This window comes from Lactuca sativa, chromosome 4 (assembly GCF_002870075.4).
Source record: "Lactuca sativa cultivar Salinas chromosome 4, Lsat_Salinas_v11, whole genome shotgun sequence".
Lineage (NCBI taxonomy): Eukaryota > Viridiplantae > Streptophyta > Magnoliopsida > Asterales > Asteraceae > Lactuca > Lactuca sativa.
The window spans coordinates 389,655,746-389,727,834 of record NC_056626.2 but is presented as its reverse complement, the minus strand read 5'-3'; the positions used below and the strand labels follow the sequence as shown (position 1 = coordinate 389,727,834).

The following is a 72,089-nucleotide window of genomic DNA, read 5'->3' as shown; positions in this document are numbered from 1 at the left end:
AGGCGCTAACTCCATAGTCGCCAAGGTTCACTTAACAAGCGCTAACTCCATAGTCACCAAGGTTCATCAAATAGGCACGAAGTCACATCATCGCCAAGGTTTGTACAATAGGCGCTAACTCCATAGTCACCAACTATCCCATCTACCGAAGTTCTACCCAACATTTTCGTAGATATAAATACTTACACAGTTTAAATCATTTAACACTTGTATAAAACATCAATTCCACGCCCATCTCAAATTGACAAATAATATATATAAACACATAGCACGTATTTCATAGCAAATACTTCATATTTATGTGTTAGAAGAAATTAACTACACACTCACTTGATCAGAAGATGATCGGACAGCACTATGGCTTATAGTAGTAGTATTCTTCGGTAGATCTGGAAGATCTCCACAAAAATCGAACTTCTCGCGGGCAGAGCTTCGGCTCGGGAATCTTACTTCTTGGGATCTTTAGGACCTCGGGACTAGCTTCGGGACTCGGGAATGATACCGGGGCTTCGGGGTACTTCTGGCACGCAAAACGAAGCAAAACGGGAGAGAGAAGAGAGAAAAAGAGCAAATGAGTCGGCTGCCCTTGCATCCTATTTATAGGAGGCTGGCGCCTCTGAGTACGCTGGGCGTACAGCAGTACGCGGGGCGTACGCGTCCGAATCGACATGGCATGCGTCATTCGAAGAACTCGAGTGCGTGGGACGTCACGCTTCGCTGTACGCTGGGCGTACAGCAATACGCTGGGCGTACTTCGGATGAGTCCGATGACTCCCCTTCGGATAATACCGGATTTTATAATTAATTTTAAATATTAATTATTTAATAAACTTCGGAAATACATATCTTCTTCATACGAACTCCGTTTTCGACATTCTTTATATCCACGCATAGGTGAGACTACGCTCTACAACTTTCGTTTAGACTCCGTCGGCTAATTTTTACTTTATTTTTATTAATTATTTTTAGTAGGCCAGGACAGAAAAACTTCGTTATAAATTCATAACTTCTTCGTTTGACGTCCGTTCTCGCCTAACTTTTCATCGTTTTACTACAATTAATGAGATCTTCGATTCTCATTTATATTGTTTCGGCTAAAAACCGCTCAGTCTCAAATCGAGTATTCGGGTTGCATACCGCTAAGTCGAAACTTCGAAAAATCATAACTTCTTTGTTATAACTTGGATTTCGGCGTTCTTTATATGTACGGAATCCTTTTAACATATACTACAACTTAGTTAAGATTATTCATCCTAAATAATCTTTTATTGAAAAGTCATTTTTGACGCTTATCGTCTCTAAATTGACTAGCCTTGATCTACGGGCGTTACAATGTTTGTCTGGGCTATGGACTCGCCGAGTCCATGAAGAAATTCATCCTACTCGTCGATTAGGTTCATAGACTCGACGAGTAGGAGCCCCTGTCAGCATATTTTCGACTTTTAAGGCTGGAATTGGACTAGAATCATTACCCTAAGCTATTTTTGAACTTATAAACCTGTTTTTGATGTGGTAATGATCATTCTAATCAAATTCAAAAGATAATTGTAAATAGATTCATGTTTTTGTATTAATTTAATTGTTTGCCTAATTACATGAAAATTGTTTGATTTGAATTGTCTTGTTCATATGAGTTTAATCTAGATCATAGTTTTCTTTGACATGTTTGTTTGTTTATTAGATGATCTAAATGGCCTTCAATGGATTCCATAACTTGTCCTCAAGTTATGGAAAACCAAAAGTTTTTATTTAAAAGAATTATTAAAGAGTCTTAGGTTATGAACTTGAAGAGTCTTTTCCCATAAATTGTTTTATGACATCCATAACTTGTCCTCAAGTTATGCATTTCCAAGAGTCTTGCCATTAAAAGCCATATTAAACTCATATGTTATGAAAATCCAAAAGTTTTTTGAATTGTTCAATACTTGCCCTCAAGTTTTGGAATTTGTAAAGTCTTATTCACACTTTAATTCCAAACCCTAGAGTTTTAAAAGTTAAAACTCAACCCTTATACTTTATAGTATTATAAGCTAATAATATATATATATATATATATATATATATATATATATATATATATATATATGTATATATGTGTGTGTGTATAAGAGCAAGTCAGTTTTACCGTTAGTAGGCCTCATTCACGAAGCCGTTCTATAAGGGGGTATAAGGTTGTTGCCTATAAAATGGCAACTTAATGGGTGTCCACTCTCACCCACCGTTTCCTTGACTGGTGGAGGGTTGTTAGCTGAACGGGTAAGACAAGGAATATAATTCTCCCTTCATTAAAAGTATATTGATAAATACTAAGTAACTAAACATAAACTAGTAAGAGTAGCAAATGGTGACTTAATGTTTATCATAGATCGGTGGAGCACGTGTGGGTAACCGGCACATTGATTAGATGATAAACATTAAGGGTACCAAATAAATTTGCATGGTTATTCACACTTTGTTTGTGATCCTCGGCATCTTAGTCACAAACTTGAGAGGGCACAATCGAGATTTAAACATGTCATTGAAAATTTTAATGAATATCAAAAGAATCTAGGAATTTCAATCAAATTAAAACCTAATTCCTATTTCTTTTTTCATGGTGGAAACTGGTGAATCGTCATTCGTCTACCTTCAAATATTTTATAGCTTGGATTACAACATCCCTCTTCCAAGTTATAAAATATTGTGTTGAGTCCTAGCCTTAATATTTCATATTGGGTGTTATATTAAGGACTTAAATCAACTAAGTTGAATTTATCCCATTGTAGATGTCTATATCAGACAACTATGATCTTCCCAAATCTCTTGGAACAAGCTTTCCTAATGAAGATGATGTCCCGTGGTTGGATCATGGAAATCATACTTCAATTCCTCCACCTCCTCCAATTATTCCCCCTAACCCACTAGTGCTTGAATAGTTCAAGGTCACTCAAACCCTATTGGCAAGCATAGTCTATGTGTGCTCACATCTTAGAGATGAATTCGCATATTGACAAGCCGAGAGAGTTGGGTGTCAAAGTATTGAGGAAGTTGGTTGTTGACTAGGTTCTTCAATCACCTTCCAAGTCACATAGCGTGTTCCTTTAGGACTACTATATGACAGACCATGACATGACCCTTAATGATCTTACCTATTTTCTTACTGTTGCTGAATAAGCAATGATTTGGAACATTGGTAAAGCAATTTTGATTGGAAGATCGACTTCCCAAACTTCCATGGACATTGACAATGGTAACATTGAAAATCCATAAAAGCTTTCTCTTCCCAATGGAAAGGGATCAACCATAGTCAACTCGGTTAACCAAATGGTAAAGAGAAAGACTAAGTCTGAGATAGTCCTGTGTACCATTCCCAAAGATTCCATATGTTAATATTGCCGAAGGAAGGGGCATTAGTTGTGAAGCTGCCATATTTGCCTGAAATATCATGAAGACGATAAAATCAAAAAGTTTGAATCTACTTCGGGTAAAGTCCACTGGAGATGTTGAGGAGATGAAGAAGGCGGGATACCATGAGATGTTGAGGAGTAATATTCAGTAGTTTGTGAGTGATCCAGTTGCAAGACATGGGAGGATATGATTGTGAGAGCTATATATATATATATATATATATATATATATATATATATAGAGAGAGAGAGAGAGAGATTTGGAGATGGAAAGGAAGAGGAAGTTGGATATGGCTTAAGGTTCAGGGAGTGTGGGTAAAAGGACCAAGGTATTTGACTCGAGGTCGAAGGGCCATCCGAGCTGGAGCCTTTGTGGCAAATAAAGCAAGATACACGATGGGGCGTGCAGGGTGTGTGGTTCTGGCTACTTCAAGTGCGCCAAGACGGGTCATATTAGTAGGGATTGTACTACTACTATTACCACCACCACCCTAATATCTGACCTGATTTGCTTCCATTGCAATCATAGGGGAAATAAGAAGGTTAATTGCCCGAGTCTGGCAGCAGCAAGATCAATGGTAGCACTCGCTCCAGCGACTCTACATATTACTGATGGCCGTTTGGGCAAAGAGGATGCGCCTATGGTGTGGAGTAGGGATTTTCTGCTGACAGTCGAGGAGGCTCGTGTTGCACCTAATGTGGTGACAAATATGTATATTTTCTCCTTATCTCTTTACTTATATTGAATTGTTTGCTTATATTTATGTGTTTTATTTTTGGATCACTTGTGCTTAACAAAAGGTTTGTTGGAGCTCTAGGGGAGCTAGATTGCCCCTTAGATGTTGAGATTTCATATGATCAGTCAGTTCGGGCATCAATGGTTCATCAAGGTTGCATTCTTGAGATGTTCAACGAGCATTATCCGATTGATTTGGTTCCTTTTCCTTTTTGCGGGAATAAGGTTATCGTGGGGATAGACTGGTTGAGCCCTAACGGGGTGATGATTGATTGTGAGCATCAGTTAGTACATATTCTGACCATGAGTGGGAGACAGTTAGTGGTTCAGGGAGAGAGAGAGAGAGAGAGAGAGAGAGAGAGAGAGAGAGAGCTCAGCGTGGGCTGATTCTATGTTCAACAGCTAAGGCCAGATGCTCTCTTCATCAGGGTTGTTCTAGTTATGTCGCCTATGTTATGGATACCCAGTATAAGGGTAAGGTGACTGTGGATGATGTGTTGATTGTACTGGAGTATCCGTATGTGTTTTTGGAGGATTTTCATGCAGTGCCTCCAAAGAGGGAGGTGGAGTTTAGGATTGACCTGGTTCTTGGTGCGGTTCCAATAGCCAAAGCACTGTATCGGTTAGCTCCTCTAGAGATGTAGGAGTTGTTACACAGCTGCAAGAGTTGGTAGACAAGGGGTTCATTCAACCGAGCAATTCACCATGGGGAGCACCGATCCTGTTTGTGAAGAGGAATGATGGGTCTCATTGGATGTGTATTGATTATTAAGAATTGAATAAGCTAACAGTGAAGAACCATTAACCACTCCCGAGGATTGACGATTTTTTTAATCAACCTTGGGTTGCATCTTGGTTTTCCAAGATTGATTTGCGTTCGGATTATCATCAGATGAGGTTCAGAGAGGAGGATGTATAGAAGATGGCCTTCCGGACTCATTATGGCCATTACGAGTTCGTGGTGATTCCCTTCGGGCTCACCAATTCTCTAGCCGCATTGATGGACCTCAAGAATCGCGTATGCAGGCCGATGCTCGATCGGTATATAATTGTATTCATTAATGATATCCCGATCTATTCCAAGATCCATGAGCTGCATGAGGATAACATGAGGGAGGTTTTAAAGACTCTGAGGATGGAGATACTTTATGGAAAGTTCTCCAAGTGTGAGTTTTGGTTGCATGAGGTGTAGTTTCTAGGTCACCTCTTCAACCAGAACGATATTCTAGTCTATCCGACCAAGGTCGAGGCCATAATGAGGTGGGAGGTTCCGAGGTCTCCATATGAGATTCGAATTTTCCTTGGGTTGGCAGGATACTATTGGAGGTTCATTTAATATTTCTCCAAGATAGCAGTTTCTTTGACTCGGTTGACGAAGAAGACAATCACTTTTCATTGGGGGCCTGAGCAGCAAGCAACTTTTGAGACTTTGAGACAGAGATTATGTGAGGCGCAGATTCTAACCCTATCTGAGGGTGTTAAGGATTTTTTGGTTTATTGTGATGCTTTAATCTCGGGTCTGGGTGCAGTTCTGATGCATCGGGGTCATGTTATTACATACTCTTCGAGGCAGCTGATGCCTCATGAGGTGAATTACCTGACACATGATTTGGAGATGGGATCTATGGTTTTCGCCCTCAAGATTAGGTGAAATTACCTCAATTGGGCACAATGTATTATTTACTCGGATCACAAGAGCTTAAGGTATTTTTATGGATCATCCGAATCTGAACATGAGGCAGTGTCGATGGTTGGATGTGGTGAATGATTATGATTGTGAGATCCTTTATTACCCGAGAAAGACCAATTTGGTGGCCGATGCTCTTAGCTACAAGATAGTCTCAGCTCCGGTCAGGGATATTTATATGAGGATGACCGTGATTACTCCACTTTTGGAGCGGATTCGAGAGGCTCAAGTTGAAGCTATGAAGGAAGAGCACCGGAAGAGTGAACACATATTTGTTCAGGTGACTTCCAATGATTATGACAATTGAGGGTTATTGAATCTCCATCAAAGAGTGTGGGTTCCGTATTGGGTGGTGCGTGTCTTGTTCTGATGGAGGAGGCACACAAATCAAGGTTCTATGTTCTTCTTGGGGCGATGAATATGTATAGAGATATTCATCCTGATTATTGGTGGCCCTGTATGAAGAGGGATGTAATGTGGTATGTGGAGAGGTGCTTGAATTGCAGGAAAGTGAAGGCCGAAAATCAGTGGCCTCACGATAAGATGCAACCGTTAGAAATTCATGTTTACAAATGGGAAGAGATTACCATGGATTTCATTACAAAGTTTCCTCGGACTGCACACAGAGTGAATTCTATATGGTTCATCGTGGATCAATTGACCAAGTGTGCACATTTTATTCTGATTCAGGAGAGTATTTCAACAAAGAAGGTGGACGACATATATATCAGGGAGGTTGTGGAACGGCTTGGGGTGCCAGTTTTAGTGGTTTCAGACAGGGATGTCCGATTTACTTCCAGGTTTTGGGAGAGGTTCTATGAGGAGTTGGGTACTCATCTGCATTTTAGCACGACTTTCCCACAGACTGAAGGACAGAGTGAGCGGACTATCCAGACCTTGTAGGATATGCTTCGGGAGTGTGTTTTAGATTTCGATGGGAGTTGAGATATGTATCTTCTGTTGGTGGAGTTTTCGTATAACAACACATATCATTCTAGCATTGATCGACCTCCTTTTAAGATGCTCTATGGGAGGAAATACAAGACCCCGATTTTCTAGGGCGAGTTCAGTCGGCGAGTTATGGGAATACCGAAGTGGTACCCAGGACTATCGAGTTGATTCAGCAGGTTTAGAGTAGACTTCAAACATCACAGAGTTGGAAGAAGAGCTATGTCGATCAATACATGTCAGATCTAGAATTCCAGGTTGGGGATATGGGTCTCCTGAAGGAGTTGCCTTGGAAAGGTGGCATCTGATTCAAGAAGAGGGGCAAGTTGGACCCTAGGTACATCGGTCGTTTAAGGGTTTTATCCCAGGTGGTCCAGGTTGCTTATCGATTAGATCTTCATCAGGAGCTTAGTCAGATCCATAGCACGTTCCACGTCTGTCAGTTATGGAAATGTTTACTGGATGATTCCATGGTGGTTCCATTGGAGGATATTCAGGTGGATGATCGCCTAAATTATATCGAAAGACCGGTGACGATTCTTGACAAGAAGACAAAAACCTTGAGGAACAAGGTTTTTGAGTTAGTGAAAGTTTAATCGCAACATCGCAAGGGTTTAGAATAGACGTGGGATTCGGAGGACGAGATGAGGGAGCACTACACAGAGTTGTTTGGTGCAGCAGACTTCGAGGACGAAGTCAGATTCAAGTGGGGGAGAATTGTAAAACTCTAGAATTTGGTATGTTTCCTTTAGCCCCTTAATGTGAAAATAATCTCATTTTATTCCATAGCTTTTACGCGGGGCGTACTCTGAGTACGCTTAGCGTACTAGCTCATTTGTTGATCGTGGGTTCACCTACGTACGTGGGGCGTACGTAGGAGTGTGTATGGAGTACGTGGTGATGGGGCAAACCCTAACTTTTAGGGTTTGCGCCTTATTTAAAAAACTTATAACACCTTTGGACATTTTATTGATCAGCCTCCATCACCCTATACCTTAATATTGAAACCCTAAGTGTGTTTGGTGAGATTTAAGCTTGAAAGTAAGTTTGTTGGTGTTTTGTGGTGAAGAAGAAGAAGAGGAACACTTCTAGGGTTCTTGGGAGTAGCATGAGCTTGTAGTCCAGATTTATCTTCACCTTAGAAACCCTTTAAGGTAAAAAGCTCTCATCTTGATGGTCCTTTATACTAGATCCAGTTTATGGTGTTATTTATGCATTTTTGGGACTTTTTAATCATATATGAAGTTATGGTCTACTCCAGAAACTTTGTATGTTAGATCGTTTCTCATTTGAGGTCCCTTATTCATAAAAATGCAAACTTTATGTAAGATATTGGCCAATGCAAGTGTTAAGAGTTTTATTAAGCCTCTTATTGAGTATTCAGACCCATTAAGTCATGCATGGGAGTAAAGTTATCAACTTAACTTATTAAGTCGCCATTTAAAATCAGATCTGAGAGTTGAGCATGTTGGCTTAACCAATTAAGTCCTTAATGGGTTGGGTTAGTAATCTTGGGAGTACGTTGGGTGTACTGGCCCCTGAAGGAGTACGCTAAGCGTACAAGCTGAGTAGGTGTGACAACCGTATATTTCCGGTCAAGTCAAAGTCAACTGAAGTCAACAAGTCAAACCGTTCGACTCAATTTGCCCGTGGGTACTAGAGTTTACGTTATGTAATTTCTAAACAACTCGCTATTCTAATGAGAGATCATAAATCGAAAAGTGCGTACATCTAGATCTCTTTAACCTAAAACTGTGGTACGTGGCGAGCCAAACCGATAAAACAATGTTGCATACTCATCGGGAGTGTGTAAGATCCTTAAACAAAGGCTTAACAGGGTTTACGAACCTTGCATTGCGAAGCCGGACACTCAAAAAGGTCACAAATGAAACCTCTCTCAATCGTTTCACTCTATCTCTCTCTATTTTGAAATCTCTCCCAAATCTCCCTAAGTATGTGAAATCTCTCCCAAATCTCTCTTTGTATGAGAAATCTCTCCAAGAATGTGAAATCTCTCCCAAATCTCTCTTTGTATGAGAAATCTCTCCAAGTATGTGAAATCTCTCCTAAATCTCTCTTTGTATGAGAAATCTCTCCAAGAATGTGAAATCTCTCCCAAATCTCTCTTTGTATGAGAAATCTCTCCAAGAATGAGAAATCTCTCCCAAATCTCTCTTTGTATGAGAAATCTCTCCAAGAATGTGAAATCTCTCCCAAATCTCTCTCAAAAGTTCCCGTAACTTTTTGAAGTCATTCGGGTCATTCCGACCCTTAACCGGGTTGAAAACCGCTTAAAACGGGGCAAAAACGGACAAAAAGGGTTTAAGGACCCGAAACCCTCTTAAAGACCTGAAACCCCTCTTAGGGACCGAACCCTCCTGAACCGAACCCGAAGGCTGCTGAACCGAACCCAAAGGGTCCTCTCGGGACCGAACCTCGCACATGCCCGAGCCCGAAGTCACTGTTCACTTCGGTCTATTTCGCTTCTGACACTTTCGGACCGAACTTGACCCTCGCTTCTTGCTGTTCCGCTTCGCTTCGCTTCTCGCCCAGCCTCAGGAGGACCGAACCTCCGGTCAGGACCGAGAGGCCTCGCTGGAAGATCAATTATTTCCGGTTTTCGACTACGACTTCATTTTAGCTTCGTTTTTCATCATTTTAACGCGGGATTTTCACCCAAAACTTTATTTTAACATATAAGACCCTTTAATTAATGATTAATCACGTTTTTAAGGATAAAACCTTATCCAAGAAGAGTGGATGAAACAAAGGTTGAGTGTTGACTTATCCTTGTATTATGACACAAGCAACCCCCATACCCACTCCATGCCTAACCCACACTCCTCCCCACCATACCTTGTCACTTCCTTGTACTTTTTACCTCTCTCACAAGCCATCCCCACGTTTTTAGAGTAGGCCACTCAACCTCTCTCCTTATTTCTTTCACTTGCTCTCATTTCACCAAAAATCAAACACAACTTTTCTCTCAAACTTTTTCTCTCTATTTCAAGACTCCAAGGATGATCTTCAAGCTTTAATCTTCTCTTGGTAAGTATAATTCATCCTCCTTGTGATTATTGCACTTCATTCTACTCAAATCATTGATTGCTTACACAAATATCGTCATATTTGTTATTAGCTCCTCAAATCTTCAAGCATCTCGCAAGTGTTCTTGAGTTGAACAATTCTTTTCTCCATCATCCATCTACTTAAATCACGCAAGGTGAGTTCATAACCCTACATTTTCATGTTTTCTCAAGTTTTTAGGGGGGGAATACAAGTTAAAACACCAAGAACATAACTAAACTTTTCTAACAGCCTTCATCAGAAACGTTCAACTCCATTCATGGACTGTTTTGGGAAACTTAAACATTTTTGTTTTCAAAACTGTTTTAGGTGTAAGTAGTTCCAGTTCTTAGCTTTAAAATGACTACTTGTACATCTCCATATGATGTTTCTACAATTTATGGCGATTTTTACAAAACTGCCTATCATTTCAAACACCAATCCGGACCAGTCTGTGATTATGGACTTTTTCACCCAAGTTGGAGGTTAGTAAAAATCATGATAAAAATTATGAGTAAACTAGACACATTTTGGGAACTCTCAGAATTTACGGATTTAGTTTTCGACTTCGTATGATTTTTCTATGACTTTTCTAAAACAGCGCAGAAAGGCTAAATTTAGTTAACAACATATAAATTTCATAACACTTTGTATTATGTTGAGCAAAGTGTATAACAATAAGTTCTAAATATTGAATGTGTTTCCTTGTTAGTTTATCATCATAAACTGAAACTTAGTCATTCATGATAACATTACTCATTCATTTAGAACACGTATATTAAGCTATAATAAGCATAGTTTATGGATTCATAACACTAATGCATTTTTATAAAAGAGTTCTTATACATTACAAACGTTTTGGATAAACTATAATAGGTATAGTTTATGATTCTTCACATAACACACTCATACAAAAGGGCACATTCATACAAAAAGGTTCTACACTCACGCACACTACACGTAAACTTGTTAACTCAGATTGTGAGACTTTCTCTCCCCGTACGTCCGAGTACGGGATCCAAATTCCTGTAAGTTATAACCAAAATCTCTTGTAGGGAGAGCGTGATAATTGTGTATAGATCTATATTGGGGTTGACATCCCACACCTCACTGCTAGCTACACCCGGACCAGCAGGTCTGCGGGTGACAAGAGTCATAGGATCAGGGCGTCTAAAAGACGTTGTGCAGGTTACCTCTAGTCATAGTATGGTTATAGCGACTCACATAGGGAGCTAACAATACATAAAGTTTACAGGATTTTTATAAAACAAAAGGGGTTTTATGTCGATTTAAAATCACTTTTTATACCAATAAGTACAGATATTACTGTACACTTTCGGTTTTTGGTATTTATGATTACACATAGTTTGAAACCACTTTTATATCTTTAAGTATGACAAATACTTGTTCATTTTCGGTCCTGGTATTTAGGACCACATAACTTTTGTAAGGAAAATATTGGATTTTTCTTGGTAACATACATCTCTTTACAAAGATCGATTTTCAAACTCTTACTGTCAAAAGCTTATGAACTCACCATCCTTTGTGTTGACACTTTTTCAAAACTATTTGTATTCTTAGGAATTCAGTGAAACAGGAAATCAACCACGTTTTGAGGATGGGACGATAAATCGTCAAACAGTTGATTTTGTATCATAATGTAATTGATTCGAATCATGTAAACATATATAATTTGGTGTAACTTTTTCAATTATATTTATGATGGTTGTATTTACTTTGAGCACTATTATACTCGTTGTTGTGATACTCTACATGAAGTCCTCCACCCCCGGACGTTTCCGCCATCCTTGGTTTGGGGGTGTGACAGATGGCCCTGCGTACTCAGTAGATTGACCTTTGGTTTGACTTCATCCGTTTGGATCATATTTTGGGCTTTTAGGATTTGGGACTTTTTGGACTTCTGACTTTGGGCTATGGATAGACTATGGAATTTCTTAGGATTAGGTCCATGATTATTTTGGGCTAAATTTGGATGTTAGGTCTTATTGGTCCTTGGGATGCCATTTAGGAATTTGGGTTTTTTGAGTAATGAGTTAGGCCTTGGTTATGGGACAAGTATGAAAAAGGGTAAAATGGTTTTTACCCTAGATAATGGAAAAGAAACTTAGATTCTCAGTTATGGGTCAAGATCCAATTGTTAATTGGATATTTATTTGATGATGTTAGCACGTGGATCTTCCGAACCAACAGAATGAGATTTTATCTGAGCGATTATGTAGCTTGAGGTGAGTTTCCTTGCCATGTTTAGCGGCTCGAAGTGTGACAACCCAAAATTTTCATTCGGACAAACTCTAAAGTCAATCACTTCAATTAAAAGTCAATTACATTTCTAAAAAATGTTAGCCAATTTAAAAGTCCGTTTGAGCATTTTTTAGTGTTTATTCTTTAAACGAACGAAGGAAAGGAAGTACCGTCTCGGGTCGCAAAGTAGCAAACCCACCCATTGCACCCTAACCAAGAGTTCACGGCCAAACTATTGGAGTTTGGGCCGTAAACTCTCCCTAGGCCGTGAACTCATGCCTTAAGCATGAGTTTACTCCCCAAACTCTTCATTTCCAAGTTCCATTCTCAAGAACACCCTCCATTCTCTCTCAACTATCATCCCGTTCTTCACCCGATCTTCCGAAAACGTAGGTGTTTCTCGACTTGATTTGTTGTTATAACCTAACATCTAGTAGTTATACATCATTTCATCCATTCATTATTGATTTATAGCTAGATCTTCAAGTGTTCTTCAAAACACCAAGAACACACACTAGTGTTCTTGGACCTTAAACACCAAATCAAGCTTCTATCTTGTAGGTATACTTGCCCTAGCTTCTTGTGTGCTTAATATGAACTTGATAACACTTGAAAATCATCAAATAATACAAGAACAAAGGAGTTTACGGCCAAGGATGTTCTTGGGCCGTAAACCCCTTTTAAAGTGGTAAAATGGACATTAGTCCCTTCCTAAGGCTTGGATTTGATCATCAGATGCTCAATCATGACTTATAAGACCTCAAAACACCAAATGGAACTTAGTACCATGAGTTTACGGCCATAAACTCATGGGGAAATGGTCATGGGCCGTAAACTCCATAAAGAGTGGTTCATGGGCCATAAACTCCAATGTTATGCCATACAACCCTAAGATGCAACCCGATGGTACCTATAGCATTTGAATCAAAGTGTTTCCATATCCTAGGGTGTCTTAACTTGATTAATTAGTTATTAAATCACTAATTAGATACATATATGTTTATTATATGTTAATTAGGATCATTGTGTGTGTACAAGTCTTCACTTGTCACCTAGCACCTTGTCCAACACTTCCGAACAAACCACTCACTACAGGTGAGTTCATACCCCTTAATTAACCTTTTAAATGTTTATAAATGCTTTACGAGGGGGGGGGGGGGGAAAGGGGAATACAAGTTGAATCATGCTAGTGATGGGTTTTAGCCATATGAACATTCCTATGTGCACATACAAACCCTAATACTTGGATCTAGGTTTCTCTAATTGAACATACATTGAATCCAAGACTTCTAATAACTATTAGAGTATAATAACATAAGAAATCAGATTTAGATGATTACCTTGAATCACTTGCTTGAATCTTCTTGTCCTTGGAGCTTTAGAGTCACAATTGTCACTCCTCTAATGGCTTACAAACACCAACTAGCAAGAGGATGATTATAGAGAGAGGAGAGAGGAGGAAGAAATCGGCCAGGGTTTCTTTAGAGACAAGAGTGCCGATTTCCCTTAACCCTTAGGGTCTATTTATACTAATAAGGCTCCTAGGGTTTCACCCTTAAACCCTAATTGGATAACTTAGGCCCTAAGCAATCCAATACCCTAATGATAAGCCTTGGACGATTTTAAGGTCTATCCAAAGCCTCAAAATCGCCCCCCTTTATCCATAAGGGATTATAGCCCAAAGTACAACTATCATACAATTGACAGTTTAAGCCCCTTTATTCAATTAATCTCTTTAAGTCACCAAATTAATTCCTAATTAATTTATGACTTATATTAATCAAATAATAATATTATTATTCCTTGTATTATTCTCATAATATATCAATAATATTTCTTCTCTCATTATAAATCATCCTGTCAAGTTGCTATGGTGAAGGCAACCCAAAAGGACCATGCACAACCGAGTCAAGTATTTGCCTAATATAGTTACAGCCTTAGACACTATTCCAATAGTCTCCCACTTGGATAAGTCTAGTAACTATATATACAAGTATAATCTGATTAGCAATCGTAGCTCTCAAAGACGCTGTCAAACTCTGATCTTATTAATCTTGTCCTTTAGATAAGGGATCGTATAGTCCTCTGTTTAGATATCATGCAGACATTTACATGGAACCAATTGTCTAGCATTTGGTTTCTCGATCTCAGATTTATTCGACATAGAACTTAATCGAACACATCAATTCAGTTCTGACCGGGCCCGGCACATAAATCAAATCAAATCATCGAGCGGCCGAGATATCGCTTTTACCCTCTTAGGATAAAAGTAACAGATAAACTTCGACTTATATGCATTTACTTATTCATTAATCAACTATACACAACAATGCGTTTTATAACATCAAGTTACTAATGCGGTTTCGCATTATCAATGTACAACCAATTAACAAATAACAAACAATATATCTAGGTTTTAAGACCATATGATATTATCGTCTTGCGATCACCCTTTTTATCACATTCCATAAGGTGATTCCAGCAAGCGCGGGTTTGTTCCAATGCTCAAAACTAGTTCATAAGCACTCATGAACGTTGCAGCAAACTTTTGCTATGTCTAATACCATAGAAAATCTACACACCAATTCATGACAATCTTCATTCATACCTACTTCCAACATATGAACGATTGTGGACAATTTGAATAATTCGATTATTCTTAATAAACTCAATTATTCTGGAAGTCAAAACATGCAAAGTGAAACAATAGTTAAACAATTAACATAAGACAGTAACATTACTCATAAATAATACTCTTTTATTTAATCATCAAATGTTAATTACATTTATCTATTACACGTTTCCAATACTATCTAATCTATACTAATATCATCCTTCAGCCCAATACTCCTAGCATGCTGCAAGTGCTTAACCCTGCTCACTCCCTTCGTAAGCGGATCTGCTGGGTTATCTTCTGATGATATCTTCTTCACTATGAGTTGTCCTTCTTCTACTCGATGTCTAATAAAGTGATATTTTCTGTCGATATGTCTAGATCTACCATGATCCCTCGGTTCCTTTGTCAAGGCAACCGCTCCTTCATTATCACAGAAAATCTCCATGGGCTCCTTTATGGCAGGTACAACTCCAAGATCACCGATGAAGTTCTTCAACCATATTGCCTCTTTCGACGCTTCACTCGCCGCAATGTACTCTGATTCGCACGTTGAATCAACTACGGTTTCCTGCTTGGAACTTTTCCAAGTTACTGCTCCTCCATTCAGGGTAAAGACCCAACCCGACTGCGAACGGTAATTGACCCTGTCGGTCTGAAAACTGGCGTCACTATACCCTCGCACCTTCAAGTCATCACTCCCTCCGAGGACTAAAAACCATTCCTTCTTCCTCCGAAGGTACTTAAGGATATTCTTGACCGCAATCCAATGAGCTCTTCCAGGGTTCCCTTGATATCTACTAACCATGCTCAAAGCAAAGGCTACATCAGGGCGAGTATAAGTCATAGCATACATGATTGAGCCAACTGCGGAAGCGTATGGAACTCGGCTCATTTCTGCTATCTCAACTTCGGTACTCGGACTTTGAGTCTTACTCAACTTGGCATTACTTTGTATCGGTAATCCTCCCTTCTTTGAGTTTTCCATACTAAAACGTTTCAGTACTTTATCTAAGTAAGTGTTCTGACTAAGTCCTATTAGTCTCTTACTTCGTTCTCTCACTATCCTTATTCCCAGAATATAGGAAGCCTCTCCGAGGTCCTCCATAGCGAAGCAATTCCCAAGCCAGGACTTAACCTCCTGCAGAGTCGGGACGTCGTTTCCTATGAGTAGTATGTCGTCGACATACAAAACGAGAAAGCTTACTATACTCCCACTGGCTTTGACATATACACATGATTCATCTTCGCTTCGTACAAATCCAAACTCTTTGACTTTCTCATCGAAGCAAAGATTCCATCTGCGAGACGCTTGCATAAGTCCATAAATGGACTTCTGAAGCTTACACACTCTATTCGGATGCTTCGGATGCACAAAACCCTCTAGCTGAGCCATGTAAACATCCTCAGCCAACTTCCCATTAAGGAAAGCGGTCTTGACATCCATTTGCCAAATCTCATAATCATGAAATGCGGCAATTGCTAGCATCACCCTAATAGATTTTATCTTTGCAACTGGTGAGAAGGTCTCATCATAGTCAACTTTGGGAGTTTGAGTAAAGCCCTTCGCAACCAATCGCGCCTTATATGTGTGTATGTTTCCATCCACGTCGGTCTTCTTCTTGAAGATCCACTTGCACCAAACGGTCTTACGTCCGGGCACATTATCAACCAAATTCCAAACTTGGTTGTCATACATGGACTGGATCTCGCTGTCCATTGCCTCTTTCCATTTCGCAGACTTCGGGCTTGCCATGGCTTCCTTATAGCTATTAGGTTCATCTAGATTTTTTAGTGTACCATCACTAATCTACGTGTCCCCTTCGGTAGTAATATAAAAACCATAAAACTGGGGTTGAAGTCTAACTCTTTCGGAACGTCTAAGAGGTAATGATTCGTCAATCTGTTCAACCGGAGTTTCCTCCTCGGGTTGAGCGCCAGCAGTAGAGGTTCCTTTATCAATCGACTCTTGAATCTCTTCAAGCTCGATTTGCCTACCACTGTCTCCTTGGCTTATGAGTTCTCGCTCTCGGAAAACTCCTCTCCTTGCAACAAAGACAACATTGTCCTTCGGTCTATAGAAGAGATGTCCAAAGGATTTCTGCGGGTAGCCAATGAAAATACATCGCTCACTACGAGGTTCGAGCTTGTCATGAGTATCTCGTCTTACCAAAGCCTCACAACCCCAAACCTTGATATGTGCTAACGAGGGAGCTTTCCCTGTCCATATCTCGTGAGGTGTTCTGGCAACTTTCTTAGTAGGGACTCGGTTAAGGATATGGGCGGCGGTCTCTAAGGCATACCCCCAGAACGAGATAGGTAGTGAAGCACGACTCATCATAGAGCGGACCATGTCTAACAAGGTTCGATTACGCCTTTCTGCCACACCATTCAACTGCGGTGTCCTAGGTGGCGTCAATTGTGAAACTATTCCACACTCCTTGAGATAGTCGTGGAATTCAAGACTTAGGTACTCTCCTCCTCGATCGGATCGAAGCACCTTGATTTTCCTACCCAATTGATTCTCCACTTCATTCTTGAACTCTTTGAACTTTTCAAGCGTTTCTGACTTTTGCTTTATTAAGTAGATATACCCATATCTACTATAGTCATCGGTAAAAGTCACATAGAAGGGGTTCCCATCCTTTGTGGTTGATCTAAACGGTACACATACATCGATATGTATGAGGTCCAATAGATCCTCACCCCTTTCACATGTACTAGTGAAGGGTGACTTGGTCATCTTTCCAAGTAAACAAGACTCGCATGTGTCATCTTCCCTAAGGTCGAATGACTCCAACACTCCATCCTTTTGGAGTTGGGCTATGCGCTTCTTGTTGACATGTCGAAGACGACAATGCCACAAGGAAGCTCTATCCATACTATTGGAAGAATCCATGCATAAAACATCATTTCCTAGGTTATTTATAATCATAACAGTTTCATAAATTCCATTACATGGTATTGCTTCAAAATATAAGACACCATTTAGATAAGCATAAATAGAACCATTCTCATTATTAAAAGAAAATCTAAATCCTTGTCTAAACAAACCATGAAATGAAATGATGTTTCTTGCCATTTCTGGCGAATAGCAACAATTGTTCAAATCTAAACATAAACCATTCCTAAGCACCAGAGAATACACTCCAATCTTGGTCACAGGCGACGATCTTCTGTTCCCCATGATTAGATTTATTCTTCCATGCTCCACATCCCTATTTCTTTTTAGTCCCTGCAATTCAGAACAAATGTGGTAACCACACTCGGTATCTAGTACCCAAGAAATAGCATGAGATGAATCATTAGATTTAATTGTGTATATACCTACGAAAGACGACTTGATCTTTCCTTCCCTGATGGCTTGCAGGTAGTCTGGGCAGCTTCTCTTCCAATGCCCTATTTTATGGCAGTGGTGGCACTCTGCCTCCTTTGGGTTAGGATTAGGCTTAGGGGGATCAACTTTGGTCCCACTAGAAGAGGAACCATCTCGGGACTTTCCCTTGCGGTGGCTCTTAGACGGAGCCTTCCTCTTCTTGCCTCTTCCTTGCCCAATGGCCAAAACAGGAGCAGCGGGTGGATTGGGAGTGGGTGCAACAGACTTATCCTTGAGGTTGATCTCAGCAACCCTAAGGAGACCTTGGAGCTTACTTAGGGTGACCTCTTCCTTGTTCATGTGGTAGGTCATCCTAAATTGATTGTAACACGGAGGCAATGAGTGAAGCACCATTTCGATTGCCAAGTCTTCCCCAAAGTCAACATTCAACTTGCGAAGACGATCGACATACCTTTGCATCTTTTGCAGGTGCACGGTTAGAGATTCTCCATGACCCATTTTAGCGGAGATCATGTTAGTGAAGATCTCATAACGTTCCTGCCTCGCGTTTTGGTGGTATCTCTCCAACAAGTCTTGGTGCATCTCGTACGGATACATGTCCTCATAGAACTTTTGGAATTCAGCGTTCATTGTGGCTATCATGATGCAATGAAATTTCGTCGCATCACGTTCATGAGTCTCGAAAGCAGTCATTTCAGCCAGAGTAGCGATTTCTGGGTTGATCTTCTCGAGCTTCTCATCGAGGACATATTCCTTGTCCTCGTAGCGAGCAATCGTGCGAATGTATCTTATCCATTCGCTAAAGTTCGTCCCATCGAAAGTCACCTTTTGGCAAAGGCTCATCAATGTGAACGAGCTAGCAGCAGCGTTGTTCGCGTTCGACATCTACAAATAGAAAGGACAAAGATAGATTAGAATTTGAATCCCTAATTATCACCCAATAAGAAAAATTAGGGCTAGGATCCAACAACAATATTTACATATTAGAAAAGGGATGCCGTAATCTAACATGCAAACAATTTGAAGGTAAGTGAATGACGATTCACTGATTCTCCACCAAGAAAACCTAACTTTAAGTTCTAAATGTATTGAGAATTCCTAGGTTTTGATGAGATTCATTAAAACCTTTCAATGGCATGTTTAAATCTCGATATGCCCCTCTCGTTTGTGAGTGGGATACCGAGGATCACAAAGTGGGTGTGAATTACCATGCAAATTCACACGGTGCCTTCATTGTAACAATCACCTATTCGATGTGCCGGTAAACCACACACACTCCATCGAACTATGATAAACAATGAATCACCCTTTGCCACCTGTGCTTAGAACCAATTAGTGTGCCGGTAAACCACACACGCTCCACTAACTTCTTAGCAAGGGTGCAAAGTGTAATTTCATGGGATTGCATCAATTCACTTTTCCTAAAGTAACTAGGATTGGGAACTTTTGAAAAACATGTAGTTACTTTGTATTTCATATTATACTTTTAATGAGGGGATGAGGTTGCCCTATCCTACCCGTTCGGCTAACGACCCTCCACCAATCAAGCAAGTGGTGGGTGTGAGTGTACACCCATTGAGTGCCATTTTATAGGCAGCAACCTGATACCCACCTTATAGACCGGCTTCGTGAATGAGGCCTACTATCGGTAAGACTAGCATTTTTAATTATATATATATATATATATATATATATATATATATATATATATATATATTAATCTTGTAATATTATATTAGTATAGGGTTGAATTTTAAACTTGTAAAATTCTAGGGTTTGAAATTTAAATTGTCTAAATTAAACTTTTAATCATAAAACATAAATTTCAAAACTTGAGGGCAAGTTTTAAACTTTTCAAAACATAGGGGATCAAATAACAAATAATCTAAATTAACATTTAATCACATAATTATCCATATTTGATTTATTTAATTATTTCTTGCAAAACAATTTACCAATTTAATTAAAATAATTAATCAATTATCATATAAGGAAATTAATATTTAATTAATTGATAAATATCTTCAATTAGGTCAAGAATATACTCAAATATATCATAAAATCGGATTTATATTGACCTATTAAGATTATGGTAAGTATCCAAAAGATAAACAGCAAGAAATCCCGAAATTAACACTTTCTGACGCTCGAACTCGCCGAGTACCACAATGGACTCGCCGAGTTGAGCCTACTCGCCGAGTCCACTATGGGACTCGCCGAGTTCAACAGGTAGAAACACAAAATTCAAATTTTGCAAGCAACAAACAAGCAACCAATGCATCAATTCAATAGAAACCAATCTAGGCTCTGATACCACTGATGGGTTTTAGCCATATGAACATTCCTATGTGCACATACAAACCCTAATGCTTGGATCTAGGTTTCTCTAATTGAACATGCATTGAATCCAAGACTTCTAATAACTATTAGAGGATAATAACATAAGAAATCAGATTTAGATGATTACCTTGAATCACTTGCTTGAATCTTCTTGTCCTTGGAGCTTTAGAGTCACAATTGTCACTCCTCTAATGGCTTACAAACACCAACTAGCAAGAGGATGATTATAGAGAGAGGAGAGAGGAGGAAGAAATCGGCCAGGGTTTCTTTAGAGACAAGAGTGCCGATTTCCCTTAACCCCTAGGGTCTATTTATACTAATAAGGCTCCTAGGGTTTCACCCTTAAACCCTAATTGGATAAATTAGGCCCTAAGCAATCCAATACCTTAATGATAAGCCTTGGACGATTTTAAGGTCTATCCAAAGCCTCAAAATCGTCCCCCTTTATCCATAAGGGATTATAGCCCAAAGTACAACTATCATACAATTGACAGTTTATGCCCCTTTATTCAATTAATCTCTTTAAGTCACCAAATTAATTCCTAATTAATTTATGACTTATATTAATCAAATAATAATATTATTATTCCTTATATTATTCTCATAATATATCAATAATATTTCTTCTCTCATTATAAATCTTCCTGTCAAGTTGCTATGGTGAAGGCAACCCAAAAGGACCATGCACAATCGGGTCAAGTAGTTGCCTAATATAGTTACAGCCTTAGACACTATTCCAACAGCTAGTTATTATGTCAATCACATGTGATTAACAACTAGCATACAAATGGATTTACTATACTTTTAGCTGTTTTACTAAATATGTTACTTCAAATGACTTTCTCAAACGTTTTTACATGTTAAAACTCTTTATCAAACTGTCTTACATACTGTATGTTTCCTTTCAAACTTTGTTACAATTGTGTTTCAAACAAAGGTTTTTCTTATACTTAAAACTGTCTTATCAAACCAACTACTTTCAAATCGTTTTATAAACTGACATCAAGTCATGAACTCTTATTTATTAAACTTTTCAAAGGTTTTACCAAAACTTCTTTTATACTTTTATATTGCCAAATACATGCCCATATATGTATAGTTATATAAGTAATGTTTAAAGGACTTAGGACGGCTAGCTCGTCTTGTTTCCTTTTCCTCGTTGGGATGTGGTCTTAGGGCATCGCTTATTCGTCCGAATGTCGTCTAAATATTAATTATATATCATGTATACATATATAGACTTAAAAGTTCTATCAGTCAATTTAGTACCTTTGGGTAGGAAAGGCATACTTGCGGTTATTCGCATACATTACTAGTAACTATAATAGGTATAGTTAGGAGATACTATTTACTGTTCCTAGTACAATTGTTAAAAGCATGTCTATATATGTATAGTTATATAAATAATGTTTGAAGGACTTAGAACTGCTAACTCGCCTTGTTTCCTTTTCCTCGTTGGGATGTGGACTTAGGGCATCGGTTAGTTGTCCGAATGTCCTTTAAATATTAGTTATATATTATGTATACATATAAAGATATAAAGGTTCTAATCAGTCGGTTTAGTACCTTTGTGTAGCAAAGGTATTCGTTCATATATTTCTAGTAAACTATTATAGGTATAGTTTTGGGTGTATATATATATATATATATATATATATATATATATATATATATATATATATATATATATATATGATTACGTAACATAAATGTGGATTTCGACCTAGCAATTCGTTGCGGAAGTCACCTTTAGTCCCCTGAATCTCTTCTAAGGAGAACTTTTAGTATGGGGACTACCAATCACATTATTACTTACTTTTAGAGGGTCTCGTGAGAAGAATACTTACTTACTTACATCGGGTCTCGTGAGAAGACTACTTACTTAAAGCGGGTCTCATGAGAAGACTACTTACTTACTTACTTACTTACTTACTATCAACAATTCCCATTAGAAGACTATTTACTTACTTTCATTTGGGTCTTGGTAGAAGACTACTTTTTATACTAGTAGGAAATATGGGATTTTCTAGGGTTTTCATACATATACACACTTTTCCTCAAAACAATTACAAGTCTTTTATTACAAGTTTTATTTACAAATAATGACATTAAATACTTATGAATTCACCAGCTTTATGCTGATACTCGCTTTCAAAATAACTTGTATTCTCAGGTCACCAATAGACAGGTACGATGACCAGGTTTTTGTGAAGACGGAGCAGTCAAGATTCGTCTTTTATTTTAAATATTCATTATATTGTTATTCTATGAAAGAACACACTTGTATTTAAAATTATACTATTAATGCAATGGATGATGTTGTTCCTTTTCTACTACTTTGCATTGTTGTGATACTTTACATGACGTCCTCCGCCCCAGAACGTTTCCGCCGTTCTTGGTTTTGCGGTGTGACAGATTCGTATCAGAGCATTGTTTATAGTGAATTGAGTATATCAACCCATAAAAGATATACTAACTACAAATACAATGGGATTAAAATACTCTGACCAAGAGTTTATACATTTAAGTAATAAAATACTTAACTAAAAGTATACATATCTACGTACCTACATACTTACTATAGAACAATATCATACTAGAACATGACAAAAGTATTTAATTGTTGGGCACAACAGTTAAAACTGGGCAGTTATGTAATCATATCTGGAATTAATATAGCCTAATCAACTATATTTATTTGAGATATGGTGAACGTGTGTTCGGGGATGATAGTGGTGTTGCGACAAACCTAAAACTTACCAAATAATAGGTCCAAAGGAGTCTTTAGAACAGAACATAAAGTAAAATAATATCGGAGTATTTTGAGATACTATCCAATAACAATACTAAAAGTATACAGTAACAAGAAATCTAAGAACCAAACCCAAAACAGAGATACTATAGGAGTATCTTCAATAACTGTAAATAATTATATGAGAATTAAAAGACCCTTACTGATCGATCTATAATGGCAAAGTATATACAACCTAGAGTTATATATAATAAAGATCTCATAGACTTAGAATGTGTGGTTTCGCTTCACTTCCTTTTCCTCGTTGGGATTTGGATTTCGAGTAGTATCACATATTCAAATGACTATTAGATCCAAGATGTATATAATTTGTATACCCTATGTGATTATAGAAAGATTCAATAAGGATCTCATGTTAAAAATTAGTACTAGAAATAGATTGAGTATTCTCATAGATTCTCTAGACATTTCCATTCTCGCACCGATAACTTGACTAGAGACGCCACCTCACTAAAATAGCCAACAGAGAGAACTTCGAGAAGGGATCAGACAAAGAGTACAAAGCTAGTGGGATGCCAGAGGAAACCCAAGAGACACAAGTGGACAACAGATTTCTTTCGTCAGGAGTAGGACAGAGAACAAATGATACCACTCGCGAAGCATGCAAGATGGCAGAAAACCATACGCGTCACATTAATAACTAAGAGCCCAATACGACCTAGTGAGTTAGTGATTACACTACTCACCTTCTGTGATAGGCTTAAAGTCTATATAACTACATCTTGAATATCAATGATTTTGACAGTTGGATGAGTTCCCGACAATCCTTGCCCAAATACTTTCATTCTTCTATCATTAGAACCCTATACCATTCATACTATCTCTTGTTGTTGAACTATGGTGACTTAGTTCATAGGACATTTTCATTTTCTGTTTTATTGAATTCTTATCATTTTCTGATTTTTTTCAACTTATAGTTGAAAGATGCCTCCTAGAAGAAATCTAATACGTAACAATGGTACTGAAGCACCGATACCACCCCCACCACTACCACCTCCTCAGTTCGATGCTGCTATGTTCCAAGCAGCAGTCACAACGGCTGTAGCGGCTGCCATGACACATATCAACACTTCCGGCGCTACTGGTTCGGGAATTGGGGCATTTCCTTCGAACCATGGCGAAATTCATGGGCACTCACGAGAGTGCACCTATAAATATTTTACGAACGCCAAACCCCTGAATTTTAATGGAACTGGAGGGGTTATGATATTAAGACAATGGATAGAAAAGACAGAAGTAGTCTTTGAGATATGCGCCTGCCTAGAGAACAACAAGGTCAAGTTTGCTACTTGTACCTTTTTAGAAAGAGCTTTAACATGGTGGAATGGGCACGTTAAGGCACTGACTCTAATAGTAGCAAATTCAATAAGCTGGGAGAGCTTAAAAATAATGCTGATGAGAGAGTATTGTCCACGAGGGGAAATTCAAAAACTCGAGCAGGAACTCTGGAATCTTGAAATGGTTGGTTCTAATATATCAACCTATACCAACAGATTTTGCGACCTGGCAATTCTTTGCCCAGATATGGTTGCTCTAGAGAGCAAGAAAATAGAAAGATATATTTGGGGACTGTCATCCCAAATTCAGTCAAGCGTGTTAGCATCAAGGCCCGATAGTTTTGATAGGGCCAAAGAACTAGCACAATCTATTATTGACCATGGAAACTATTAGAACTCAATGATTGTTGTACAAGATCAACAAAAAGGAAACAACACCAACAACAAGAACAATGTTGGAACAAGAGGAAAGACGAGTCCTCATAGGAATACTCAAGGAAACAACAGCTACTTACTATCACTGCTGCTACCGTACCTACAATAGTCTCTGCTAACCCACTACCAGCAAAGCCTTATGCTGGTAATCTCCCGAGGTGCAACAAATGCAACTATCACCATCATGGACCTTGTCGGGAAATGCAGTGCTTAAACTACAACAAAAAGGGACACACCATCCGTTACTGCAAGACTCCAGCAAGGCCGATCAACCAAGTACCCAACGCTGGTGTGAGCCAGGCTTGCTACAATTGTGGCGAGGTGGGCCACTACAAAAGAAACTGCCCGGGAACAGCGAATGCTGGCACAGACGGAAGGATGCTAACGATCATCGTCGTAGGAGAGACTACTACGGGCCCACGTTAAAAATCTATTACGTTCAGTAGCGTTTATGTTAGACTTCTAAACTTTTAAAAACTAGTGCAACTAGAGTCTTATCTTTTGCGAGATCCCATCTGTGTTAGGGACTCTCGTGCTGCCTGTACTGGCTTTTCGCAGTACACTTTGTTCATAGCTGTAATAGCATAGCTGAAACTAAAGTACTGAAAACTCTTTCATAGATTGCACTGTATTGTTTTGTAACACCTTTTGATCCATTCTAACGCCTGTAATTTCGAATAGTCCGACGTCGTCATTTGAGTTGACTCGATTTCATCCTCATAGTGTCAGTTTCAAGCGAAAATCCTTTTCTCGTAATCAACTCTCTAGCGAAGCCGTCGTTCCAGAACTCCGAAGTGCTCCGAAGTAACTTCAACAAACCGCTCCAGAAAACTACTCGTACAGTACGTCAAGTTCAAACCAAAGACCCCTACGATTAACCAATCACGGAGGAAAGTATACACTAGGGTGGTACATAATCAAGATTCTACAGGTTTAGAATTGATGATTTCGTTTTAACTTCTTTTCCTCATTAGGATGTGGGCTTAGAGAGGAATCATTTATTCGACTACCTTTTCAATCTTCATTATATACGAGTCGTATACCCGAGACGGTGATTGATGAACCATGTATGAGTTTTAATATGAATCTCATGACGGAGACTATCTCCAGAAAACGAGTAGTTGTGCTACCATACAGATAAACTTAGAAGCCAAACTTAGAACTTCCCATCGATCAGGACAGGAGATGCAGATGGAGCAGAAGTACCTATTCTTTTCATGATTAAGAAGTATTCACTTTCGAATCTGAATTTCGGGACGAAATTCCTTTTAATGGGGGGATGATGTGACAACCCGAAATTTTCATTCCGACAAACTCTAAAGTCAATCACTTCAATTAAAAGTCATTTACATTTCTAATAATTTTTAGCCAATTTAAAATTCCGTTTGAGCGTTTTTAGTGTTTATTCTTTAAACGAACGAAGGAATGGAAGTACCGTCTCGGGTCGTGAAGTAGTAAACCCACCCATTGCACCCTAACCAAGAGTTCACGGCCAAACTTTTGGAGTTTGGGCCGTAAAATCTCCCTAGGTCGTGAACTCATGCCTTAAGCATGAGTTTACTCCCCAAAATCTTCATTTCCAACTTCCATTCTCAAGAACACCCTCCATTCTCTCTCAACTATCATCCCGTTCTTCACCTGATCTTCCGAAAACGTAGGTGTTTCTCGACTTGATTAGTTGTTATAACCTAACATCTATTAGTTATACATCATTTCATCCATTCATTATTGATTTATATCTATATCTTCAAGTGTTCTTCAAAACACCAAGAACACACACTAGTGTTCTTGGACCTTAAACACCAAATCAAGCTTCTATCTTATAAGTACAATTTCCCTAGCTTCTTGTGTGCTTAATCTGAACTTGATAACACTTGAAAATCATAAAATAATACAAGAACAAAGGATTTTACGGCCAAGGATGTTCTTGGGCTGTAAATCCCTGATGTGTGTGAAACCCACTAGTTTTAAACCTACTTTTAATTATCAAATAACACACAAAAGGCAGTGAACCTATCAATTGTGGTATAGTTCAAGCAAGTAGGGTATCGAACACAGGGAACGGCAAATTAAATACTAAAAACTAATTTATCTAATTTAACTAATAAGTAGGGGTTTTCTCTAGTTTTACAAGACTAGAAACTTACTAATGATTACTTGTTAAGCTAGAAAACAAAGACTTTGACTAGATTCAATAACGGAGAAGTACTTCTATTTAGTTCAACTTAATTGATCCTATGGTTGATTTCAAGGTAAAAGTGCAATGGATTAATTCTTTTGCTAGTTACCGATTCAATTGATTAATTCCGTATTCACTTCATTAATCCTTAGCAAATAAATCAATTTAAACAATGGCCAGTTGTCTGTTTCAATTAAATTTACTAGATATAATATTCGGGTTAAGTTAGACTTGCAGTAGCTAATTAATTTATCTTTTAATTAACTTCTTGTTTAATAGTCATCTCACAAGCTTGCACATAAATTTACTTGATTTTCTTATTAATCCTAGTTTCATGTTCATTACACTAGACATATGACAAAAAGTGTTCACTAAGCATATGAGATTGATAACTAATAGATGTTCATGCTAATTAATTATCTCCCTATTAACAGAAAATCAATTATCATTCATACACAAGGTTCTTTAGCAAGCTAAAATAACTAAATTAACCAACATAGAATTAATCCTACCAAGAATCAAACCATACTACCAATTTCGTATCCCCAAATAGAAGTTTAAAGAATTTAGCTCATAACTAAGGTAAATAACAGCAAACAAATAAGTTCAAGTTGCTTAATCATGTTGACAAAACAAAAGAAACAAGTAGAATGGAGGAATTATGCCTTAATTATTCCCGGAATTGGATTCTAGCTTCCTTGGTCGACTTCTAGGGTTCTTCTGGCTTCTTATTCGCAGCTAAGAACTTCTGAATCGTCCCAAAACTTCTGCCTCTCGATCTGTGGAACTATCTTTAAATAAGCGGTCCGACTCGTCGAGTCAAGTGGTGACTCGTCGAGTCCCTCTCACATTCTCCGTATTGCGATAACTATCTGGGATCCCGAGTCATTATCCTTCTGATTCCTCGACCGGACTCGTCGAGTAGCTATCTGACTCGACGAGTAGAAGCTTCTTTTTCAGTGTTTTCCTTCTTCATTCCACTCTCAATCTTCTAACCGCTTCTCTTGCTTACTTTTGCTCCCGAGCTTCATCTTTGGACTGAAAAACATAATTTAACACTTGTAAGTACCTTTTGTCCATAATATGCGATAATTTAGCTAATATATGAATAAAAAACTATACTAAATACACACTAAATATGCACACATCAACCCCTTTTAAAGTGGTAAAATGGACATTAGTCCCTTCCTAAGGCTTGGATTTGATCATCAGATGCTCAATCATGACTTATAAGACCTCAAAACACCAAATATAACTTAGTACCATGAGTTTACGGCCATAAACTCATGGGGAAATGGTCATGGGCCGTAAACTCCTTAAGGAGTGGTTCATGGGCCATAAACTCCACTGCTATACCATATAACCCTAAGATGCAACCCGTTGGTACCTATAACACTTGAATCAAAGTGTTTCCATATCCTAGGGTGTCTTAACTTGATTAATTAGTTGTTAAATCACTAATTAGATACATATATGTTTATTATATGTTAATTAGGATCATTGTGTGTGTACAAGTCTTCACTTGTCACCTAGCACCTTGTCCAACACTTCCGAACAAACCACTCACTACAGGTGAGTTCATACCCCTTAATTAACCTTTTAAATGTTTTTAAATGTTTATAAATGCTTTACGGGGTGGGGGGGGAATACAAGTTGAATCATGCTAGTTATTATGTCAATCACATGTGATTAACAACTAGCATACAAATGGATTTACTACACTTTTAGCTGTTTTACTAAATATGTTACTTCAAATGACTTTCTCAAATGTTTTTACATGTTAAAACTCTTTATCAAACTTTCTTACATACTGTATGTTTCCTTTCAAACTTTGTTACAATTGTGTTTCAAACAAAGGTTTTTCTTATACTTAAAACTGTCTTATCAAACCAACTACTTTCAAATCGTTTTATAAAATGACATCAAGTCATGAACTCTTATTTATTAAACTTTTCAAAGGTTTTACCAAAACTTCTTTTATACTTTTATATTGTCAAATGCATGCCCATATATGTATAGTTTTATAAGTAATATTTAAAGGACTTAGGACGGCTAGCTCGCCTTGTTTCCTTTTCCTCGTTGGGATGTGGTCTTAGGGCATCGGTTATTCGTCCGAATGTCGTCTAAATATTAATTATATATCATGTATACATATATAGACATAAAAGTTCTATCATTCAATTTAGTACCTTTGGGTAGCAAAGGCATACTTGCGGTTATTCGCATACATTACTAGTAACTATAATAGGTATAGTTAGGAGATACTATTTACTATTCCTAGTACAATTGTTAAAAGCATGTCTATATATGTATGGTTATATAAATAATGTTTGAAGGACTTAGAAATGCTAACTTGCCTTGTTTTCTTTTCCTCGTTGGGATGTGGACTTAGGGCATCGGTTAGTTGTCCGAATGTCGTCTAAATATTAGTTATATATTATGTATACATATAAAGATATAAAGGTTCTAATCAGTCATTTTAGTACCTTTGGGTAGAAAAGGTATACATTCATATATTTCTAGTAAACTATTATAGGTATAGTTTTGGGTATATATATATATATATATATATATATATATATATATATATATATATATATATGATTACGTAACATAAATGTGGATTTCGACCTAGCGATTCGTTGCGAAAGTCACCTTTAGTCCCCTGAGTCTCTTCTTAGGAGAATTTTAGTATGGGGACTACCAATCACATTATTACTTACTTTTAGTGGGTCTCGTGAGAAGACTACTTACTTACTTACTTACAGCGGGTCTCGTGAGAAGACTACTTACTTACTTACTTACTTACTTACTTACTTACTTAGTATCAGCAAGTCTCGTTAGAAGACTATTTACTTACTTTCATTTGGGTCTTGGTAGAAGACTACTTTTTATACTAGTAGGCCAAGAGGTTTTCAAAAGATAATCATAATTTCTTGGTAAGTCGTTACACCTCCAAGTTTTATAATTCCATTCTCTTGTTAGATCACTCTTTTAAGCAAAGTTTTGGTGATTTTGCTTCCTAGAACTTATTAAGTTCGAAATCCACTCAAGAAAGCTCGCTAGGATCAAAATCTTCTTCATTTCTTCTTCAAAACCGAATCATCAAAGAAAAGGTGAGTTCATACCCCCTTGTTTTCGGTTTTCATAAGATTTTTAGGGGAGAATACAAGTAAAATGTGTAGATCTATGTGTTATATGCATGTTTTGTGTGAATACTTGTTTTATTTGGTAATAAGGGGTTAGATCTTAGCAAATCTCAAAATTCAAGTATTATCTAGCAAGGATATATGAACTATTTCATTATACATATCATATTACCAAGCCAAAGAAGAACACATGTTTAAGATACAAAAAGAATTCAACAAAAATCTTGTTAAGGGTCAAAATTGTCAAGAAAACAAAAGATAAGGGTAAAAAGCGAAAATTTTGTTGTAAAAGGGGCCAAACAGGTCCTTTATGTATAAAAAGATATTTCTATGCTAAACATACTTTTACAAGGGTAAAAAATACAAATTTAAGCTTATTGGGCCAAACTTTTGGGCCTCGCAGCCTTAGGGTCCAATTTGCGAAAAACATGAAGTTTCAAGGTTTAAAAATGTTATTTAGCCAAAGTTGGAGTCATAAATGTAAATAAACCAAATTTGGAGGTGAAAATAACATTTATTTTCAAAATGGACCAAAAATGAAAAACTTTCCAAAATTGGGCCGAAAATGTAAATTTTTACAAACGAAGGGCTGAAAATGCACTTTTCTGCAAACACAGGTTCCGAAATGTGAAAATTTAACTTTTTGGGCTAAAACCGTAAGTTTTTAGACATTTGGGACAAAACTGCAACTTTTTATAACTTATGGACTAAAATGTCATTTTTACAAAACTTTGGGCCTTAACTAAAAATTTGAGGATTATTGGGTAAAAATGTTATTTTTTTTCAAAAAGAAAACTCTTATCGACAATCTAGTAAGCCCTTAGCTAAAACAAACCACGAAACAAAAACGAACGAACAAACTATATCGATAATCACTTATTGGGCTTAATATTCACGATACGTGGCCGTTGGGCCCAAATGGCCCAACTAAGTGTATATTGAACCCAATGTGTTCCATGACATGTGTAGTGGGCCTTGCGACCCACTTATATGTTAATTTGAGCTTATATTATGGACTATATGTTTATTGGGCCTTTGTGGCCCATATACATGTCTATTGGGCCCAGGCCTTCGTGGTCCATTTACATGCTAATTGGGTTTGGAATGGAATTCATGTGCTTGTGATCAAAACTATAGCGTTACGTAATTACTTAACGTCTTATACTTATATAAAAATGTACCTTTTGAATCCAAACCTACAACATATGTGTGAACATTAAACATGGTACGAAAAAGGAGTTGAGAATCTAGTGAGACGTGTCGGTTGGCACCACTGAGTGTACAATCGTAGCCTGTAGTTATAATCAGAGTTTCCTGGGTGGAAAGCGGGAGTTTGTGTATAGATCTATACGGGGTGACCCCCTACGCCTTAGTTATTCGCTACAGCTAGATTAGACCAGTCTACGACGACAACATCCTTATCAAGACCTACATTTGGAAAAATACCAAGACGGGCGACCTAGTCATTATCATGCATGGTTATAATGACTCATTTAGGGATTCGATACCAAAAGTTAAACCTTTTAAAGATAAACTCTTTGAGGGTGTCAATACAAAACTCTTATTTAAGGATACAAAAATCTAAACATTGCTATAAAACGGAAAATATCGGATTTTCTGGGGAAATTATTCGTACATTTTTACCAGTTATTCGAAATACAATGAACCTAAACTACTTTTATACAAGTTATAGCTATGAAATTCACACATGCATTTATACTGGATTTTCACATCATTTCAGACAATTTACAAAAAATATGGGATTTTCTGGGTTTTTACGAAAGATACAAAATTTTTTATTCAAACTTACTTATGAACTCACCAACATTATATATGTTGACCGTTTTCAAAATAACTTGTATTCTCAGGTAATCGTTAAGCTGGAAGATATGCGAGTGTGTTTGGTTTTGTTTATGTAATGTCTCTTATCGTACTTTGAACAATTAGAATTTATGTATTTTAACAATGTACTTGATGTGAACTATGTTGGTTGTATTATGTAATGTTGGTGATGAATGTGTTATGTTTCATGTATATTCATTGTGATTATTATTCAATTGTTAGTCACATGAGCCCACGGACGTTTTCGCCGTCTGGTTCGGGGGTGTCACACTATTGGACTCAATTATCGTGAAGTCACATATCATATTGAGGCTACAAATGGTATTGCCCGATACCATTCTTCTCCTCCTCATCCTAGTTAGTCTATCCTAGTTCCTACCAAAATCCAAGGTCCTTCTGGTACCACAACTCCTATCTCAACCTCAGTCCCTCGTACCGAATAACAGTCTAGTCAACCAAAACCCAAACGCTTCAAGAAAGTTGTATCCTCCAAGAAAGCTCCTCGTAACATTGTCCAAAAGGGAAAAACTTTCTCATAAAACCATTGAATCTTCGGTTGAAGCCCCTCCCTCCCCCTCTAAAACTCAAAACATACATGTCAATGTTGTAGAAGACTCTGATCATGACTCCATTGATCTTTTCAGACGCAAAAAGCTCAAACTTACCCCTAGTAATAGCCAAATGTGTGACCAGACTCATACTGTAGTCTCTCTAAAGACTCTAGTAGTCCTTGGAGCCCCTGCAGGCTTATTCGCTTTTACCCTATCTAACTACTCAGATACAGAAAGTGTATCTGTTTCATCACATGGAGACACACCCATAGTTGGATCCCAAGAGGATCCCATTAGTACAAGTCGCCTTAATGTCTCCAGGGCAATCCACTTACATGTCTTTGATCCTGAGGAGTTGCACTCCATCCATCTTATGTAACACAAACACTGCAAGCACATGACCCACTGTAGGGCACTTCTTCAACTCTTGTCAGAACCGAGCCAAGGCGAAACTTGACTACAGGTCAAGGAGACCAAGGAAGCTTGGGAAAACCTACTCCACCACCATTACATACAAGTGGTTTAGGCATGGTGAGCACCATTATGCTAGGATCCACGAACCTCGGGGACACCCCGATGTGAATTAAAGGATTTGACAAATATCATTCTGATGATTCCTGGACTCAGTACCAACCAAGTACTAAATCCGGAGTCAGGAAATATGAAGCTTTTCGCAGGGCTTTTTAGGCACGCAAGGCTGAGCAAACTCAACAACTTCAGCAATGGGAAAAGGATATTCAAACCGTAGCTAAGTACTGGGTTGATACATTCAAGAACGTGAAAACTGTTCATGATATCTTGTGGATTCAAGAATGGATGTCAAAAATGGAAGCCACGATGCAACAAGCTTAAAATCTTCAAGATGGTTTTGGTCCATCTCAGCTTCCCCTAACTACTGAAAATCACTAATCAAACGATGATGGAACCGCAATAGAGATCAGCTCAGGTCCGATGTTTAGACTTGATGTTCTGGATGTTAATGAAGTCGTACGGCCTACACATTCAGATGAGTTCATGATGATTTTTTTACAAAGAATAAGAATCAAGTGGATCCAAACACTCCAATTCAAAGCCTAAGGAAAAGAAGAAGAAGAAGAAGAAGAAGAAGCAGGCAGCTACAAGAAAAGAATTTCTTTCTCTACAATCTAAAGTCGACCAAATTTTGCACGTAGTCTCCTCCAACAAAACTCAAAACACTGAGCTCCCTACCCCACAGTCATTAGTTGAAAGGGTTGAAAATCTTGAAACAAGGGAACGTCTGACTACAGAGCACATCTCTCTCAAAATTGAAATGGGTATTAGATCCCTTGATAACAGTCACATTGCAGATCACAAACAATTTCTATCCACTGCTAAAAACCTCATCAAAGAGGTAACTGCACTCAAAGAAGAAATCAAGTCTACCCTTGACAGTCAAGTTGTTCACTCTAAGAACCTGGTACAAGAGACTCACAATGCTTATGAGTCAGCCATTGCGGTCCTCCAATCCACCATTAACAACCTTAGACGCTCTGTCTCTGCTCCATCCCATGTCAATGAAATTCTCAAGCTTACAAAGAAAATCCACTAACTCTTGTTCAACAAAGAAATCCCAAATAATCTCCAAGTCTCCGAGTTGATCAAATACTAGTTCACCGAAACATTCTCCAAAAACTAAAGTAGTTGTTTGAGGATCAACAAGTGTCTGATTCCTCAAAAGGGGGAAATGATCACAGTCCGTTCAATCAACAACCTGATCCTTCACACTCCAAAACTCCTTCGGTTCATCAAACTCCTACAAGAACTTCGGATCAAAACAAGCCTCCAACTCCACAATCTTCACCGCAACCATCTCCTAAAACATCAACTCCGGTGCAATCTCATCATTCTCCTCCACCATAACAAGATTCCCTGCAACAAGAAGTTCATCATCAACCCCCTCACCAAGAAACTCCTCCTCAATTCAAGAATTTGGAACCACCAATGTCTTCGGAGCACTCCAATGACTCTCCTGCCACTCGTCATCGGAAGAAAGACTGGAAGACAACAAAATTCGCTGAACAAATTTGGAGAGAACATGGCTTCGACACAATCATTGATGAAACCCTGATCAATTCTTGGGTTAATCCCACTTGAAGATTATTTGATGATTATTACAGGCCAGTTCTAACTTATGTTGAACCACCTTTGGATGGATACTGGGATGTTCCGATTTCGCCCAACTCCAAATTCTTCCCTGTCTTTGAACCTTTCGACCTTAGCCTTCCTGATGATCAAATGATACCTGATATGGGCATATTTAGTTATAAAATGCATGCATTATCTTAATACTTTATGTTGTTTTTATATCATTTATGGACAAAAGGTACCTAATTAGCTTAATATTTCAAATTTCAGCAATAAAATACATGCTCGGAAGGAAAAGGAAGCGGAATTGGCGATTGAAAGCTTGGATCTTGAATTTTGAAGAAAGAAGGATGTTACTGGACAGCTTGACCCATCGTCAGTGGTTTGCCATATCATATAAACCGTAACTACGATTGATGAGATTCAAAATGTTCTGAAAACTAGACACAATTTTGGACGACTTTCGTGTTTTGAGAAAATGTTGATCCCGGAAAAACTCGACGAGTTGGGCCTAAACTCGACGAGTTTTGTCAGAATGTTCTAGATTCGAAGATGCCTTGCCGTACACGCTGTATACGCGGATTATCGAAAAAACTCGACGAGTTATTCTTAAAAACTCATCGAGTTAACGCTGTTTTCAGAATTTATATATAGAAACTCTTCTCATTCGAACCCTAACTTTTGCTAAAGGCTACTTGCGATTATTGAAGACCAGAAGGGTTCTTGAAGCTTTAGATTTCGAGATTTCAACATAAGAGACAATCTCAAAGAGAATCAAAGGCAAACAATCATTCTTCTTTTATTAATCTTTGTTTTGAACCATGCTTGAATCACTAGATTTTGAAATTAGGTTATTATTTGCTGTAGATATGAGCTAAAAGCTTTTTACTTCTATTTGGATGAGATAATCTTATGAACATGGTTTGATTGAGTGGTTGAATTGATATTAATTTGGTTATTCATCTTGTTAAGCTTATTAAAGATCCTTATGTATTGATGATAATTGTTTTTAGTTAACAAATAAGTGATTGAGTTGCATGAACATCTTCTTGATTACTTGATTCATATAGTTTTATGAATATAAGATTGGATGCCTAGGGTTAAATATAAAATATGTAAATCAATGTGTGAGCATGTGTGATGAACATCCATACATGAGTTGATTGAATTGAACAAATTTGATTAACTATTGTTATAAGTCTTGCTTGATTTGAACTAAACACTAGGAAACTTGTTAGTTTAATCAACTGACCATTGTTTGAATTAACTTGTCTACTAAAGGATTGGTAATAATGAACATGAAGCCAATCACATTAGGAATCGGTAATCATTGACATATTAATTCATTGCACTTGCCACGAAATCGACCATAGGAATAAGTGAATCGAATCTAAACATAAGTCTTTTTTATCATTGAATCTAGTTGTCCTTTCTTGTTCTTCTTAGTTGTTAATTGTCTTTGTTTGAACGTTAATTGATTGATTAAGTTTCTAGTCTTGCAAAACTAGAAACCCCCCCATCTTTTATTAATTGTTTTAATTAGATAATATTAGTATTTAATTTAATTATTACCGTTCTCTGTGTTCGATACCCTACTTACCTGAACTAAACTGTTAATCGATAGGTACACTGCCTTTCGTGTGTTTGTCTTTGTGTTTAAGTTAGTAGGATTAAAACTAGTTTGTTTCACACACATCAAGTTTTTGGCGCCGTTGCCGGTGAACGGTTCTAATAGTTAATTTTATTTGCTAGTGTTATCGATCCTTTGTGTGAGATTTATCTCATATAAAGTTACGGGTTTTTTTTGTTTTAATATTTATTATGTATTTTCCAAATCTCGATGCTTTTGATGCTTTTCTTGAGGAAGTAGTACAGGAAATTGAGCAAGAAGATGAGGAGTATGACTCAGATGATGATTTGAAGAAATTTGGAAGATGGTTAGATGACATCTTGGCTAATAAACAATAGAAATCTGAGTTACAAGATCTAGTGTTAAAAGATGAAGAATTTAATCCAGAAAGAGACTTGGAGGAGCAGGAAAGATTGCTGGCAGAGGGGTCAGATGAAGAACAAGAACAAGCTGAATTGCAGGAACCAAGTTGTGGTTTGACCATTACCACAACATGGTCCCCAGTATTTCCGGTTTGTGTTTCGAAGCATGGGGTGACGATTCCAACTTTGGAGAAAGTTCTGAAGCGCGATCCATTTCTGATTAGTATCCAACCGGTCCCAACCCTTATCAAGATTCTTGGGTTTTGTATATTCAATCTCGTCGGGCCAATTTTAGAAGCAAAGAGCCATATTTTACAAATTGGTCCAAAGAAAATATTCCATGCAACGGATGGATTGGCATTGAGTCTATTGGAAGTTTATTAAGTTGAGAGTCCAGCTAAAGACTCGCACAAAAAGAAGCGTTTGCGGGAGGTAACCCGTCATTAGAGTTTGCTTTCCTTTTTCTTTCTAAACTTCTAGTATTTAGGGATAATTTAGGATGTTTTATTTTGATGTTGTTGTTGTTATTATTATTATTATTATTATTATTATTATTATTATTACTTGGGATTTGTTTTTGATCTTGCAGAAGTTAGGGTGAGAGTTGATCAATTAACTAAAAGCATAAGAGAAATAAAGTGAGGGGTCGATTCTAGACGAGAAGATTTGAAGATTTGAGTGATGGTATGAGTCTTATGCTTAAAATGGTTAAAAAGGAGTCTCGTCACTGAAGAGTATAAGGAGATCATTTTCCAAGAGCTTTTTCCTGGATAATTGGAGCTGTACCACACGAGATTTGACACCCAAGGCGTGGATGAGCTATTCCCATGTCCAAAGTCAGCTGAAGAAGGAGCTCAAAAGAAGAATATCAACCTTGCAACTTCTATCCCAGGGGAGTCTATTCCAATTCTCTCTTTACTTTTTTGTTCTTTAATAGTTTTAACATGCAATGGGGACATTGCATAACTTAAATGTGGGGTAGGGGGTTGATTACATTTAGTCAAAATTAGAATCCTTGCTTGGTTTGAAAATTTTTTTACATAAAAAGTACTAGGTTTAATTTAGAAAATTTGGTTAAAGCAATTAGGGTTCCATGCTATTATTGTGTTTGATGATTCTATGAAGACCAAAATGTTTAGTTGAGCCAATATAAGTTATAATGCATTTGTGGCCCCCTTTATTCTAGTGAAATCATGGGACAAAAACATAACCTCGCTTAGTTTGAGGATTACAACATGTTTAGCATCGTGTACCAGAAATGTATCCAGGAAAACTTAAGTAGTCATTGCACACTAGACTAATTCCTTTAACCAATAAAGGATGAAGTTAAATTCCCTTGCTTAAGCATATGTGTTTCTAGGTTTTTAGTTTGGAATGGAAAAAGTGTGTTGAAAAAAAAAAGAAAAAAAAGCAAAATAAAAGTTGAAAAAAAAAGAGTGATGAAATGTTTGAATAAAGATTCTACAAAGCTATGAAGACAAAGAAGAATATCATGAAGAAAAGCTACAAAGTATAGAAGATTCAATCAAAAGTTGTATTTGTTTTATTTATTGTAATTTTCTTTTCTAGGTTATTTTTTTCGTATGTGTGCTTGGGGATTTAACCAAAAATGACTTGAGGTTAAATTTTTTTTCTTAGGATGGATTCGGAGGGATGCATAAAATGAGCAATGTTCAAAAGAAGTGGGCAAGTATTTATGAGGATTGTGAGTATTTAGAATTGAGGGGGGTTCTTAGAAAAATTTTAGACACAAATGCATGCGTTGCGGTCTTTGCATAATGGTTGGGTTCGATTGGGATTGTCTTATGTGGTATTAGTGTGCTAAAATTCAGTTTTGTTTGGGGGCAAGCAAAAGTCAAATGTGGGGTATTTTGATATGGGCATATTTAGTTATAAAATGCATGCATTATCTTAATACTTTATGTTGTTTTTATATCATTTATGGACAAAACGTACTTAATTAGCTTAATATTTCAATTTCAGCAATAAAATACATGCTAGGAAGGAAAAGAAGCAGAATTGGCGATTGAAAGCTTGGATCTTGAATTTTGAAGAAAGAAGGATGTTGCTGGACAGCTTGACCCATCGTCAGTGTTTTGGCCATATCTTATGAACCGTAACTCCGATTGATGAGATTTAAAATGTTCTGAAAACTAGACACAATTTTGGACGACTTTCGCGTTTTGAGAAAATGTTGATCCCGGAAAAACTTGACGAGTTTTGTCAGAATGTTCCAGATTCGAAGATGCCTTGCCGTACACGCTGTATACGCGGATTATCGAAAAATCTTGACAAGTTATTCTTAAAAACTCGTCGAGTTGATGCTTTTTTCAGAATTTATATATAGAAACTCTTCTCATTCGAACTTTAACTTTTGCTGAAGGCTAGCTGCGATTATTGAACACCAGAAGGGTTCTTGAAGCTTTAGATTTCGAGATTTCAACATAAGAGACAATCTCAAAGAGAATCAAAGGCGAACAATCATTCTTCTTTTATTAATCTTTGTTTTAAACCATGCTTGAATCACTAGATTTTGAAATTAAGTTATTATTTGCTGTAGATATGAGCTAAAAGCTTTTTACTTCTATTTGGATGAGATAATCTTATGAACATGGTTTGATTGAGTGGTTGAATTGATATTAATTTGGCTATTCATCTTGTTAAGCTTATTAAAGATCCTTATGTATTGATGATAATTGTTTTTAGTTAACAAATAAGTCATTGAGTTGCATGAATATCTTCTTGATTACTTGATTCATATAGTTTTATGAATATAAGATTGTATGCCTAGGAATAGTGAATATGAAACTAGGGTTAACTATAAAATATGTAAATCAATGTGTGAGCATGTTTGATGAACATCCATACATGAATTGATTGAATTGAACAAATTTGATTAACTATTGTTATAAGTCTTGCTTGATTCGAACTAAACACTAGGAAACTTGTTAGTTTAATCAACTGACCATTGTTTGAATTAACTTGTCTACTAAAGGATTGGTAATAATGAACATGAAGCTAATCACATTAGGAATCGGTAATCATTGACATATTAATTCATTGAACTTGCCACGAAATTAACCATAGGAATAAGTGAATCGAATCTAAACAGAAGTCTTTTTTATCATTGAATCTAGTTGTCCTTTCTTGTTCTTCTTAGTTGTTAATTGTCTTTGTTTGAAAGTTAATTAATTGATTAAGTTTCTAGTATTGCAAAACTAGAAAAAAAAACCCCATCTTTTATTAATTGTTTTAATTAGATAATATTAGTATTTAATTTAATTATTACCGTTCCCTGTGTTCGATACCCTACTTACATGAACTAAACTACTAATCGATAGGTACACTGCCTTTCGTGTGTTTGTCTTTGTGTTTAAGTTAGTAGGATTAAAACTAGTTTGTTTCACACACATCAATACCTCTTGAGTTTAAACGTCTGAACCAGTTCCATACCAAGCATGGATCTAAATTTGAGAGCATCTGGTCTAATGATAGACAAATCAGCTGTGAAAAGTTTCAAGATAAGGAAGTTAATGAAGTCAGACTTTATTAAGTACATGCTTACAAGAAGAGGCGATGACTACATCAGGACTCAAGCTGATTTTCCTTGCATGAATCCTGAGGAAGTATTTCTGATTGTAAGGGTCTTTCAAATCAAGTCTGAGAAACATCCAAAGATGAAGATTGCGTATGAGAAGCTTGGGAATTTCTCAAGTCATGAGTGTGTAACTTTGCCAAGATCGATGCGGATATTCATCCGGTACTTGCCCAAAAGTTCAATCTCCTAGCTCTTGAACCCGCACCAGTGTTCACTGAAGGATGTTAAGAAAGGTCCTTAGGAATAACCAACTTCCCTAAACTTGGAGTTGTGTATAAAAGAGCCAACAATGATATCAAGTACTTCATCCCAATCATCGCAATGCATTAACTGACCCGCAAACAACTTGAAGTGACTTTGGCTTCAGTTCAGAGATCTAAGCATACAACTGAAGAAGTGAAGTATGAGATTACAAGAAGAATCACTTGGCTAGGAGAAGTAAGGAAGTTTTGGTGGCTCCTCATCAAATTTTTGATGCTTGATAAGTAATAAAGAAAAGTTGAAGAGGTCACTTAGGGGAAATTGTTAGAACAAAAAGTGAACCTCTTAAACTTGGCAATCCGCAATCACCTTCTGTCTACCACAACTATCTTTCTGCTACCACAATCAACTCTCTCCCTACCGCAATGAAGTGTCTATCGTAGTTTCAAGAAGTGAACCGCAATCCCTCTACCTCAATGAAGATTATGTTACGTCCTTTGCCTTGGTGTGATAGCCTCTCTTTATCCAATGGACCTTGCATGACAATGTTAGTTAGTAGGTTATTATTTGTTTATTTAGGATGTAACTTTTAGAGGCTCTATAAATAGAGTGCTCATCTTTTGTATCAAACACCTCTTATCACTTCTTCACTATGATTTTTGATCTTTCTCTCTGAAATACAAAGATCACTTTCTTATATCTCTATCTTATTGATAATCATCGAAGATACTCTTCACTTTAAACTGATCTCACATACTAACTCATGTTTGAGTGCAAACCTTGTTAATGATCAGTTTAGTTTTTACTTAATATATAACTTCTTGTCATTTATCTTTCCTTTACTTTTCATTACTTTAATTCCACAACTAACTATCTAACAAATTTGACTTATTATTATTGTTGCGATTTTATGATCATTTGAGATTAACTTATTCTGTAACTATAATCTTATAATAATGTTTGTTCAAGTGTTTTTCAAAGTTCTTCTCTCAACAAGTTTCCTTTGTGTATTAGTAGTTATCTAATATTAGGAAACCTCTTTTATATATATATATATATATATATATATATATATATATATATATATATATATATATATATATATATATATATATATATATATATATATATATATATATATAATTACCGAGTTATGGATAATACGTAGAACCAATTATAACTGGAGTTTTCAATTATTTTCTCAATAACATCAAAGAGTCATTCGGTTATTTTTCTTCTAAGTATGTGATTCAGTTCTTGAGAAATATGGTAACATGCAACTAATAACAGTCTAATTTTATTATCACTCGACACAATATTTTATTATAACTATTTTTTATGAAAATTTCTATTATTACCGTGTTATCTTTCCACAATAAAATTCGACACTTTAACACTAAATATCATACTAAAATCATTGTACTTTGACACAATATTTTATTAATAACTATTTTAACTTTTCTATAGTATATCTAAGTGGCAGACATCAAAAACTTATCAAACTTTATCGACATTCATTAATGAGAACACACAATTTGTTAAACCCATAAAATTAAATGAAATATAATGATTCTTATGAATATACAAATATATTATCCAGTATTCTTTCGACAACTTGCTCTTTAAATTTAATCTGTGCATATTTCGTTTCCAACAAAGTTTCATATATAAAAACAAAACAATTTTTTTAATGTTATATTAAGAAATACTAAATGTTTATTGTTCAAAATCCTAGGAATAATAATAATAAATATAAATAAAACTAAACATAAAAAAGGGAAGAGTCCGAACATTTCGAGCAAGAACTCAAGGACCACCACACAGCTATCCAATCTCTTACGATTTTCACCAAAATCCACACAAAGGTTATTTTCGTAATTTCACATTACACCCCCTCCCCCGCCCCCACATACTTTGCTACTGTTACTACAATCGTCTATCATCATCATCATCATCATCATCATCTTCTTCTTCTTCTTGATTCATTCGTTCCATACATTATATAGGCCTATTATATGCATATTACATACACAAAAATCCCACACCACATTCTGCTTTCGGATCCGGGTCGAATACCAAAACCCCCATTGCAGAGATGAAGTTATTGTTCTTGAAGAACAATATCACCCCTACAACGAGTAACTCACTGTCATACTGTGTAACAGAGAATAAATCATGTATTGGGTGGGTTGACAAGTATTTCAAGGATTGTTTGTGTAATCTTAGAGACGAATTATCTTTCGGATTTGGAATCGCAAGTCTTGTTTGTTGGGGTGTCGCTGAAATCCCTCAAATCATCACCAACTTTCGTACTAAATCCAGCCATGGCGTCTCACTTCTCTTCCTCCTCACTTGGATTGCCGGGTAGGTGTTTGTGTTAATGCCTCAGTGAAATTTCTTCCTCTTTTTCTTCTTTTTTTTTCGTTTCCTTGAATCAAATCGTTAAATTTGATCTTCGCAGGGATATCTTTAATCTCGTGGGTTGTCTTCTCGAACCTGCAACGGTGAATTTCTTCGTCTGATTTCCAATTTCTAACGATTTTTTTTAACATGTAAACAATCAAAAAACTCCGATAAAACCTTCAACAGATCCACTAATCCACATCCACCTTCATCGTTAATTCGTTATCATTCTTCTCACGTTTTTTTTTTTTTTCCTTTCTTTCTTCTCGATGCAGTTGCCGACTCAATACTACACAGCTGCGGTAAATCTGTCGTGCTTTTTTGGGATTAATTTTCGCAAAACTTCCACCAAATCGTTCTCTTTAAATCACATTTAATCTAACCATTTATGTTAATTTTACACAGCTTTACACGATAAGCACAATCATCTTAGTTTTACAAAGCTTATACTACGATCACATCTACACATGGCTCAAATCCAGAAAAGCCGATGCTCATGCTACATCTAACACAGAGGTAAAAACTACAAATGATTCCACTACAAATTTTGCTTCAACATCGTTAAAATTTCAAATCATTTACAGGATGAAGAAGCGAAGAAACTTCTCAGACCTTCAACAGCTTCAGAACCCCATGAATTAACCTCTCGAAGCCGCGCAATAAGAACAACATCGTCTTCTCCACGTCAAGACTTTTTCTTCACGTACGTCTTCTTCATCTTCATCTTCATCTTCATACCTCGAATTGTGCATCATTAATTGCGAATTTCATTACACCATAACATGAAATTAGAAAAAGAACGGAAATTAAAACGAAATCTTTTTGCAGGTCTGCAAGATCAATGGCGGGAAGCGCGACACCACCCAATCGATCTTATCTATGGACAACGAGAAGTGGTCCAGCTTCTGCCATGGCTGCCGATGACGACTCTTCTTCAGAAGATGAGTCATCTGTTCAAATACCGAAGCCTACTACACAACCCAAACCTATTCCACGCTCTGTAAGTTGAATTTTTTAAAACGTGGTTTTTTTGTTTTTAATTTTAATTTTGTTTCTTTTCATGTTTTTGGCTTTTATAATTTATTGTCGTTTCCTTTTAAAGAAAGGATATATAGCTTTGCTTAATTGAGATAAAAATCAAGAAAATATATTAAATATTTATAAGTTGTTGTATTAATTAACGTCACAGGCGGGGTATGGAGCGTTCTTGGCTACTTCATTAAATTTGCCTTCACATACCAAGGGTTTGATGCAAGTTTATGTTGGAAGAAAGTTGTTACAAGTATGATTTTTATTTTATTTTTTGTTTAAATAATTTGTATTTAGTTATGATTTTTTTTTATTTGGTTAATTAATTAATTGATTAATTGTGTTGATGACGTAGGAGGGTGGTGGAAGTAGTACGGTGTATGGGCAATGGTTAGGGTGGATGATGGCCGCTATTTACATGGGTGGTCGGATTCCTCAGATTGTATTGAATGTAAGTTTTTTTTTTATTTTATTTATTTATTTTTTATTTTTTATTTAATCTCGATTGTTATTTGATTAATTGTAAGCTTTCTGAAATATGTGTTTTTGTTATCGACAGATCAAAAGAGGCAGTGTAGAGGTGAAGTTATTACATTTTAACTTTTTTTTTTGTGTGTGTGTGTGTGTTGGTTGTCATTTTCTTGATCTAAAAGTTTCTAACTTTATAAATTCCTTTTAGGGTTTGAATCCTCTCATGTTCATCTTTGCTCTTGTTGCAAATGCCACTTATGTCGCAAGGTGTCTCTCTCTCACACACACACATTTACATGTAAACAACTATTGAAGTTTACTGATGATGGTAAAAATTTCGATTGTAGCATTCTTGTAAGAAGTACAGAATGGTCAAAAATCAAAGCCAACATGCCTTGGTTGCTCGATGCTGCAGCGTGTGTGGCACTTGATACATTTGTATCCTTTATTAGTTATCTTTTTAGTTATATTCTAGCCACGTGGATTGATGTTGTATCTGATTGACATCTAACATGATGTTCATGTGACAGGACAGTGTAAGCCAGTTTAGCTCAGGACCCCCAGGGACCTCTGAGGGACCCTGAGTGACTTTTTTTTTTTTTTTAGTAGAAAGTAATCGTAGTTTAACCTTAACGGAAGTAATAATCATAGATCATAATGCAATATGTGTACTACAAACACTTGCGAAGGAGAAGAGATGAGGAAGGATACTATGGTGACTACATGGAAGCCGACAAAAACTATGTGTCTTGATTGTATAACGATCAATGTTTGCGTGGAACCTTAAGAACAAAGAGGAAAGGGATATGGTATTTTAATCGGCTCTTTGTTGTATGCTCGGTTTGAGTTCAAATGTTATGTTTAATGGAACAAAGAGGATACTATGGGTATAACCGATATGTTGTTCATGTCTTGAGAGTTGCATTGGCTCGTAACAAAGCATTTGTAAAAGTGTACTCTTAAGTCTTTTGATTATGCTAACAATTAGAGTGAGGATGTTTGTAAGATGCTTTGAAAGTTAGAATGAGATTTGGACCTTGACTCGACAACAAAAGTTAGTATTCCATGTTATAGGATGTTTATAAGTCTTACGATTAAGAGATATTCTAACTTATGTCTTTACATTGTTTCGATTTCGATTAAGAGATATTCTAACTTATGTCTTTACATTGTTTCGATTTCGATTAAGAGATATTCTAACTTATGTCTTTACATTGTTTCGATTTCGACTTGTGTACAACAAAATTGGAATGCCAAGATCTTCTTTTATTGTTAGCTTTGTGATGCTAGTATTGTTGTGTAAAGCATTGTATTTTTGTGTAAAGCATTGTATGTAACCATTACATTTATACTCTCCCTATATGCACAACTACTTGATTTTTGAGAAGTTTGTGCTAATAGAGATTAATTTCTAAAGAACCGACATAAATATTTTGGGCCTTTAGAGAAATCGAGAAAGAAACTGAACCTAATTTGTTATATATGTTTTTCCAAAATTGAGGTCGATCATGATAAAGTTGTGCGGAAGCTCAAGAACAATTTAAGTGAGTCCCAAATTTTATACACATAGGTAAACTAAAGATTATATGTTACAAATGGCATAAAAATGATTTGACAATTAATAGAAGGAAGTCATATGGAGGCTTGACAAATTGTATAAGACCATTCATAATGGTAGTTGATTCGTATATAATAATTTTTCTCTATACATAACAATTTGGGCTTTAAAATGTTGTATTATACAACTCTATAAAACATAAATTATTGTGAACAGAGAAAAACTAATATATACGAATCACTCTTAATAGGAGTTCGATGAACTGAGTTTGTCAAAAAACATAGAAAATCATCATGCACAACATCAACGATTATAATATCATAAGAGGACAAAGAACCATAAGGTTTTAAGGAACTTACAAAAAAAAAAAACCTCACTACAAATCACCTATATCTACTCTCAACAATATCACTTAACCTAAAACTATAACGATTACACAAGAAATCAATTGCAGAACCAGAAGACTGAAACCCTAACTCTATACAAGTTTAGAGAAGAACGAGAGTGAAAGTCATGAAGGGGTGTGTGTGTGTGTGTTTGAACCAAATGCAAGCCAATCACTCCTTTTATCTTCGGGTCATCTGATATGGGTCATAGGTAAAACCCGCGTGTTTCCACCTACATAAGTTTGAAAAAACACAAGCCGCAACCCACAAGAACCACAAAACAACAAAAACAACCCATTGTCTAACAATTATAACAAAATAAACCCAAAACAAGAATTGCTAAAAACAAAAAAACACCTTGATAAATACAAAAATAAATAATGAGATTGAATATGAAAATATATTTATATTTTCAACATCCCCCGTCAATGTAATTATTTATTTTCCTTTTTATTAAACACACAGGATAATGACTTAAAAGGGTAATATACTTTTCGATTTGTACACGTTTGGTTTTTTTTTTTTTTTTTTTTTTTTTTTTTTCGTTCACATCCACTCCTTCAACTTGTTTACCTTTAAACATTTAATCCTTATTACTGGCTACTCCAAGCATGTCGGAAAAATGACTTTAAAATGTAATATATTTTTCATTTTCTACACATTTAGTCCTTAATATTTTTTTACACATTTAATCCATAATATTTTTTTTTGTTGCAAAATAAGTCCTTGTTGTTTTTGTACACATTCAATACTAATGACCGTTTAGGTTTTTCTCACAACATATTATGTGGAACAATCATTAACAAGGTGTTTGGGTTTGTTCATGCTTATGGCTACCGCGACTTCGACTGTTTGGTTGCTTCGTTCTTGTTGTTTGGCTTAGGTCTTGTGTTCTGAACGTCGTAACTTCTTCATACTATCACGAATTTTAACAATCTTTATATCCACACGTTCATATTTGAGTCTACTACAATTTTCGTTTAGATTAATCCCGTTAAAAAACCAATATGTTTTTAATTGCGATTTTATAAAAAAAACGTTCATATGTACATTCATAAAAAATGCATGGATATAAATATCGTAAGTAAAAAATGTTTTACTTTTTAACAAACATAATCTAAATTAAAGTTGTAGTGGACTCAAATACGAACATGTAGATATAAAAATCATTAAAATATGTGATCGTTTGAAGACGTTTTAACGTTCAGAACACAAGACCTAAGCAACCAAGTAGCAGTGACAAAGGTGGGCATAAGCATGAACATACCCAGATACGTTATTAATGATTGTTCCGCGTAGGATGTTGTGAGAAAAACATAAAAAAAGTTATAAATACTGAATCTGTACAAAAAAAGTAATATATATATATATATATATATATATATATATATATATATATATATATATATATATATATATATATATCAAGGACTAAATGTGAAAAAAATATGAAAGACTAAATGTGTACAACATAAGAAATATATTTCCCTTTTAAGTCATTTTTTTCGGCTTACCTAAAGTAGATGGTCATAAGTACTAAATGTGTACAGTTAAACAAGTTGAAAAGTTAAATGTGGAAGAAAAAAAATCAGTGACTAAATGTGTACAAATCGGAAAGTATATTACACTTTCAAGTCATTATCCATAAACACATCTACTAACCCCATTTCTTTGGACAAAAAATCATGTTGTTTTAAACCCAAGGATTTTGTTAAAACATTTGCATTTTGATCAGACGAATTGATTTTCACCATTTTAAAACACCATTTGAAATCTTTTCTCTGACAAAATGCAAATCTATCTGAAAATGTTTAGTACACTCATGAAAAAAGGGATTTGATGCCAACTTAATACTAGAGTCATTATCTGTGACAACCCGTAAATTGTTCCGTCGTTGTAACCCATTCCCGCCGGTAAAACCCGTTGTCTTTCAATTTTTCTGTTAACATTTTGGATTAGGTTATTAAATTCAAGACGTTTTAGGATGACCTCGTAAGTATCCAAACACATTAGAAACTCATGATAACGCCCCAATTTAATAATTAGAAAATTTTAGTTTCGACCATATCGGGTTACGACAACTTAATCGGGTGCAACCAAAAGCCTCGTCTATCGTCAGTATCGAGTAGAATTCCACCGTGTCCCATACTCGAACCATATATAAAGCTCAAATGACTTAATTTTGAAGCTTTTGCACCCTCTCTCACTACTCTCTCTCTACAATTCAATCCTTGGTCCAAAATCATCCAATTCAAGCTCTAAATCATCAAGGTAACTATCCTAACTCATTGTATAACCTCTTCAACCTTCAAATTCGTGTTTAAACTATGAATTTGGACCATTAGCATGAGTTTACGGCCCTAGAACAGTCCTAGGCCGTAAACTCACATATAAGGGGTTTTTGAGCCCCAAACCCCCCTCAAAACACTCTTGGAGCTTGGAATCGACTTAAGGACTTATTGGAATAGACTTAGAACACCTTGAACTCCACATTTAGGGAGTAAACATGAGTTTACGGCCCAAGAACATGCTGGGGCCGTAAACACTATATCATGGGCAGTAAACTCATTCTAGGGTGTTAAGATGCCCTTAAACACCTCCTAAGCCTTGGAATAAAGTCTAGAAGCAACCACAAACGAGTTGGGGACCTTAAAATTGATAGAAACCACTCCATAAGGAGTTCACGGCCGTAAACCCCCCAAGAATGGGTTCCTGGGCCGTAAACTCCTATAACATGGTCAAATGGTGCCTTAAATTCACCCCATGACTTGTAAAATGAGTTGGAATCACATATGATTAATCTACGTCCACCAAAACACAATAAGACATGGCGCATAAGAGTTTACGGCTGTAAACTCATAGTTTACTTCCGTAAACTCCTTAAATGGTCCCTATCATGTTCAAATCTCATTCCAATGCCTTGAAACCAAACCTAGCATCACCCCTCATGAGTTATAAAACCATTAAGCAACCAAAAACACCCCCACCATGAGTTTACGGCTGTAAACTCATGGGGATCTGGTCATTGGGCCGAAAACTCCATTGGTAGTTTATTCTTGAAGATTAAACTACATATCCAAGCCATACACACCCTTAGATGCTACCCGGGTCACTCCAAACACTTGAATTGAAGTGTTTTCGCGTCTAGAAGTGTTTATTCTTATTTAATTAGTAGACCAATGTCTAATTAGATACAAATTATGTATCTCTTTATATTACATAGGAATCTCGCGTGTTTCAAGCCCTGAACTGACAATTAGCATCCAACCGGCACATCTCTCGTCTGGTGAGTTCATACTCGTACGCCTTTTTCCGTGTTTTTCAATGTTTTCAGAGGGGGAATAAAAGCAAATTATAAATGTTTTCAAAACTTAAAACTGATGTAATTCTATAAATATCTGGCTAACTTTTAGATATCTTTACCCATTATGTATTATGCGGAGCTTAAAGGATGTTTTACTGAATATATGTTGGGCTGAAGTTCTGTTTTGTATTGCGTCTTTTGGGCTCGTAGATTAGCCTAGTATTCTCCGGTTTGGGCCTGTCCAACCGAGAGCCTTTTATGTATAGTATATAAGTTATCGCTTGCATGCATATTAGGTTAAGATTTAAGATTCAAGATTTCTGCTTGAGCGTTTCAGAGTTTACGATTTTGTTTTCTTGTAATCTTCCAATCCTTTACAGTTGATGTTCTTAATCGAGCTCTTCTAAGGATTTTGTTTAATCATTCAACACGTTTGATTCAAGCTGTTTGTTCCTTTTATTGTGTTCTGCATTGTTATTTATATTGTGTTCTTGCAGTTTCATATTCATATACCTGTTCACGATCTAATCGATCTTTATAGATTAAAAGTTAGCATTTTATTCTCATCAATTGGTATCAGAGCAGGAGGCTGTGTAATCGATACACTTCTTTTCTGTGAAAAAGATTTTTATTAGGGTTTTCCGCAATCATCGATATTTATTGAGCCGTCATCTTAATTGACGTATCTTAGTATTTATTGTTTTGCCCTAATCTGCTTTATTACAAGTCTGATCCTTGAACAGGTTATTTCGATCATTATGGACGCAACGCAATCAAACCCCATTAACATTTCCAACAGCATTGGTTCGACGACAAAGATTCCAATCTTATACACCCATGACTATGAAGTGTGGGCACATCATTTTGAAGATTACGTGATTGGATCGGAGGACAATGGTTTTCTCATATGGGAAGCCATTATCAATGGGCCGTTTTCTCATTCCGCGACATCCAGAGTTATTAAGACGCAAAAAGATTACAACGATTTGCTCAAGGACGTGACGAATATTGCGCAGGATGAGAAAGATAAATTCCAGTGCAATATTAAGGCACTAAGGTTGATCCGATTCGCCCTTCAGTCCGACACATTCAGACTAGTCAGCTCATGCACTACGGCAAAGGAAGTGTGGGATAGACTTCGCGAACTGTATTCAACAGACGAAGATCTTGAACACTCCATCCAAACCTTGCTTCTATCTGAGTTTGGAGAATTCAGGCAAGGGGCCGAAGAAACCGTGACCCAGACATTTGATCGTTTCAATCATCTTCTCAGCAAGATGATCAAACACGACATTGAAAGGAAGCTCATCGAACAAAAGGTTACTTTCTTGAACGGACTGAGATCGGAATGGAGAGCAGTAGTGTCTACAGTCAAAGCCCATGAACAGTTTAAATCATACTCTTTGGCGAAACTGGTGGGTATTCTAAAGTCCCAAGAGAAGATTGTTGTTCAAGAGAAGAACGTGGTGTCCAGTCTTGGTTCGTTGGCTCTCCTATCTAAAAGTAAAGCCGTGATGGAGGATGAAGAGCTCAACTTGGAAGAATATGACCTCACAACTGAGGATTATGCCATGATGGTATCCAATCCTAAGAGGTTCATAAAGAAGAGATTCCCCAGCAACAAAAACCGAAACTGGCAGGGGAGTTATAGCTCTGAAAAAGCAAATAATGAACCGAAGGCTGAGGAGTCCAAGAAGGAACCGAAGGCAGATGGCGATTCCGGAGTAAGCTGCTTCTACTGTGGTGGCAAGAACCACTATGCTAAGGACTGTGTTCTTAAGAAGATGGCTGAAAAGGACGATGGAAAGGATGAGGAAGCTGTGCTGCAGAAGAGATTGGATGAGTTGAGGAAGAAAAAGTCTACCGCTAACCCTTCTATTAATGCTCTTATTGTGCAGGGTTCGGTTAATAATGATGAGTTCGGTAGCACCGAAGTTTGGTCTACTGACTCAGAAGACGAAGAAGTGAGGAAGCCTACTCATGGAAAGGCTTATTTGGCTAAGGAGGAAAGCAGTGGTGGAAAGTGTTTCATGGTGTCAAGCGCATCTCAAATGAGGGGATACAACACCGATGGAGGAAGCAATGGACCGAAAGTGCAGGAAGATATGTGCTTTACTGCCAAACCACTCAGCCAACAGTTCAATGAGCTTGATGAACTGATAAAGAAGGTACAATCTGTTTTTATTTCATCTAAAGTACCATCATCCTCATATGAGAAAGAACTAAAAAGCGTTAACACAAGAATTTCTCATTTAGATAGTAGCTTAACTCAAACTAGAGTCACCAATTCTAACCTGACTGATCAATTAAGCAGGGTGGCGTCGAAGAGTGAGGAGCGGCGTATGTGGATTGAGTTAAAAGAGTCGGAATTAATTAAAGTCAAAGACGAAAAAATTTATTTGCAGAGAGACAATTTGAAATTGTTAAAACAACGAAATGTTTTTTGTTTAATAGCTAAACGTTTATATTCCAATATTACTCAACTGCATTTGGACTGTGAGATAGGCAAAAAGATTCACCGTATGATTTTACCATTCCTAGAATTTAAGGAGGATGAAATCGATGCCGAAGCTTACAATTGTGAGAGTGTGATTTCGTCTGATGATGTCAACCCAACTTATCAAATCGGACTGGACAAAATTGAGTCCTTCATTAAATCCAAAGACCATAAAGACATGCTCAAAAATCTGTTGGACGAAAATGATAGACTTAAACTGAGAACCGAAACCATACAAAAATTTGACTCTCTAAATGCCAAAGTAAGCTCAGAAAATAAAATTGATGTTGAAAATGCATCTGAGCTTAACGAGGATGAAAACATGAGTGAAATTTCTGTAGAGGATACGGTTGACTGCTCAGAATTTGTGAAAAGCGAAACTGAAAACCACAAAAATCTTATTTCTGAAAATTCGGTGGAATTCGCTAGATTGTCCCAACAAAAGTCCCCGAAATTAGTAGAAAAAGCTGTTGTCTATCAAAAGGTCAGAACCACTCCGAATCAGGTATACAAAGTGACAGGAGTAACCGAACATCAGACAGCTGAACTCACGGCTATTGTTAACGAAGACAATGCTGATGGCTGTGATGAGTTCTTCTGGGAAGCTCCTATTGACAATGGAAACGAAACCGTTGGCCTATCTGAAAGAACCTCTTGGATGAAGAAAGGGAGATACATACCTGAACCCTTGAACAAGCCTGATAATTTTAGTGAACCAAGCATAAGTGGTACCAAAGACACTCCTCAAGAGGTTGATCATTCAGTAAAAGAAGACATTCCTTCAACGCCAACAGCTCGAAGTGAAACTTCATCAGATACTCCTTCCACTTCCTCAGGACAAACTGAATCTTCTTCAAATATTCCCTCTGCTCCCTCGATTCAAAGAAAATCTCCTAAAGTTCAAAAGGAATCAGCAAAGGGTACATCAAAAGCGAAAGCGAATGTTCATCATCAACCTAAACAGATGAGGGATAAAAAGATAGAAAGGAACCTAAGATACAGGAAAAACCTTTCTGAAAGGAAACAATTCTGGCACTCCCAGAATGCATACTATTCACACAAAGAGAAGAATCTGAAGTATGAAAATAATCCCGTAAGAAAGCATGATGATTCTAACAACCGAAAGCCAAGGTTCGGTTCGCAAGAAGATACCAACCGAAAGCCAAGGTTCGGTTTGCATGAAAATACCAACCGAAAGCAAAGGTTCGGTTCTGAAATGGATTTTAACCGAAACCAAAGGTTCGGTTCCAAGAACAACTCCAACCGAACTCAGAGGTTCGGTTCTGAAGTCAGAAGAGATCATGACCTAAAGGTTAAACCCACCAACGATCAAAAGCAAAAGGGTCACCTAGAGTCATCAGCAAGAAAGACACCTCCATCACCATCCAGATTCTCTCGTTCTAACTCTTCTCGTCATTCTACTCCCACTCATTCATCTTCATCTCGTTCTAACGCTAATCCCACTTTTTCTCAAAAACCACGTCCATCAGCTGAACAGAAGGGAAAGCAAAAAGTCGATGAATCCAGGCCTGAGCCTAAAGGAAACCAAACTAATCTTAACAAAATAAAAGTTTTCACCATTAAAAGGAAAGATGAAACAACTTTGATTAAAAGAACATATCTTGTTGATATCTCTCTAACTATTCCTGTTCCCATGAAATCCTCACATGGACCCAAGAAACTTTGGGTTCCTAAATCTGCTTAATTTTTGCAGGTTATAAGTGACGAGCAGTTTGACGAAGAATGGTACATCGACAGTGGCTGCTCGCGTCACATGACGGGAAGGAAGGAGGAACTCAGGGAATACAGATCTCTTGCAAATGGTGGCAACGTTAAGTTTGGAAATAACTCTTACGGCACCATAAAGGGATATGGGATGATAACGAATGGTGATTTTACCATAAGAAAGGTGGCTTATGTGGAAGGACTTCAACACAACCTCATCAGTGTATCTCAGCTTGTTGGAGGTACAGGTCTCAAAGTTTCATTCGATGATGAAGGTTCTGAAATCATAGAGAAAACAACAAAGAAAGTGATTCTGAAGTCAAAGCGTAAGGGTGAAATGTTTCCGCTGAACATGAAACCCATCAAAGGAAACCCAGCAATCTGTCTACTATCAAAAGCTCAATCCGACGAAAGCTGGTTGTGGCACAGAAGACTCTCTCATCTCAACTTCAAAGATATCAACCGCCTTGTCACTGGAGGTCATGTTAGGGGTCTTCCATTGCTCAAGTTCGACAGAGAGCATTTATGTGCTGCATGCGAAATGGGAAAGCAGAGTCGTCAAAGTCACCCATCCATTGTTAACACAAAAGTTGTTGAACCACTCGAATTGCTTCATATCGATTTATGTGGTCCTTCATCTATTGAAAGCATCGGTGGTAGCAAGTACATTCTTGTTGTCGTTGATGACTTCTCTAGATTTACATGGGTGTTCTTTCTAAAGCTCAAATCAGAAGCGACTCAAAAGCTAAAAGTGTTTATCAAGCAGATTGAAGTCCAGCTCAAGAAGGTCGTTCGAAACATCAGGAGCGACAATGGTCTCGAATTCAAAAACAAAGAGTTTGAAGAGTTTCTTGCAGAAAAGGGAATTAGTCATAATTTCTCAGCTCCCTACACACCACAACAGAACGGAATAGTCGAAAGACGAAACCGATCCTTATGTGAAGCTGCCCGAACTATGTTAAGTTTCGCTTCCTTACCTCTTTATTTTTGGGCTGACGCTATTTCTGCTGCTTGTTATACACAGAACAGATCCTATCTCAATAAGCGATTCAAGCTCACACCATATGAGATAATAAATAACAGAAAACCCAACGTGAAATTTTTCCATGTGTTTGGCTCAAGGTGTTTCATCTTTAACTCTAAAGAACACCGCAACAAGTTTGATGTCAAAGCTGACGAGGGAATCTTTCTGGGTTACTCACTCACATCCAAGGCGTACAGGGTCCTAAACAAACGATCAAGAAGGATTGAAGAGACATACTATGTGACCTTCGACGATAACTATGTCAAGAAGCTACAGGCCATAGATGACACTGCCGTGGAAATATTTCCTCAAACTGGCCAAGTCACAGTCTCAATCGCCAATTTGTACGAGAATTTTCTGGAACTCTTTGATGAACCGGAAAAAGCTTCTCTCTCAGAAGCAGGGGCAGCCGACAACAAAATAGATCATATGAAGAAGATTGTCGAAGATGCTGCAAGAAGAATGCATGAAGGAGAATCGCCCACTGATGAATTTCCAACCAACAATGCTTCAGTCGAGGGGGAGCCAAATTCTCTTGTCGAGGGGGAGCCTAGCTCACAAGTCCAGGGGGAGCCAAGCTCTACTACTTCAACCGAAGGTCCTTCATCACCCGAAGGTGCTTCTCCAACCGAAGGTGCCCCTCCAAACGAAGGTGCTTCAATGCCTGAAACTCCAGCACCACAAGACACCCCTGAAACTCATGTCTCTCAAGACTCATCAATTGAGGGGGAGCATGATGATATGACGCTTGATTTCGATAGCCAATCTGAGCCTGAAGAGATGATCAACGCTGAACTAGATCCATCCTTTGATCCGAATTACCCTCCTCTTACAAAATGGACCAGAGATCATCCCATCTCTCAAGTAGTTGGTGATGTATCTGACAAGGTTCTGACCCGATCTCAACTGAAGGCAAAACAGACATCCTTATTCTCAAAAGTTGAATTTTGTATGTTTAACTCATTCGTATCAAAAGTTGAACCGAAGACAGTGAACACTGCCCTCGATCACTCTGATTGGGTTCAAGCGATGCAAGACGAACTGAATGAGTTTGAAAGGAACAAAGTCTGGCGCCTCATTCCAACTCCTCCAGATGCTTCGGTTGTTGGTCTTAAATGGGTCTTCAGAAACAAAATGGACAAGGAAGGTAATGTCATAAGGAACAAGGCTCGTCTGGTTGTCAAGGGATACTGTCAGGAGGAAGGGATAGATTACGAAGAGACGTTCGCTCCAGTAGCTAGGCTTGAATCGGTTAGAATATTTCTGGCCTATGCTGCTCACAAAAACTTTGAGGTCTTCCAAATGGACGTCAAGTGCGCATTTCTCAATGGAGAACTTGAAGAAACGGTGTATGTGGAGCAACCTCCTGGGTTCGTGAATGAAAAATATCCAAATCATTGCTACATTCTGGATAAAGCTGTGTACGGCCTCAAACAAGCTCCGAGAGCCTGGTATGAAACGCTTACAAAATTTTTAAAGATGTCCAAATTCAAACAAGGTTCGGTTGACCCAACCTTCTTTCGCAAAAAGGAAGGTAACCACCTTATGATCGTTCAAATTTATGTCGATGACATCATCTTTGGCTCTACGAATCCCAGCTTAACAGCTGAATTCAGAAAGTTGATGGAGACTAAGTTTGAAATGAGCTCAATGGGTCCTATTAATTTTTTCCTTGGTTTAAATATAAGACAGGGACCCGAAGGCATCTTTATCAATCAGGAAGCTTACACGAAGACTCTCCTAGCAAAGTTTGGCATGATGGGAGACTCAAAAGTCAAAGTCCCTATGGCATTCGGCACCAAACTTACCCCTTCACTGGATAAATCGGCTGTCGACATCACGCTCTATCGTCAAATGATAGGCTCACTGATGTATCTAACTGCTAGCAGGCCTGATATCATGTTTTCTGTATGTTATTGTGCTCGATTTCAGGCTAACCCACGCGAACCTCACATACTGGCAGTGAAGAACATCCTACGCTATCTCAAGCGAACCGCCTCCTTGGGTCTATGGTATCCATCCAACTCTGGCTTCTTCGTTCAAGCCTATTCTGATGCAGACCTTGGAGGATGTGGACTCGACCGCAAAAGTACAACTGGTGGCTATTAATTTCTTGATGGGAAGTTGGTCAGTTGGCAATCCAAGAAACAAACATGTGTGTCGCTGTCTACTGCTGAAGCGGAATACATTGCCGCTGCATCCTGCACATCACAAGTGATTTGGATCCAGAGTCAACTTCGAGACTATGGACTCAATATGAAGAAGATCCCTCTATATTGCGACTCTGAAAGTGCAATTAGGATCTGTCATAACCCGGTGCAACACTCTAAAACCAAACACATAGCACTGAGGTATCACTTCATCAAAGATCATGTGGAAGATGGAAATGTCGAAGTTCACTTCGTGAGAACCACTGATCAACTGGCTGACGTCTTCACCAAAGCTCTTCCAGAAGCCTCATTCAATAAAATTCTGCAAGGCCTAGGTATGATGGAATCAGAGTCAGTACCACACACTACCTCTCAATCTCAAACGTAAGAAGCGAAACCAACCGAACGTTCGGGTTCGGTTCAACCATTTCACTCGCTCATTAATTCAAAGGTAGTTTTTCTAAGTTGTAAATTTCTTGTGCAAAATTTGTTTTTCTTTATGTAAAAAGTTTTTTTTTATTGCATATCTAAACTTCTTGGTTTCTTAAAATTTTCCAAAAACTGAAACCTCCAGAAGGTTCGGGTTCGGTTTTTCAAAATTTTCAAGAACCGAAACCAACCGAAGGTTCGGGTTCGGTTTTTCAAAATTTTCAACAACCGAAACCAACCGAAGGTTCGGGTTCGGTTTTTCAAAATTTTCAAGAACCGAAACCAACCGAAGGTTCGGGTTCGGTTTTCCAAAATTTTCCTGAACCGAAACCAACCGAAGGTTCGGGTTCGGTTTTTCAAAATTTTCCTGAACCGAAACCAACTGAACGTTCGGGTTCGGTTTTCCATTTTTTTTTTTATCAAAAGTTTTTTTCTTCTTGTCTTATTTTTAATCTTTTCTATTTTTTTTTCTTTTCCATTTTTAATTTTATTTTTTTTTATATAAATTTCAAACACTCCAAAAATATTTTTTTTGTATGTTCGTTTATTTATGGGGATATATTTGCTGAATTACTTAAGTGTCCCTAGAAGCATGCTGCTGTATGTGTCCCAAGCCTCATAAGATTTTGAATAATTGCCTTCACGACTTGGTATACACAAACCCTGTCTTCCCAATAAGGCTAACTTATTTATTCTAATCGTGAGCTACCTCACACTCTTCTCACATGAGTTAAGAGTCTCCTGCTTGGTCCTTTCTTCCACAGCAGAGGTACTATATCTTCTTTCACCATCCCCATTACACTTCTCCATAACATTCGTTTCATTACTGTAACCCTAGAGACTCTCAGAAACTACCACTGAGGTTTATGGTTACGCAACATCTGTGTTTATGATCTTAGTTTCGTGCCACTACGAGCTGAGTGAAACCCAAAATTCAACACCAAAGAATTGACGGTGACAAATTAATTTGATCAAGTTTTTACCAATGAATTGACGAATGTACCTTCATGCAATCTCAGTTTCTTTTCTTTTTGCGTGGTTCCAATGAAATTGTTACACACCATAACATTTCTTCCCAAGGGATCCAGTTTTATAATTTTTTTTTATCTGAGATTTTATACTTATCCAAGTCACTTAATAAACAACTCCAACCTACTTGTTCAACAGACTACACTGGTCTCACAAGTACTTTGTTCACATTCGTTCTTATATCAAGAATTGAATTGGTGAATCAAAGCGAAACCACCCTTATTTTATCCTATTTAAAGAAGCCTTTTAACATTTATTAATAAATGTTTGATCGTAATTTAACGGGATTCCACACTAACACTTTGAGGTCTTTCTTGACCTTGAAGGAAGAGATTCGTGCCCGGGATCATCAGTTTCGTGTCCTTATGGACATCACAGATTATCCTAAAAAGAGTTGCTTTATTTCTTTTTCTTTTACACTCTTTGCACGAAAATCCAAGATTTTCAAAAATTCCGTTACTAATTATTTTACAGGCTGGATATTTACTGGATGGTTACAAATGAAGTTGTGGTCAAAAATTAGCCACGTGGATCATTAATTCCAAACAGCCGTTTGAAAGGGGAAAAGACAAAAGATGCTGACGCGGTGGAAGTTTAAAGGATAGAAATTCAAACGACGGTGAAAAGTAGGCGCGTGAATTTGAAGAGGCCGCGCTTTTTCTGACACTATTGGACGCGTGTACAATATTGAAGCGTCATCCATCAGGCATTAATGGCGCGTGTGGAAATGGAAACGGTTCATCTCTCTAAACCGGCGCTTATTGGGCGGCGTGATCCTAGGAATCTGACACTCTCTCTCCTACGTGATCATCGCACGTCCCAACTGTCACCAATCAGTCACTCAAATACCCTTCCATATTCCCATAAAAGATTTGAATCGATCTTTCTCTCTCCTATCTCCTACTATAAAAACCCATCCATACCACCTTTTACCTCTTTACTGTCCCCATAATTTCCAAAGCAAAACACTTCCAAACTTTCTCCTGGTCATCTTCTTCTCCACCTGCAACAATGGCTGAATCCTCTTCCGTCCATGCTACTTCTCAGATTCTCCCCATCAGACCTCAACAATGCCTTGTCATTGATCTGAACCCAGAAGCCTATGATCCCTACATGTCGTCGATTATTGAATGCCTCAAGTACTCCCAACTTGCTCCGGCATTGTCCAAGATTGAAACGGTGCCAATGGTGGCTCTTTCTCAGGTCTATGCCACGGCCTACTACGACAAGGGCGTCGACAGGATCTTTTTCGAAGTGGCGGAACACAAGACGTCGATTTCTCGTTCCCGCTTCTGCTCTATGCTTGGGTTTGCTGCTGACCCATCGCGTGTTCACCCGGAAACAATTCCGGTTGGTATGCTCTACAGCATGTTCTACAACATGGGCTACACGGAAGTTCTCACCTCCGTTGCCAGATTCAAGAAGTCATGCCTACCGCCCCAATGGAATGGGTTATTCACAGTTCTCTTCAAGGGACTGTCAGAACGAAGCTCAGGATCAGACGGGGCCAGTCGTCTTTTCCTGTCAATCATGTATGGGGTCTACAACGGGATCAACCTCGACTACGGGTTTGTCCTTTGGCAACAGCTGATTCAGAGCCTCTCTTCCACTTCTCGACACTCTGAAGTGTCGCTGGCCCGGTTCTGGATCTTGATCACAAGATGGGCCATGGACAGGTTTGACGTCCAAACTGCTGACGGTGCACCGATGTCTTCGGTTGGTACGTTCCACACCACCAAGATCATCGTATCTGCTGCATCGAAATTCTCCTTCATTGGCTCTATCCCGGAGTCGATGTATGGTAGTGTGCCATCAGAGAGCAGTTTCATCAGGGCAATCAAGGAGTTAGGGCCATCTGGTCCAAGGGAACTGACACCGGACATGTTGCGATCAATTCATGATGCCGACAAACCGGTGGCAAGGGGTAAGAAGGCAGACAAAGGGAAGAAACCTTCCAAAGCCCCAAAACCCACTCCCAAGAAACGCAAACAACCAAAGCCTGCCTCATCCCCAAAACCGAAAAGGAGGAAGACCCAACCGAAACGGACGCTCGTCCTTTCATCATCCTCCACCGAATCCGAAGGTGGGAGTTCGGGCTCTGAGGGGTCACAAGGAGACGAATCTCCACAAAGAGGCAACACACCTCCTCGGTCCCCAACCCCGGACATGGAACTTCACCAATCCCCAGTTCCTTCCCCTCAACCCACAATACCTATTTCCATTCCCACCATAACCCCCACCATACCACCACCAATATTTACCACCTCAACCGAAACACCACCTGTAACCGAAACCCCTCCCGTAACCGAACCTCCACAAACCGAAACCCATACACAACCACCAACCGAAACTAACCCCCCACCTACTCAACCTGAACCCACCAAACCCATAACACCCCCACCTTCACCACCACCTCCATCTCCAGAAGCCGCCTCCGATGGCGATGATCAATATCTTGGTGGTGACCACCTGAACTTTGATTCGGTCTACTATAGTCCGTTTCAAGTTCAAAGTGATGAGGAGGATGATGCTCCTGTAACCAAGAAGCATCTTCGCGAGCTGAACGAGAAGGTTGATCAACTTCTCGCCTCCTCTTCCAATCAGCAGTCTTCCTTATCTGAAGAAGCCCTTCAGAGAATAGTTGATGCCTTCTCTAGGGCTCAACATGACTCAGTGGCCTCTGCTACTGCTGCAATAGACGCCTCCACCCGAGCTTGTGAGGCAGCGACCGAAAAAGTCGATAAACTATTCCATGACGCTACAATCCTGCTGCAGTCTATGCAGGAAAGCGCCGAAGCCACCAAAACAACACTGGAACCACTTGTTCATCAATTGGCTCAGTTTGTGAAGACGGAGTTATCCTCGTTCGCTACCCTCAGACAAAACCTTAGCGACGACAACTCGGCACTCCGTGCCTCCATTGAAGCCCGCTTGGCAAAGCTACAAGAGGATCTTGCGGCTGAAAATAAACTGATGGACGTCCTGGCGAGTAAGACTACTGCCCTCAAGGTCAAGAGCACCCAACTTTCCAACTCTGAACAACAATTGGAGGCTCTTCGATCCGAAAGGGAAATAATCAAAACATGTGTTTCGGATGTCCACGCTGCTCTGTCAAACATCCTGGAAGCACATGATTCCATTCTGAATTACTCGGTGAGGCGTACCCTCGCTGAGAAACTCTCTCCGGCCATGGCTCTCTTGAGTAAAATTGAAGGCCTACCCAGTTTCGTGTCCATTCCGAAACAAGGGGGAGATGAGAAGAAAGGATCGAAACCACCTCCTTCCTCAAATGCAACTCACACAACCGAACCACCCCCAACTGGTCATGCCTCGGGTTCGGGTGTGAAGGACAAGGGCAAAAACATTGCAGAGGGAGGAGATGAAGATGAAGATGAAGATGAAGACAAGGAGACTATTGCGGACATGTTGAAGAGAAAGAACAGTCGCAATACTGATGACGATGTCAGTCGTGTGGCACGTGAAGCTGAAGAAGCCGAACGTAAACAAAAAGAAGCCAACGATCTCCTTGAGAGCCGAAAGCTGCTCTTCCCTGCCTGGACCAGGGATCGACTGATAAAGGAGGCCATAGAGACTCCAAGCATACTATGGCTCGAGCCGGTGATATCATTCGACTGCATCAACTCGGTCGATTCGCAATTTGATATGCCGCTGACTCGAAAGGCGTTCATCTTCCACGCCTTCTCCAACATTTACGAAGTCCCGCATCCGAACGATGAGCTTGACAGGGAGCTCATTGACTTTTATCTGGAAGCCGCTCGCCCTCAATACCTTACATGGAGCGCCCAGAAGATTGTCAGTGTTCGGGTGATGAAGCCGTATGCCGTGGGGAGATTCACAAACGTCAAGTTCAAGCTTATCCGAGGATCTGCAAGAACTGCTCACATGATCTCTCTGGCGGATCTGCCCAATCTGAACCCTCATGATTGGATAGTCTTGTACAACATCTTGCTGACAAACGAAGCCGAATATAGTCCTATCTTGGACCATGTCAAAAGGATGCTGGCATGCTACATCATGGAGGTGGCCCTTATGGATCAGGAGGTTGCCACAGTGTTTAAGAAGAAACCGAAAGTCAAGCCTGTGGGATCGGCCAGTGATCTAAACACGATGAAAATGGGCAAGATTGATTCGAGGCGAAACTCTGTGATGTTCACCAGAGCCGAAGGACAGAAATGTCTGTTCGCGTTAGCTGACAAGCACCTCTACACCACTCCCTGCTTGGAACACGTTCTATCTATCATCAAGCGGTGTAAGGACAATTCGGCTGATGACATCAAATATTTTGAAGATATGATCAACTGGTACATCCGGTTTAGACAGACCATCCTTTCCATAACCAAGTGTCTGTTTAGTACCGTGAAGAAGAAGGTACCAGCTTCAGCTGCCGGCCCAAGTAAGAAGTGATGGTCTCGCTCCAATTGACGCAAAGGGGGAGATTGTTGGGCTGAAGTTCTGTTTTGTATTGCGTCTTTTGGGCTCGTAGATTAGCCTAGTATTCTCCGGTTTGGGCCTGTCCAACCGAGAGCCTTTTATGTATAGTATATAAGTTATCGCTTGCATGCATATTAGGTTAAGATTTAAGATTCAAGATTTCTGCTTGAGCGTTTCAGAGTTTACGATTTTGTTTTCTTGTAATCTTCCAATCCTTTACAGTTGATGTTCTTAATCGAGCTCTTCTAAGGATTTTGTTTAATCATTCAACACGTTTGATTCAAGCTGTTTGTTCCTTTTATTGTGTTCTGCATTGTTATTTATATTGTGTTCTTGCAGTTTCATATTCATATACCTGTTCACGATCTAATCGATCTTTATAGATTAAAAGTTAGCATTTTATTCTCATCAATATAAATAAGCAAACTTCAATCACAGTGTAAGAAACAATCAAAACAATCAAATTATTATGGGAATAATTTGGGATCTTCAATTCTTGTTTTACGAGCACAGATTTATGTAAAGTTAATAGATAAACTATGTCTGATTCAGTTTATCTCTGTTTAATTTAGAGTATTATGCCAGATAATTTCATTGTATTAAACTGTTTTTACTGTATTATGTTTCAAAATGATTAGTATGTTTGATAATGACCGAGAACACCATGAATAATTTAATACTATCTTGTGAGACTATCTTCATTAAACCCTTCGGGTCATTAGTAAATCCTCCCCGGATGTGTAACCAGAGTCTTCTGGAGAGAGAGCATGGAATTTGTGAACAGATCTATTCGGGACTGACAATCCCACACCTAAACTGTTAGCTAGAGTTAGGCGGGCACGCCTGGGGTGACAAATTCTGGATATCGTCCGAAGCCTGAAGAACGTCAAGGAGGTCTCGTTGTCATATTAGCATGGTTACCCGACTCACAATATGTATTAATATAAGTTTATTCACGGATTTTATATCTATCTTTGATCTATTACGGGATGGTATTCCCATGGTTTTCAATCTATAGTTTTTATATCTATTACGGGATGGTATTCCCATGGTTTTCAATCTATAGTTTTTATATCTATTACGGGATGGTATTCCCATGGTTTCCAATCTATAGTTTTTATATCTAGTACGGGATGGTATTCCCATGGTTTTCAATCTATAGATTTTATATCTAATACGGGATGGTATTCCCATGGTTTTTATATCTAGTACGGAATGGTATACCCATGGCTTTCAATCTATAGTTTTGTGTATTAAAACTACCTTATATCTAGTACGGGATGGTATTCCCATGGTTTTCAATCTATATTTTTATGTATTAAAAATATCTACTGTTGTATTGGATGGTATTCCCAGTGGTTTTCAATATAGAGTTTTATGTATTAAATTATATATTGTTGTATCAAACGGAAATTCAGAACTTTAACTAAACTGTCTTTATAAGAAAATATGGGATTTTCTTGGATAACAACTTTTCAGAAAACAAAAGGAAACATGATCTTTTTACATAAACAAACAACTTATGAACTCACCAGCTTTATGCTGATTTTTAAACTGCTTGTATTCTCAGGTTCTCCTTAGACAATATCCACTTCCTTTTGCAGAAGACGGAGCAGATAGAAGTCACATCTAACTTTTGTTAAAACTTATGTATCTATAAACATGTATTACTTTGCTTTTCTACTTTTAAACAAATGTAATGAATCTATGTAATGTAATGTTTTGTGTTTACTATGCTTACTATGTACATTGGTTACAATACTTCATGACGTCCTCTGCCCCAGAACGTTTCCGCCTTCGGTTTCGGGGTGTGATAGATTGGTATCAGAGCCCTTGTTTATAGTGAACTAGTATACAAAACCTTACATGGTATAAGACTATAAACACTAAGGGGCCTAAGTGATCTGAACTAAAAGTATACTTTAAAATATAAGTATTTTCAAAAGTATACAAGTATACCCAACCGCCAGATTCCGTCATTACGAGTAGAACAAAACATAAGTAAATGGGTGTTGTACGTTGCGGTTAAACTTGGGCAGTTATGTAGTCGTGTCTAGGGTCATTATAGCCTGATCAACTATATTCATTCGAGACATGGCCAACATGTGCTTGGGATCGAGTGACTGTGGTGTTCAGCATGCCTAAAACTTACCCAATACCCAAACAACGAGCTGTCGTCTCAGCGAAACATAAAATACTATGGGAGTATTTTAACCAAAGCCGAGTACGTTGTAGAAATTCATTCTGAGTATTGCTACTCGTTCCTTCTTTAGTGATAGTTTATCTGCTTTGATAACTCTTTCCTGCTTATCGCTTTTGGAACCTTATATCTGTCATAAAGAGATATCCCCTGTTTTATATCTCTTGATTCAATTCATAGGACTTACCATCCTCTTTTTCCTAATCATTTTAGATCATCATGCCTCCAAAGAAAGGACCCAGCTCTAGGAGCAACAACTCTCCACCACCATATTCTCCTCCGTTCAACCTTGTCTTATTTCAGACAGCTGTTACTGCCGCAGTGACAGCTACAATGACGCTATTGTACCCTAGCAGGTTCAGTGGACCAGGAAGTAATATCTACCCCCAAAACCATGAAAATGATCAAGAGCATCAGACTGAGCGTAATGAGAGTAAAAAGGTTATCTGGAAAAAGAAGCGAAAGGGTCAGAGTTCACAAGGACCCTCCAAGAGGCATGAAACTGTGGCAGTTCAAGATGCTACTACTCCTGTTGCTGCGTCTACAGCTCAAGCACCTATCACTGGGTATGCTGGTAACCTCCCATGGTGAAACAGATGCAACTACCACCATCGTATCTCTTGTCCTTGTCGCGAGAAGTTTTGTAAAAACTGTGGCCAAGAGGGTCACCTTTCGCGAAGCTGCATAACACCAACCAATCAAGCTTCCAGATCGAGTGTCGAACAGGTATGCTACGGCTGTGGAGAAGTCGGGCATTTCAAGTGAAACTGCCCCAAAACAGCAACACCTAGCAACGCCGGGATAGTTCTAGCTATAAAACAGGAGGAGGCAGCCGCCGACCCCACCGACGTCGCGGGTACGTTTCTTCTCGAAAATTCTTATACTTGCATCCTTTTCGAATCTACTGCCAAAGAAATTTATTAATCGTTCATTCAAACGTCTTCTTAAACATAGTCCTCGTCTAGTAACCGAAACATTTACCGTCGAGATAGCTATTAGTGAGAAAGAATACGTCAACGATAGATTCATAGGTTGTACCCTTACCCTGAACGATCGTTCCTTTCCCATCGACCTAATGCCAGTTTCCATAGAGAACTTTGATGTTATCATTGGCTTAGATTGGTTGAGTTCCAATCATGCAGATATCCTTTGTTACGAAAAAGCCATCCGTCTTAATCTCCCTTCTGGTCAGACTCTTATGATCTACGACAATAATCTTAGTTCAAATCTTTGTATCATTTCTTACATCAAAGCTCAAAAACTCTTGCGAAAGAAGTGCCATGCGTTCTTAGCTCATGTAATCAATGAGGAACAGGAAGTTAAAGACCTCGAGAGCATCCCCGAAGTCTTTAACATTCCTGGTGTCTTTCCCGAAGAGCTTCCAGGAATTTATCCCGAACGTCAAGTCGAGTTTCGCATCGACCTAATTCCTGGAGCTACCCTCGTAGCCAAGCCCCCGTATCGATTAGCGCCAGCAGTAATGCAGGAGTTATCCGGTCAGCTTAATGAGCTACTCAGGAAAGGATTCATCAGACCGAGTTCCTCACCCTGGGGAGCTCCGGTATTGTTGTAAAGAAGAAAGATGGATCCTTCCGGATGTGTATCGACTACCACGAGTTGAACAAGCTAACCGATATCCTTTTCCTCGAATAGATGACCTTTTCGACCAATTTCAGGGAGCTAATTATTTCTCGAAGATAGACCTCAGATCAGGGTGCCATCAGCCTTGAGTTTACGAGAATGATGTTTCCAAGACAGCATTCAGGACTCGATATGGACACTACGAGTTCGTAGTGATACCCTTTGACCTAATCACTTTCCTTGGTCACGTGGTAAGCAAGGAAGGCATACACGTGGACCCGTCCAAAATTCAAGACGATAGAGAATTGGTCAGCACCGAAGACACCCACAGAAATCCGTCAATTCTTGGGTCTCGTTGGCTACTATCGCATGTTCATCCATAATTTTTCCAAAATCGCTAAACCCCTAACCACTCTGACACAGAAAGAATTAAACATGAGACAACAACGATGGATAGAGATGCTCAGTGTTTATGAGTGTGAAATCCACTACCATCCCAACAAAGCCAATGTGGTAGCAGGTGCCCTGAACCGAAATGAGAGTTCAAGTTGCAAGGCGAAGACATTAACGATGATCATCCATTCCCACTTGTCCGTACAGATTTGAGAAGCCCAATTTAGGAACCCTCAGGTCCGTTCCAGCAGCCCGAGATACCTGAATAGAAAGACTCACGTGAACCTACATCCAAGAGATAGTCCGACTGCATGGTGTACCTGCATCTATTATCTCTGAACGAGATAGCCGGTTTACCTCAAGGTTTTGGCAGTCCCTTCAGAAAACTCTCAGAACTAAGTTGGACTTGAGAATGGCATACCATCCTCAGACAGACGGACAGAGTAAGAGAACTGTCCAAACCCTGGAGGACATGATGAAAGCATGAGTCATCGATTTAGGGAAGTCATAGGACACCCATTTACCCTTGAACGAATCATCATAGACCTGCACTAAGACTGCCTCGTTCGAAGCCTTCTACGGTCGCAAGTACAAGATCCCTTCTGTGCTGGATTAAGATAGAGGACGCGCAACTAGTCAAGAGACCATTTCCCTGATAGTGCTTTCTCTGGTACTTAAAATCACCCGTGAAACCGCCAAGAAAATCTTACAAATCTGAGATCGACTGAGAAGCTTCACGAGATAGACAGAAGTGTACGTCGATAAACTACGAAAACCATTAGAATTCCAATTAGGAGATTGTGTCCTGTTAAAGGTTTCTCCCCGGTAAAGCATCATACGCTTTGGAAAGTGTGGAAAACTTAACCCGAGGTACATTGGACCTTTCGAGATCCTCGCCAGGATCTATCCTGTAGCCTATAAACTCCAATTACCTCAAGAACTTAGTAACATCCACCTCGTCTTTCACATCTCGAACCTTAAAAAGTGTTTATCCAATGAAACCCTCGTGATCCCTCTGGACGAGATCGAGAGATCAAACGTACAAAGCAAAGTCGCATCCCGATAGTGAAGGTTCGCTGGAATGCCAAGCGAGGACCAGAATTCACTTGGGAGCGCGACGACTCGATGAAACAGAAGTATCCGCATCTATTTCCAAATCCATGATTTGTATCTTAATCTTGAATTTCGGGACGAAATTCCATCTAACGGGGGGATAATGTGACAACCCGTAAATTGTTCCGTCGTTGTAACCCATTCCCGCCGGTAAAACCCGTTGTCTTTCAATTTTTCTGTTAACATTTTGGATTAGGTTATTAAATTTAAGACTTTTTAGGATGACCTCGTAAGTATCCAAACACATTAGAAACTCATGATAACGCCCCAATTTAATAATTAGAAAATTTTAGTTTCGACCATATCGGGTTACGACAACTTAATCGGGTGCAACCAAAAGCCTCGTCTATCGTCAGTATCGAGTAGAATTCCACCGTTTCCCATACTCGAAACATATATAAAGCTCAAATGACTTCATTTTGAAGCTTTTGCACCCTCTCTCACTACTCTCTCTCTACAATTCAATCCTTGGTCCAAAATCATCCAATTCAAGCTCCAAATCATCAAGGTAACTATCCTAACTCATAGTATAACCTCTTCAATCTTCAAATTCATGTTTAAACTATGAATTAGGACCATTAGCATGAGTTTACGGCCCTAGAACAGTCCTAGGCCGTAAACTCACATATAAGGGGTTTTTGAGCCCCAAAAACCCTCAAAACACTCTTGGAGTTTGGAATCGACTTAAGGACTTATTGGAATGGACTTAGAACACCTTGAACTCAACATTTAGGGAGTAAACATGAGTTTACGGCCCAAGAACATGCTTGGGCCGTAAACACCATATCATGGGCAGTAAACTCATTCTAGGGTGTTAAGATGCCCTTAAACACCTCCTAAGCCTTGGAATAAAGTCTAGAAGCAACCACAATTGAGTTAGGGACCTTAAAATTTATAAAAACCACTCCATAAGGAGTTTACGGCCGTAAACCCCCCAAGAATGGGTTCCTGGGCCGTAAACTCCTATAACATGGTCAAATGGTGCCTTAAATTCACCCCATGACTTGTAAAATGAGTTGGAATCAAATGTGATTAATCTGGGTCCACCAAAAAACAATAAGACATGGAACATAAGAGTTTACAGCCGTAAACTCCTCAAACGGTCCCTATCATGTTCGAATCTCATTCCAATGCCTTGAAACCAAACCTAGCATCACCCCTCATGAGTTATAAGACCATTAGGCAACCAAAAACGCCCCCACCATGAGTTTACGGCCGTAAACTCATGGGGAGTTGGTCATTGGGCCGAAAACTCCATTGGGAGTTTACTCTTGAAGATTAAACTCCATATCCAAGCCATACACACCCTTAGATGCTACTCGGGTCACTCCAAACACTTGAATTGAAGTGTTTTCGCGTCTAGAAGTGTTTATTCTTATTTAATTAATAGAACAATGTCTAATTAGATACAAATTATGTATCTCTTTATATTACATAGGAATCTCGCGTGTTTCAATCCCTGAACTGACAATTAGCATCCAACCGGCACATCTCTCGTCTGGTGAGTTCATATTCGTACGCCTTTTTCCGTGTTTTTCAATGTTTTCAGAGGGGGAATACAAGCAAATTATAAATGTTTTCAAAACTTAAAACTGATGTAATTCTATAAATATCTGGCTAACTTTTAGATATCTTTACCCATTATGTATTATGCGGAGCATAAAGGATGTTTTACTGAATATAAATAAGCAAACTTCAATCACAGTGTAAGAAACAATCAAAACAATCAAATTATTATGGGAATAATTTGGGATCAGCAGTTCTTGTTTTACGAGCATAGATTTATGTAAAGTTAATAGATAAACTATGTCTGATTCAGTTTATCTCTGTTTAATTTAGAGTATTATGCCAGATAATTTCATTGTATTAAACTGTTTTTACTGTATTATGTTTCAAAATGATTAGTATGTTTGATAATGACCGAGAACACCATGAATAATTTAATACTAGCTTGTGAGACTATCTTCATTAAACCCTTCGGGTCATTAGTAAATCCTCCCCGGAAGTGTAACCAGAGTCTCCTGGAGAGAGAGAGTGTGGAATTTGTGAATAGATCTATTCGGGACTGACAATCCCACACCTAAACTGCTAGCTACAGTTAGGCGGGCACGCCTGGGGTGACAAATTCTGGATATCGTCCGAAACCTGAAGAACGTCAAGGAGGTCTCGTTGTCATATTAGCATGGTTACCCGACTCACAATACGTATTAATATAAGTTTATTCACGGATTTTATATCTATCTTTGATCTATTACGGGATGGTATTCCCATGGTTTTCAATCTATAGTTTTTATATCTATTACGGGATGGTATTCCCATGGTTTTTAATCTATAGTTTTTATATCTATTACAGGATGGTATTCCCATGGTTTCCAATCTATAGTTTTTATATCTAGTACGGGATGGTATTCCCATGGTTTTCAATCTATAGATTTTATATCTAGTACGGGATGGTATTCCCATGGTTTTTATATCTAGTACGGAATGGTATACCCATGGCTTTCAATCTATAGTTTTGTGTATTAAAACTACCTTATATCTAGTACGGGATGGTATTCCCATGGTTTTCAATCTATATTTTTATGTATTAAAAATATCTACTGTTGTATTGGATGGTATTCCCACTGGTTTTCAATATAGAGTTTTATGTATTAAATTATATATTGTTGTATCAAACGGAAATTCAGAACTTTAACTAAACTGTCTTTATAAGAAAATATGGGATTTTCTTTGATAACAACTTTTCAGAAAACAAAAGGAAACATGATCTTTTTACATAAACAAACAGCTTATGAACTCACCAGCTTTATGCTGATTTTTAAACTGCTTGTATTCTCAGGTTCTCCTTAGACAGTATCCGCGTCCTTTTGCAGAAGACGGAGCAGATAGAAGTCACATCTAACTTTTGTTAAAACTTATGTATCTATAAACATGTATTACTTTGCTTTTCTACTTTTAAACAAATGTAATGAATCTATGTAATGTAATGTTTTGTGTTTACTATGCTTACTATGTACATTGGTTACAATACTTCATGACGTCCTCTGCCCCAGAACGTTTCCGCCTTCGGTTTCGGGGTGTGACATTATCATAAAAAAATAGATACAGGTGTTAAATCTTTAACACCTAACTCAAACAAAATTTCCAGTGTCCATATAATCTCACAAGTGATTGAACCTAAAACTCTATACTCAAAATCAGTTGAAGATCTGGAAATTGTGGACTGCTTTTTACTTTTCTAGGATACCAAATAACCATTGAAATAAACCATATAACCCGTTACAGTGTAACACCCGGTTCCCGATATGTATTTTAAATTTAAATAATTGTATGTTTTTGCACTGGGACTCGGCAAGTTGGAGGCCCAACTCGTCGAGTAGACTAGACTTAGGACGCGGGTTTTAAGTAAGCTACTCGACGATTCGGGAGCCCGGCTCGGCGAGTAGGACTGTCTGGATGAAACCATAATATTTAGGGTTTGCACCCTAATTAAATGCCTTATCTTGTCCCAATCCAGCCTCTATCGTCTCTCTCAATCCAGAAAAGCCCTAACTCGAAACCCTAAAGCATTTGGAGTGTTCTTGAGCCATTTTTGTGTGTTTTTGGTTGTTTGAAGCTTGAAGAATGAAGTGGAGGCTTGGGGGTTCCAGAAGAAACAAGTAGATCCAGAGGTTTTGCTTCATTTCTAGCTCATTCAAGGTAAAAAGCTTCAACCTTGACCATATCTCTTAGATCTCTAGTTAGGGTTCATTTCTACCTTTTCTAAGCTTTAGTAGAGCCATATTTGGGATTTTGTGGTTCTAAGGGGGTATGACTTCATATCTGGA

General features: G+C 38.1%; 1 protein-coding gene across 1 annotated transcript; it reads left to right on the top strand.

The window, feature by feature from the left end:
• The first annotated feature begins 42,332 nt into the window (after positions 1–42,332).
• On the top strand, positions 42,333–45,475 carry LOC111884131 (uncharacterized). The gene is made up of 12 exons (XM_023880461.3): positions 42,333–42,882; positions 42,980–43,022; positions 43,197–43,223; positions 43,327–43,437; positions 43,506–43,624; positions 43,750–43,921; positions 44,111–44,203; positions 44,306–44,401; positions 44,510–44,530; positions 44,630–44,688; positions 44,769–44,859; positions 45,073–45,475. The coding sequence occupies exons 1-12, from the start codon at positions 42,614–42,616 to the stop codon at positions 45,172–45,174; spliced, it is 1,203 nt and encodes a 400-aa protein (XP_023736229.1). The 5' UTR covers positions 42,333–42,613; the 3' UTR covers positions 45,175–45,475.
• The last annotated feature ends 26,614 nt before the right edge of the window (positions 45,476–72,089 follow it).

What these genes read in the sequence shown, in the direction of transcription:
- LOC111884131 (XM_023880461.3), top strand. Translation starts at nt 42,614, where the DNA reads ATGAAGTTATTGTTCTTGAAGAACAATATCACCCCTACAACGAGTAAC. An exon ending in CGTCAAGACTTTTTCTTCAC is followed by an intron (nt 43,625 to 43,749) that starts GTACGTCTTCTT and finishes ATCTTTTTGCAG; the next exon opens with GTCTGCAAGATCAATGGCGG. An exon ending in CCAAACCTATTCCACGCTCT is followed by an intron (nt 43,922 to 44,110) that starts GTAAGTTGAATT and finishes TTAACGTCACAG; the next exon opens with GCGGGGTATGGAGCGTTCTT.